This window comes from Aotus nancymaae, unplaced genomic scaffold, assembly GCF_030222135.1.
Source record: "Aotus nancymaae isolate 86718 unplaced genomic scaffold, 86718_ANA_hifiasm-v0.15.2.pri h1tg000004l, whole genome shotgun sequence".
Lineage (NCBI taxonomy): Eukaryota > Metazoa > Chordata > Mammalia > Primates > Aotidae > Aotus > Aotus nancymaae.
The window spans coordinates 21,829,863-21,901,951 of NW_026988415.1; positions in this window are offsets into that span (position 1 = coordinate 21,829,863).

The following is a 72,089-nucleotide window of genomic DNA, read 5'->3' on the forward strand; positions in this document are numbered from 1 at the left end:
TCTTTCTTCAAGCTAAAAGAAGGAGTCTCTTTTGGAGCTGTGAGCTTTGCAGATTAGGGTTAGGGGAGGGGTAATGCCAGCACTCCCTTAGATTTCTCGGCTGGTATCTTAGTGTGTTGTGTGCCCCACCCCCTGTCCGCTGTCTCTTGGCCTAATTCAGCATAGGACTCACCTACCAGTTTCAGTCCTTTTGATGTATACTGCTTTTCAAGTTTACTTAGCGACCCATAACACTCCAGCCCTTGACGGAGAGGGTTGTGGGAACTCAAGTTATGACTGCTGGTATCAGCAATTCCCCTCTGGGTCGGGCTGGATTAAATGCTCCCTCCAGGAGCTGGCATCAGCTGAGTTTGGTCTGGTTTTCCCTTCTGCTCTAACAGGACAGCACTGAGTTCAATGCCTGCCTCACATTTGCTGTGCTCTCTCTCCCTCAGAACCCAGAGACACTCTCTGCACCAGGCCACCCAGGCTGGGGTGTGAGAAAAGGGTAGCATCCAAGATTCAAGATTTTTTTTCCTATCTCTTCAGTTCTTCCTTAAGTGATAGAATGTTAAAACCAGGTACTATAGGTATCCATCTGATTTTTTTGTTCTTATGATGGTATTTTTTAAAGTAGATACATGTTAAATTGGTGTCATTGCAGACATGTGATAGGTGGAGGCTTCTATTCCATTATCTTGTTCCACCTCTGGAAATTTGTTCTAAATAGAGAACATCAGATGTCATCTCAGAGGTACCTAATGAATGCAAATCTCCATTTTAACAAGATCTCTAAGTGATTCCTATATACATTAAAATTTGAAAAGCACTGATCTAACTGACTGGTCTCATGAAATACACATATTTTTTATACAGTAATAACTATATTTCTATTACATGGCAAAATTTGTATAAATGTAGCAGTCCATGATATTGCTTGAAAAGGAATGTCTTTTTTGTTATCATTAAATAATCATTGAATAATTGCCTTGGAAGAGTATGCCATTTTGAGTGGTGAGTGGTTCTGAGTAATCCTGTTTCTATTGGAAAAAAAATTATTGAAAAAATTTCTCTGTGGCAATGGGTGCATTTAAGTCTTGGGCTGTTTGAAGGTCATATTGGTGCCTGGATTATAAATGGTAAATATAACCTTACTCCATAAAATATAAAAAATATCTGAGTTTCATAGTTCATAACACTCTTCATAAAGACTGTGTCTATAATTCTTTCTAAATAGAGAATTTCACTGAAATTTTGAAAAAAATTACTTACTACAGTAAGTAAGGAGTTAGTTTACCAAAAATACCATGTAAATTGTTTTTACTCAGATTCCAGTGAAAATAGAGTAAATAATTATAATTTTAGGACTGGAAGGAAAAACAGAGACAGTATAGCTCAGCACCCTCATTTCATAAATGAGCAAGTTAAACTGAAATTATAATTTTATCCAAGTTCAAGCTAGGACTTGAGCTTGAATCTTGGTACTCTTATTTTTATCTTTTCTCTTATACTGATATATTTCCTGATATGACTTTGAGCCTCAATTTTATTCATATGTAGTAAAAACAAACAGCAATAGAATCTATTTTATAGGATTATTTGGAAGCGTAAATGTGATTTTACAAAAGCAATGCACTAAGCACAGTCTGTAATATAAAAAGAGAAAAACATAGCATTAATGGACTTCAGCAAGGTTATAAAGTAAATTATCTGTATAATCACATTGCTGAAAATTGTTCTAATTAAGCTTTAGAATTCCAGAATTTGGTTTCCAGTTAAATGAAATGCTATCCTACAGGTATGTAAGATCTCCCAAGGCACAACTGGAAATCAATCCAAGGTATGAGACTTTTCTTTGTGTTTGTCCTTTCCTTTCCTTTCCAATCCCACTCTGAAAGACCAAACTGAAGGAGAAAATGACAGGGGCTGCAGTGAAGAAAGGCGTATTTACCTTTAGGTCTTAGAGATAGCAGTGACAGACTGAGAAACAGTGAGAGAGAGAGAGAGAGAGAGAGCAAGAGAGAGAAAGATTATTCCCACAAGATCTTAGCTTAACATCCTAATTAAGATTATATGTTTGACACATCAATTTGATATTCTGGGAGGCTCATTTCCAGATTTTTTTTTGTTTCAGACATATTGGGAGTAATCTGTAAGCATTTAACCTCAAGAACCTTGTTTTGCTGTTTTGTAATTACCAATACCTAATACAGGGTTTATACAGAGTAGGGCCTTAATGAATGGTGAGTTAATGAATGATAATAATAAGATTGGCAATGTTAACTCATGTCATATTCATAAACCAACTACTACCACCATAGAGGTTGGAATAGTAGGACACTTTTTATGTGAGTAGGTCATGTCCAACAAATTAGTCTATCATCATTTTTCAATGAGTTATTAATGCATGTCAAAATACTATGCTAGGTTCTTTACATACATTCTTCCTAATTATCATAAGGTATTATTCTGTCTGGTACATGAGAAAACAATATACTGATTAGGTAAGTAATCTCAAGGTCACAGAGTTAATAAGTGACTGCCGCATTTGAATCCAATTCTACCTCATATCTAAGCCCATGTTACTTAATATTTTATCAGACTTTTCACACTTTCTCCTTTACTCCCTTTTTTCCTTTCTCCCAGCACATATTAAACACCTAATATATGTCAGACATTGTGTTAGGCACAGTATCTATGTTCAGCATTATTAATTTTATTCATCACTGTATACTAATTTATAGTTCTACGTTTTGCATTCAGAATCACATTTGATTCAACATCCTGCTCCATTTTTAAAAGAAACAACTGAATATGAAAGAAGTTAAATAATAATCCTAAGTTTATGCATATCTTAAGTGGGATATTGGGACATAAATCATGATATTGGTCTTCTCATCCACTGCTTCATTTTTAGTATATCACATGATTGTAAAGTAGCACAAAATGCCCATCCTTAGGGTTCAGATCTGAGCTCTAATCTCGACTTTTCTACTCAGTAGCAGTTTGATGTTTAACAAATTTTAACCCCTCTGAAATTTGGTTCCCCTATAACAGTAATTATAGTGGGAATTGCAGTAACAGCCACTTCAAAATATTGATAAAAGCATTAAATAATATTCATGTAAAATACTGGTAGTTATTCAATGAATCCTTCCACAGTATTATCATCATCATTGTGAAAACTAAAAATAGCAGATACAGAGTGCCTAAATCAGTGTTTGGAAACTATGTGGATGGAAAAGAAGTGCTTATCAGTTATTAGTATAACTGAAACAAGTTTATTGATGCTTAAAAAATCTGCATTTGAAGCAACTCAAATGGAGTATTTCTTTCTTAACACATACTAGAAAATGTATAGTGTTCATTACCCTTAGTGATAGGTATGGTTAGAAAGATTAATTCATTCTATTTAGATTTAGATAAATTCTGGGATAGTAGTTATTCAGGAAAGCTAGAACTTATTATGGAAAAATCTGTAGCCCTTCACAATACGAAGGATAATTGTCACTTTCTTTAATATATATTTGTGTACTGAAAAGAAGAAGAGTACTTGACCAGGCAGTCTAATATTCTTAATAACAAAGAAGACAGGGGCAGTTTGAGGATTATTCAACTGGATCCTAAATGAGCTTCCTGGATTATTATTTAGGACAGTGAAAACCACATTCTAAATAAATCTGTGATCCACTGGGATGTACACAGGTAATGTTTTCATTTAAAAGCTAATTGGTAGTTTTCCTTCCATATTACAAACAGATTAGAAGTCATGAGTTTGCAAGATGGCTCACAAAATCCCAGGGACACAGATGTGTGTTGCTTGCCTTTCTATTTATTTTGTTCTGTTTTGTTTTGCTTTTCCTTTGTCGAGGAAAATTAAAAAAAAAAAAGCAATGGCTGGGTCTAAACACAGATTTGTTAAATGTAAGGAAAACTCTGTAACTACATTGTTAAATAAATTACATAATTCAATATGGAACAAAAAATAAAGTAGAGGAAAAAATTCAATGTGGCTTCAATAGCTACAAAGGCAACAATATTGTGTATTCTGTAAATTTGCCACTCATAGTGTATGGTTAACAAACATTTGCACTTATATAAACATTGAGGCTCAGTTTCAGGGTATGCTTAATTCTTCCAAGCTTGTAAAATCAGTTTGGGTGCATCTGAGGATCAATAGTTAACATAGCTTGCTGTTGTGTTCCCATGAAGGATCAATGAATAAAAGAGAAATATTGACTTTTAGATATTTATAATGAGCATACCCTTTGTGGATCAGCTATATCATCTCTTTTTATCACCACCTTCAATGAGATTTAATCATGGCAAAACATTTGCTTTCAGGCTTTGCATTTTCTGAAAGCATTTTAGATGCAGCAAAATAAGAGGGAAGGATGAAAGGTGAAACAATAAAAGTTGTTGACCACAGAGATGTTAATTTCTTAGACACCAGCACAAATTCATAAACCAAACGGTCTACTACATGAAAATGAAGAAGCTTGTACTACTTAGAATTGAAATCAGAAATGCAAGGATAATAAAATATGCCTTACAAAATGTTAAAATTATTCAATTTGATGTGTTTTGTTTTTTTCTGAGGTTATGTCTTTCATATTCTTTAAATGTTAAAATACCCTTTACTTTGTAGAGCAATGGTGATAGCTAATAGGTTTCTTTAAAATGTTTTCTCTGTGAAATCCAAAAGCCTCGACATTGGCATAGAGAACCAAAGCTGATAAGAAATTATCCTCCCACATTTCAATATTATATGATTTATTTATTTGAAACTTCAGTAATATAGAATAGTGTATATATCAATACTTGTATCAAATTAAGTGAGGAAAATATACACACAAATAAAGTGAGTTAAAAGCACAGATGATAGGTTTTTGCAAACTCTGAATTAAATACAATTCTTAATTAAATAGAGTTTTATTACTTTCCAGTACATTAAAAATCCTGAAACTTATGACTAGCAATCAGTTACCAAGTAGAGGAGCTGTGGATCTAACTTCTATGAATAAAAGTGGCATTTATAATTAGCATATTAATTACTCATATGGAAATGAATGCCCCTGAAACCCCCTACAGACTTATTTTCAACTATTAAATTTATATTCAAAATAATAATGCTTAGGTTATAGAATATGCTGGTTAATTAAAATTTCTAATGAATTGGGGAAAATCCTATTTTTTTGTTTATTCTGATGTTGAAAATGTTTCCGTTGAGTTCATTTTTCTTACTATATGTGTAAAGTTTTGTTTTGCTACTTGAATCTATAATCTGTGCATTATCAATACAGAATTCACTGAGATCCAAAAATGGAAGAGATATGCTGTAGAAAAATGGGCTAAAGGACTATTCAGTTTAAAACACATTATTTTGGAAGGCATTTATTCCACTTTAAGTAATTTCTTAATATCAGCTGGGTTTGGTTTGATATGCTTCTTTCCCCTAAAAGCATAGCGTAGCCACATATGCTAGTGAAGGTGCTGGTTAATTGACCTGTGTGGGAAGTAGGTGGCCTTATTACACATTCTGAGGTTCAGAAAAAAATACCTGAATTACTAGTGATATGGTTTGGCTGTGTCTCTATCCAAATTTCATCTTGAATTCCCATGTGTTGTGGGAGGGACCTGGTGTAAGGTAATTGAATCATGGGGGTAGGTCTTTCCTGTGCTGTTCTCATGACAGTGAAAAAGTCTTCTGAGATCTGATGGTTTTAAAACTGGGAGTTTCCCTGCACAGGCTCTCTCTTCGCCTGCTGCCATCCATATAAGATGTGACTTGCTCCTTTCTGCCTTCCACTATGATTGTGAAGTCTCCTCAGCCACATGGAAATGTAGGTTTATTAAACCCTTTTTCCTATATAAATTGCCTAATATCAAGTATCTTTATCAGCAGCATGCAAATGGACTAATCCAGTAAATTGGTACCAGTAGAGTGAGGCACTGCTGAAAAGATACCCAAAAATGTGGAAGTCACTTTGGAACTGGGTAATAGTCAAAGGTTGAAACAGTTTGGAGGGCTCAGGTGATGACAGGAAAATGTGGGTAAGTTTGAAACTCCCAAGAGACTTATTGAATGGTTTTGCCCAAAAATGGTGATAGCAATATGGACAATAAAGTCCAGGCTGAGGTGGTCTCAGATAGAAATGAGGAACTTGGGAACTGAAGCAAAGGTTACTCTTGTTATGTTTTAGCAAAGAGACTGGCAGCATTTTGGTTCTGCCCTAGAGAACTGTAAAACTTTGAACTTGAGAGAGATTATTTGGGTATCTGGCAGAAGAAATTTCTAAGCAGCAAAGCATTCAAGATGTGACTTGGGTGCTGTTAAAAGCATTCCATTGTAAAAGGGAAATAGAGCATAGAGTTTGAAAAATTTGCAGAGTGAAAATGTGATAGAATAGAAAATCACATTTTCTAAGGAAAAATTCAAGCCGGCTGCAGAAATTTGCATAAGTAATGAGGAGCCAAATGTTAATCACCAAGACAGTGGGGAGAATGTCTCCAGGGCATGTCAGAGGTCTTCATGGATGCCCCTCCCATCACAGGCCCAGAGGCCTAGGAGGAAAAAATGGTTACCTGGGCTGAGTCCAGGGAACCCTGCTGTGTACAACCTAGGGACTTAGTGCCCTGCATCACAGCCACCCCAGCCATGACTAAAAGGGGTCAAGTTACAGCTTGGGCTATTGCTTCAGAGAGTAGAAGCCACAAGCATTGGCAGCTTCCATGTGGTGTTGAACCTGCAGGTGCACAAAAGTTAAGAATAGAGGTTTAAGAACCTCCACCTAGATGTCAGAGGATGTATGGAAATTTCTGCATGTTCTGCATGCCAAGGCAGAAGTTTGCTGTAGGGGAGGGGCTCTCATGGAGAAACTATGCTTGGGCAGTGCAGAAGGGAAATGTGAGATCAGAACCCCTACACAGAGTCCCTACTGCACCACCTCCTACTGGAGATGGAAGAAGAGGGCCACTGTCCTCCAGACCACAGAAGGATAAATCCACTGGCTGCTTGCATTATGTGCCTGGAAAAGCTGCAGACATTCAATGCCAGCCTGTGAAAGCAGACTGAAAAGAGATTGTACCCTACAAAGCCACAGTGGTGGAGCTGCCCAAGACCATGGGAGCCTACCTTTTTCATTAGCATGACCTGGATGTGAGACATGGAGTCAAAGGAGATCATTTGGGATCTTTAATATTTGACTGTCCCAGTGGATTTTGGAGTTTCATGGGGCCTCTGGCCCCTTTGTTTTAGCCAATTTCTCCCATGTGGAATGGCTATATTTACTCAATGCCTGTACTCCCATTGTATATAGGAAGTAAATAACTTGCTTTTCATTCCCCAGGCTCATAAGTGAAAGGGATTTGACTTGTTTCAGATGAGATGTTGTACTGTGGACTTTTGAGTTAATGCTGAAATGAGTTAAGACTTTGGGGGACTGTTGGGAAAGCATGATTGATTTTGAAATGTGATGACATGAGATTTGGGAGAGGCCAGGGGTATGATGATATTGTTTGGCTATATCCCCACCCAAATCTCATCTTGAATTCCCACGTGTTGTGGGAGGGACCTGGTGAGACATAATGAAATCATGTAGTTGGGTCTTTTCTGTGATTCTCCTGATAGTGAACAAGCCTCATGAGATGTGATGATTTTTAAAATGGGAGTTTTCCTGCACAAGCTCTCTCTTTGCCTGCTGCTGTCCATATATGATATGACTTGCTCCTCCTTGCCTTCCACCATGATTGTGAGGCCTCCCCAGCCACATGAAACTGTACATCCATTAAACCCTTTTTCCTGTATAAACTATTGTCTCAGGTATGTCTTCATCAGCAGCATGAACATGGACTAATGCAATCAATTAATTTTAATTTTTAAAAGATGTAAAAAGTAGAAGAGTACCATCCCATTTACATATCATAGGTGATGAATACTAATATTTTCAATTTTAATTCAAACATTTTCTGTTATAAAAACAGAATATTACAGATAAAGTTGAGGATTCCTAACAGTTCTCTTTGTACTGTCTCTCCTTGACTACCAATATTATGAGTAGTTGTATATTATTCTAAAATATATACATAAGTATATACATATATATATATATATTTGGATATATCTGCACACTCATAGTATATACTTTTCTTCCTTGGGACACTTTTTGAAGTTAACATAAATTCTGTCACCAAATCATATTTTTAACTCAATATTGTTCTCAATATGTATCAATATATACAGAGAAATCTAGCTTTACTCAATATTATAATTAGCTTTTTAAGTTGAAATATAAATAGAAAAATATGCACAAAATATGTTTGCATGTTCACTTTTGCATAATATACAATTGTTTGAGTATAAAACAATTTATTTATTTTTTCCTCCAAGTATAAATATTTATATTGTTTCTAGGTTTTTGCTTTTACATTATTATAACAAACTTGTTCATCTATGTCTTATGTAGTACATGTACATATTTTCCGAGAGTTTATAACTAGTAGAATTGCTGAGTTATGAAACACACTCATCCTTAGGATGCTTTCTGTGAACATTTTATGTGCTCTGCCTTGTGGACATGTTCCCACAAAGGAGGTTCATATTTTGCCTCTTCTGTTTATCTTCAGATTTTTCTTAAGAATCAAACTTTTTAAAATAAATTTTATCGTTGAAATACAAAACACAATCAAAAACTATAAAATATTAAGCGTACAGTTCAGTGAGTTATAATATAATGACATACATGTATCCACTAATCAAGTCAAAATAAAGAAAATTACTAATACCTAACAACTTTCTTTCCCTCTCCTCCCTAAACAAAACAAAGTAAAACAAGACAAAACAAAGAAAACCCTGAGTTGTAATATTATAATTTTGTATAATTTTATGTAAATGAAATCCTTATGTATGCATTTTATGTCTAGCTTTTTTGTTCAGTATTACAGCTATAGTATTTATCCATGTGGTTGCATATAGCAGTTCAAGTATTTTCACTATTGTATTTTACTGTATGAATACGGAGTAATTTATTTTTCAGTTGAAGTATATTTGGATTTTTATACACATTAACACACAGACACACAACAAAAAAATTTTGGATATTCAGTTTGGAATGGAATTTTTCGTCCCTGGGTCTGTGTATGTTAAATTTTAGTTTATATCAATAAAAAAACTTTATAGTGGTTTTAAGAATTCACTTTTCTCTTCCTCCTCTCACAAGCTGTATATGACAGAGGTACCAACCTCAGCTTTAGAGTATTACTGTCTGCTTTCAATTTTAGCCATTTTGATGTACATGTAGTCTGGTGTATATGTAGTTGTGGTTTAAATTTGCATATTCCTGATGAGTAGTAATGTCCATCATATTTACATGTGCTGATTGATTGGTCATTTGAATATCTTCTTTTTTGAAATGCCTGTTCGAGTCTCTTGTCATTTTATTTTATTATCTGTCTTTTCCTATTGACTTGTAGAAGTTTTTTTCCCAATATATATGCTAGATTGACTCCTGCTTTTGAACACACATAAAAATTAATTCCAGGTGGATTATCATTCTAAATATAATAAATGAAACGTTAAATCTTCCATAAGGTAGAATATAAAAATATTTTCATGAACTAGGAGTAGGCAACATTCTCTTTCATGAACTGGATCTGGCATGATTCTCTTTATTATCACCATAATGGAAAAAATTAACAATTAGATCATATTAAATCAGAACTTTTCATGTAAAAATGCCAGCAAAGAAAATGCAAGCCACAGAGTGGAAGAAAATATTTGCAACACATAAAATCAAGAACTAAATTTTAAAATGTATTTTTTGGTTTGAGTCTCATGCCTTATGGGATCTGTGACATCAGACCCCACAACCAAGCATGGCACATGTGGGGTTTTGATTTCTGGAAGGGAGATACCTGTTTTGCCACCTGAAGCCTGGCTTCAGCTTTTTGTAGAAATGGGGTTGGTAGCCTAAGTACCCTCTGTCAAGAGAGTGACAGATCCTCAGGACCCCAAGCATTATGGTGTACACCTGATTCAGATCTGAAATTTAGCTTTGGATTTTGTTACTTTTCTCATTTATTTCCTTTTTCATTTCTGGCATCATAGTATTTCCTTTCAGTTATGTCAAATTCAGTTATATATCCCTAAATTATTTTGTTTTCTTTTATCAAGCATTTCTATGTGTTTTGAGTGGGAGGTGGGCAGGATGACAGTGTGTCCTGCTGTGTCAGCTCAGTCTACCCTATTGACTAGGAGCAAATCAATGAGATTTTACAAATTAAATTCTCCTTTCTAATGCAGTGGCACAGGTGGCACTCAGCTTTATTGACACACTGCTAAAGAGGACACAACTTCCTGAAAAAAAAGAGAGGCCAAAGAGGCGATTTTGTGAGTTGAATAAATCATGATGGCTTTTCTGTACCAATTGATGCAGTAGGTGACCAGGAGGCAAGCTGTCAAATACCAGTGTGTATAGTATACAGCAGCTTTAGGACGTTTTTCATAAGCGAATTTTTCCCAAAACTTGAATGAACTTCTTTAAATACTTCTAAATATTTCTTTTTGTAAATGTACTTGCATGACTTTTTTAACCATTTAACACACAATTTCCTAGGCATGATATAATCTTCATTGCAGACAGTAAAGATTGTGCTTGTAATATAAATCATGACCTCAGAAACTGTGCCCCCTAAACTCCTGATAGCTTAGTGTCTTGAATTAGTATATTATGGACAACTCAAATAGTGTTGATACCTCTTATTTTTCTGTAAGACAACTCTTTGTATTTTTTCCAATGCGTCTGCCTCTAGCGTCAGCTTTTTCCTTCTAAATATGGTGGGCTAAGAAGGAAGATACATAGGTATTTGAGATTTGGGTGTAGACCAAGATGGTAAATTCGTTGCAAGACACTTTACTTTGAATTCATTGTTTGAGGTCTATTATATAAATTTTGAAATCATTTTTTTTTCTATTTAAAAGTGAAATTTGCCTTTTAAACTCAAATCTCATATTTTTTCCAGTTAAACAAATTTGTCTCATAACCTCTAAATACTCTTTATAAATTTTTATATGCATGCACATATGAACCAGCTACTGAACCCTAAACTGCAAATGATGTTATAACTCCACTAAACTCTACTATGATTTTTATAATTATACAATATGGATGATTTGTTTTACTTACATGCATATTAGAGTTTTTCAAGTCCATACTCCTTTCCTTCTTTTTTTTCATGAGAACATAAAGGCTGTTCAAATTGTCTATTTACCTAAAATTTTTTTGGTTCAATCTTCTACCTGCTGTGTAAGGCCATGGCCTCATCATCCTGCTATTTCTTTTACCTTTAATTTTAAACTTTGCAAAAATTAATCACCTAAGGGGACATTGAAGTACAGCAAAATACACTTACCTATGCCTAGTGAAATTTCACTAAGACTTCTGTTGGAACTTCTATATGCTTCAAAGCAATTTTCATACTGCAAAACTCCACTTTAAAACTAATTTTTTTCCAAGCCCAAGGACTTTCTTCTAAGAGGGTGCCAATACCAAAATAAGAATAAATAAATTTAGTGCATATGAAATTTCATTAATATCTAAGTTTTTTTTTTTATTTCTGAGTTTGTAGAGAAATACTGCCTCTCAATCTGAATAAAATTTTAAGAAGACTTGGAACATACATACGTAAAGGAAGGCAAATTTGAAAATCTGGCTTGGGATTTATGGTGGATATTTTGCTCAACACTATATCATAAAACAGTAATAAAAAATGAAAAGATACTTTTTTTTTATTTTAAACTACATTTCTCTGACAATTATTATTGAATGAAGGTTATAAAAAATAGAAATTTGTAGGGGAAGCATTTGTTGATCTTTTTTTGGTTTTATTTTTTTAAACAGGGTTTCTCTCTGTCAACCAGGATAGGATTCAGTGACACAATCACAGCTTTCATAGCCTCGAATTCCTGAGCTGCAGACATTATCCCCACTCAGCCTTGTGAATAGCTGGAACTACAAGTGAGCACCACCAAGCCCAGTTAAATTTTAACTTTATTTTTTTAGAGACAGGGTCTCCCTTTGTTGCTCATACTGGTCTTGAACTCTTGGCCTCAAGCAATCTTCCTACCTTGGCTCTCAAAGTGCTAGGATTACAAACATGAAAAACCACGTCTGGCTGAGTTTACCTTTCACTATAGCAAAGAGTCTGTTACCCAGATACAGTAATGAAAGGCTGTCACCAACACTTGACTTATAATCACTTAGCTCAGAGTTATTTATCAGATGATACAACAGCTAATTAATTCAAAGTGTTTGCTTCTGCATCTTGTTCCTTTTTAAAATGTTAGGTCTGATGGAAATATCACCTGTGCTTTGGTTTCTTTTGACATTGAATTATGGGGGTGGGGCTAGGAAGGGAACCATTTGAATATTTTATTTCTCTTTTGTTCTTTTCTACTCTAATTTCAGTAACAGAACATGTAGAGGAATAACTTCTGATGTAAAGTGATAACAACATAGATTTGACAATTCAATGTAGAAATTGGTGATCCTTGAGTTTTGCAGAAAAAATATCTTCTTTTTAGTGGATTATTTTGGATTTAGATTTGAGATCAGATTTAGATAAGAGGCAACTGGTCATATTAGAATTGAGAGCAGGCTATTAAATTTTTCTTAAAAGTTTAATCTATAAATATATATAGATCTCCTTTGATGAAGACAAAGAAATAAGAAATGAGAAATGAGATAAAGATTAATATTTATGGTGACTATTATTCACTGAGCACTTGAACTGTGCCCAATGTGTCACATTCATTTTCACATCCCATTTTTCACATGAGAGAACTGTGACACAGAACACTAAGGTAGCTTGTCAAAGATCACATAAATAAAAAGTAGAAAAAACATAATTCAAACTAATTAAGTGTATTAGTTCATTCTCACATTGTTATGAAGAACTACCTGCAACTGGGTAATTTACAAATAAAAGAGGTTTAATTGATTCACAGTTCCACAGGCTGTACAGGAATGGTTTGGGAGGCCTCTGGAAACTTACAATCACTGCAGAAAGTGAAGAGGAAGGAGGTACATCCTACATGACAAAAGAAAGAGGAAGAGAGGGCACTGGGAGGTGCTCTGCACCTTTAAACAACCAAATTTCATGAGAACTCACTCACTATCATGGGAATAGCAAGGGGGAAATCCACCCCCATGATCCAATCACCTCCCAGCAGGACCCTCCTCCACCGCTGTGGATCACAATTCAACATGGAATTCGGGCAAGGACACAAATCCAAAGGATATCATTAAGTATGACTCCAAAGGCTTTTCTCTTAAATACTGCTCTTTAGTGCATTGCACTGAATGACCAATGTTTGAAATGTATATTGATAAATCACATTTTAAGGAATATTTTGAAATACATGTCACAATACTGTACTTGCAATAAAGAAAAATCTGTATTCTTTCTATAATACAAGTTGTACTTCAGGTAACAGCATATGTGGTGGCAATTTTTGAATTCCTGTGACTGAAAGACTGAAATTTTTGAATTCCTGGCACTGAAAGACTTCAAAGTAGTGTATCCATCTAGCTAGAAATCATGAAATTATCTGTTTTACCTCTGCTATAGCTAGTCATAGCATAGCCATCTGTATTAGTCAGAGTTCTCCAGATAAATTGAAACATTACACAGAGATTCAGTGTGAGGATTTCACTTATAGAGGCTAAGGAATCCCCAGTCTGCTGTCTGCAATCTGGAAGCAATAGGATACATAGAATCAATGGTATACATATACCTACACACACAAACACACACAGGAGGGAAAGTGCCTCACAGAATTATGGAGGCTGAGAATTCCCATGCTCTGATGCTGTGTATAAGCTTTTAAATGTTGTCTGACTGCACAGTGACTGGAACCCATACTTGCTCACACACCCTTCCCTGCATACTTTGCTTACACTTGGCAGGCATGAGATCCAAGCTGGTAGCATGAGCCAAGCACAGCCTGCCAGGCCAAGTGGGTGGAATGAGACCAGCAGACCTAAGCAAAACTCAGGCAAAGGCACCAGCAGGCACAGAGATTTCTGGCCAGAAAAGTGATACCCCAAAGATCATGTAACACTAAGTCTACCAATTCAAATATTAATCTTATTCAGAGACACTGTCAAAGACCCAGAATAATGTTTGACCAAATATCTGACTATCTCAAGTCCCATTCAGGTTGACACATAAAATTAACCATCCCAAGTCTACCCCTTGTCAACTAGGGGCCCCTAAGCATATCCTTAAGCTATACTTAATTTCCAAATAAAAACAATAACAAATTGATAGTTTCTCCACACATAATTCAACATAAAAATGCACAAACTCCTTAGAAGAGGAGGTAAAGTTCTTGAGTGATGTTTACTCATCTATTTGATGTCCCATAAGTTAAACACTTTGATGTAAAATGTACAATATTTTAATACTATGATATAAAGTCAATATATATATGGTTACATAAGGAAATAGGAGAGGGTAGAAAGCAAACAATATTTGGCACCCAACACATATGAACATGTTCATAACAAGGAGAAAATACTCAGGATAATTACAGTCTTTGTTTCTGTAACTGGCTATATAGTCACGGTTGGTGTTTATAATTACCTTTTTCTACTGTCCATTCTGTATTTTCTTTGCCTTTGTTAAGCACCTCAGCTGGTCACTGTTCTTAACCTGATGGTGTGATTCAAACTGTCATTTCTGAAAAGTCTGGGCTATTAGTAATACTGACTGGATTGGGTTGTTGCAGTTTTTCATTTACCTTAATCACAGGTCATGGTAAAACTAAGAGACAACCTAAGGATCTCCTGTATTACAGACACACTCTTTCTTACCTGCACTGTGGAATAGTGGTCCAGTTTCTCCTTTGGTTTTCAGGTCCAATAACCCTATCCAGTACAGTAACTCCTTCTTTGCCTTTTGATTCAGAGGCATGAGAAGCCCACATTGTCAAGGTAAAAGTTTATACTTCCAGTTCAATGAAATTACTGTTGTATCTCCTGGTAAAATCGTTTCTTCTTTTGGGGCTAACCTCTGGGCCAACAGAGCATAAGGTCATGAGAATAGGAAACAAAAATTTTCCTAGTGGGTCACTGAGTGTAATAATGTGTGGGGCTTCTTGATTTTTACTCCTTGGTTTTCTTTTTTGATTTATGGACCCATGAATTCTGCCTACAAGAGAAAAGGCACCATACCTTACATACTGATTCAGAACATATACAGCCTCCTGGACAGCCTGCTCCAGTTCTGCAAGATGTGGTAGCCTAGCTGGTGCTGTAACTGCATCTTCAAAAGGTTAGTCTACCATTCTATCAAACTAGCCCCTTCATGATGGTGAGGAATAAGGTAAGATCAGTGAATTCCATAAGCATGGACTCATTGCCACACTTCTTTTGCTCAGAAGCAATGTTGTGTGGCATACCATGATGAAAGATAAGACATCTTGTATAAGTCCATGTATGGTAATTTTGGTAGAAGCATTCCTTTCAGGAAAGGCAAATCCATAACCAAAGTAAGTGTCTCTTCCACCAAGAACAAAACACTGCCTCTTCCATGATGGACTTAATCTAATGTAATCAAAATGTCACCAGGTAGCTGGCTGATAACCCTGAAGCATGGTGTCATAATGAGAACAAATGTTGGTTTCTTTTGCTGGTAAATTAGACAAAAATAGTAGCAGTAGCCAGGTCAGACTTGATGAATGGGAGTCCATGTTGCTGAACTCATACAGCCTCCATCTCTGTTACCATGGCCACTTTGTTCATGAGCCCATTAGGTGATGGTAAGTAAAATTAAATAATATTACATGGAACAATTACATTCCTAGTTAACTAACCAAGAAAATGAAAACATATCTATACAAAGAAATGCACATTTCTTTGTATAGATGTCAATATCAACACCATTCACTAGAGTCCCAAAGTTGAGACAATTCAGGTGTCCATAAACTGGCAAACGAATAACCAAATGTGGTATATTTACACATTTCGTTAGTTTAAAAAAATGTAGTATTCATGCATGCCAACACATGGATAAACTTCAAAAATATGATAAGAAGCCAGATACAAAAGTTCACATACTGTATAATTTCTTTTGTTTAAAATGTCCACAAAATGCAAATCTATAGAGACAGAAAGTAAATTAGTGTTGCCTGGGGCTGGAGGTGGAAACAGAGATTAATTGCACTTGGGATGAGGGATTTTATCAGTGTGACAGAAATGTTCAAAAATTGAATTGAAATGATAAATGTAAAAGTCTGTAAATTTACCAACATACCTAATTTTACTCTTAAAAATTGCAAATTTTATGGTGTACAAATTATTTAAATTAATTTATTTAAAGCAATTTTTATTTGTTTCTGGGTCTTTGACACTGATTCTCATTGGACACATGTGATGACAGGGACAGTAAATGTCTTGTCCTTACTGTTATGCCTAGCATCTAGAACAGCATGTGGCACTAAGTACACATACAAAATGTATGTATACATGCATATTTGTGTGTAAATATCTCTACCTATATAATTTTCCTAATTAAACTATTATTTTCAATATTTTTTATTATGACAATGTTTAAACACAAAATAGTACAATGAACATGAACATTATTTAAATTAACCAATAGTCAATATTTTGCTACAGTTGCTTTCTTTCTTTCCATCTGTGTATATATACCTTACTGAAACATTTGAATATAAGCTACCTACATCTTAATAGTTCTCCCCAATTACTTTATTTTTTGTTGTTGTTGTTAATGTATTAAAATTTATTTATTTTATATTTAATTACTTTAAATGCATGCCGTTAAAGCTTGAGTTTTACTATTTCTTCTAAGAAAATTAACAATAATTCTCTAAATTTATCTACTATCCAATCTATATCTAAATACTCCCCAATTGTCCTTAACATTGTGCTTAAAATGTTTTTTTTTTTAATAAGACAACAAAAAGACCAGGTGTTGTGGTTTACCCCTGTAATCCCAATGTTTTGGGAGGGCAAGGATGGAGGATCACTTGGGACCATGAGTTTGAGACCAGCCTGGAATACATAGTGAGACTCTGACTCTACAAAGAAAATGAATAGCTCGGCATGGTGATGTGTGCCTATAGTTCAAAGTACTCTAGGGACTGAGGCAGGAGGATGGCTTGAGCTCAGCATTTGAGGCTGCAATGAGCTGTAAGCATGGCACTCCACTCCAGCCTAGGTAATCCAGAGAGACTCTGTCTCTAAAAACAAACAAACAAACTGGAATCCAACCACTATCCCCAGATTGTGTTTGGTTGTTATGCCTCATTAATATCATAATCTAAAATAGATTCCCGAGTTTTTTCATGATATTGGACATCTTTCATGATTGGTTTTATAATATAGAACCAGAAAACTTGTTCTATAGATTGTCTCACATTCTGGATTTAACATTTTCCATGTGGTACATTTTACTTATTCCTCTATTCTTTCAAGTGTCTGTTAACTAAAAGCTAGATCTAAAGGTCTGATTAAATTTAAATTAACCATTTTTATCATGAATACTTTATAAGTGATGCTAAAAAGCTCAATTAAGTATTTTTAATGAATAAATTTTATCCAAATTTTGAGTGAGAAAATGAAACAAACAAGGCAAAAGTCTCTCAAGGAAAGATGTTTCTTGAAATACAACATATTTTGTCTTTCACAATTTTGGACAGATAATACAATACCTGAAAACAGTTTTCAGAAGTTACTGTTTGAAAGGCCTTTTTTTCTGAATATGAGCTATGAACTGTTTTTCTTAAAAATTTTATAACAAAGAATTGAAATAATTTTATTGTTATTTTAAATTCTGGCCTTGATTTTTAAACAGAAATTCAAGCTTTTCTTTTGCATATTTATTTTTTGTGTGCAATAAAAGCCCATAGTCATTTTCATTGAGAAGAATCAAGAACTAGTATAAAATAGACAATTTATGAATGGTACTATTTAAAACATTTCATCATTGCAGATTTTCTTCCCCCTACCTCAAGCATTTTAGTATATATTTTTGTCTATTTTAATAAAAAATGCCCCTGAACAGCACTTTCTAATGTCATCAACTATGCTTAATAGTCATGTAGTTGGCCGGGCGTGGTGGCTCACACCTATAATCCCAGCACTTTTGGAGGCCGAGACAGGTGGATCACGAGGTCAAGAGATCGAGACCATCCTGGTCAACATGGTGAAACCCCATCTCTACTAAAAATACAAAAATTAGCTGGGCATGGTGGCGCACGCCTGTAGTCCCAGCTACTCAGGAGGCTGAGGCAAGAGAATTGCTTGGACCCAGGAGGTGGAGGTTGCGGTGAGCCGAGATCACGCCATTGCACTCCAGCCTGGGTAACAAGAGTGAAACTCCATCCCAAAAAACAAACAAACAAAAAAAAGTCATGTAGTGAATCAGCCCAGTTTCTATTACATTGGTGCTTTGAGGGCATACACAGCTAGGATTCTGTCTCCATGGCAAACTCCTTGGACAGTGGATTTTGTAGTGATAGATGGAAGCACAGACTGTTCCTGATTTTCTTGACTCCTCAGTAGATTGTAAAATTGATTCTGTTAAAACTTTATTTAAAGCTTCTTAATTTAGTATAATTTAATAATTTAACAAATACTTATTGTGCACCTTCTATACACAAAATATTGGGTGGGAGGTATCTCTCTTTGGATATTTAAATGCATTCTACTTTGTTTTTGTCAGTGTATCCCCTATGTACCTCTATGTCTTTTTCTTTGTTTCTGTTCCTTACCTGCTTCAAGAAAATTGTTAGAATACACATAAACAATGTTCTCTGAATTGTGTGGAGAGTACTATTTGTGTAATCTTCATTATCAAGTTTAATTGGAAGATTAGCTCTAATTGACGGAGCCATAGGTAAATGATACGAACTTGTTTGGAAGAACAAGTGAATGAGTGGCTGACAGATTTGGCCCTAAACTTACCCTTAAGCTTTACTTGTTAGTGTCTCATTATAGCAAAAGGGATTAGTAGTGGTTTGATTGTGCTATAACTCAAATAAATCAACCCAAGGGTCTGAAATAAATAATATGTCAAGATTTTTAGTGTGAAAAAGAGAAATAATCCTGTTAACAACAGAGTTGGCATTGTTTAATTTATATTTATAATCTGCCAAGGCTCTTCATCCTCTTTCTTAGATGATTGATGGTGCAGTAGGTTGCATTCATGTCGATAGGAGCTCAGTTGATGAAATAAGCTAAAAGGATCAGTCTGATATCATCTAACACTTAAAATGTAATTTGTACATCAATCAGCTTTGGAATTATTATTAATACAGTTTGCTTCAATTAGAACTTCTCTTTCTATTTCTATGATTCATATCAGCATGAGTCTATCTCTGTAAACATATATGAAGTTAAAATGGATTTAAGAGAGTTTGACTCACTAAATGTTGCCTGAACTATTATTAGCATTTTAATTTGTTGCATTATGGCAGAGGGTTGTGTCATTGCATTTTCCCTCACTTTCATCCTTATATAGCTTCCTAATGGCTTAATGGTCCATCTGGATCATTTCCTCTTTAAGAGTTTAATTCTAATTTCTAGTTTTGTCATCTGCAGATTTCCAATTTAAATATTTAGAAACATGACATGATGCCATATTGCTTAAGTGGTTTAATGTAATTGTTTTGAACACAAGAAAAAAACATACCTCATGTCGTATTTTTATAAATTTTAAATGAACATTAATTTATTTGGAATCATAATCAAACCCCTACAGATATGTGTATCATTCAGATATCCTGCTCTGCATGGGACATCAAATATGAACAACTGAAAAATACACTTTCCTTTCATCCTGCTGTTGTTAGGTTTTGGAATTGTACATAAGAATTATACAATTATTTCTTAATTATCTACTCTAGGATGAGAGCAAAGAAATGAATGAATACCAAATGTCACACATTTCTAGGATTCTTCTGAAAGGAGGGTGAACCACGGTAGTTAAAAGTAGTAATAAATATGCTCATGCAAATTTATTGCTGCATTGTGTCAGTAAATAAGTATTCATCACAGCAACACTCTTTTGTCTCCTGAGCCTAGAAAAATCCAGCAAAAAAAAAAAAAAAATCCAACTCTGATTAGTTTTAACAGATTGTAGTAGAGTGTATGTGATTAAGTATACTAGGTATATTAGTCAGGGTTCTCCAGAAGACAGAACCAGACACAGACAGGTAGATATAGATAGATAGATAGATAGATAGATAGATAGATAGATAGATAGATAGACAGACAGACAGAAGATAAATAGATAGATAGATGGAATTTATTGGGAGAATTGGCTCATGCAATTATAGAGGCTTTTTGCAAGCTGGAGAATGACGGAAGCCAGTAGTTTGTCTCAGGCCCAGTCCAAAGGCCTGAGAACCTGGGAAGCCAATGGTATAACTATTAGTGTGAAGTTGAAGGCTTGAGAAACTGGGAGGCTGCTTGTGTGAGTCCCAAAGTCTGAAGACCTGGAAATTTAGAATTGTGACGTACAAAGGCAGGTGAAAAGGGATGTCTGCACTTCAGAAGAAAAAGAGCGAACTACCCATTTGCTCTATCCAGACCCTCAGCAGATTAATGGTAACCACAAACATTGGGTGAGAGCACATCTTCTTTAATCAGTCCACTGATTCAAATGTCAATCTCTTCTGGAAATACTATAACAGCCATACCCCAAAATAATGCTATACGAGCTATCTGGCTATCTCTTAACCTAGTCAACGCTTAAAATTAAACATCACAGTTAGGTACTAATGAAGGAGATATATGATTGCTGCCTTCAAATATTTAAAGATTGTTATGTAGGACAGAATTAAACTCTTTTGTTTTTCTCTAAATGGTAGATTTAGAAGTAGTAGGTCACAGATAAGACAAAAAACATTGATTGAGTAAAATAAATATTTTCAGTGATGTGAAGGAACTAATATATTGAGAGAAGATTGATCCAGATGATTTCCGGTGCTCCTCCCACCTAGAGAATCTAGGCTTCTGTACTCATAAAAACAGCCAGAAAAAATAAACAAACAAAAACAGGAACCTTCAAAGGGTTGGCCCTATGCAATAAATAATGGGGCTAATAGCTGTGCAGTGTTCATATTAATACTGAAAGATCAAAAATCTTCCCTCAAGTACCTTCTAATCTGGCTTGCTTCAATGCATGAGGTTCTCATCATGTTTACATCTTTAGAATCTTCTGGACACATGTACGCTTGGCCTTGATGTAACCAAGAAGGGTTTCTATATGAGTTATGAGAGCATTCCTTAGGGGTCAGTTTATTTTGTGAAAACTCTACCTAATCTCCTTACCACAAGTTGAGCAAGTTACCTTACATACTGCCATGCAATGATCTCTCATTGTCTACAGATAAGTACAAACCCCTTTGGTGAAATTCCACAGACTTTTATAAGCTGATTTGAAACTACCTCTCAAGCCTCAACTTCTTTTGCTTAATCCACATGCTGTTGATTGAGCTACTTGTTATTCCTTCCAAATTGCTTGTTTTTTCATAATTCTGTTGCTATATACACACTATTCCCCTTCCAGGAATGCCAGTCTATCTCTTTTATTACTTATGAAAGCCTGAATGTCTGCTTATTCCTCAAGACTTCTCTCAAATAGGAAATTTCCTCAGAGACCTTTCCCAATCTTCTGAGTAAGTCACTCTCTCTTCCATTATCCCATGGGATTTTGTAAGAGATCAATTATAACACTTGTTATTGTATTATAACTTCCTGTTTTTCAGTCATCTCAAACTCCCTTTAAACTGAGCTTCTCCAGGTCAATCAACAGTACTATCTTCTATATCCCCAGTGTTAAGTTTATATCCTCACAGAGTCTTAATATTCAGTGACTTTTCTGTTGGATAATGTGTGTGTGATAGAAATATTCTAATTGATAAATATATTGATTTAATAGAACATGCACATATTTGTGAGTGGAAAATGTAGGGATATGTGCAATGCATTGTGCCTGATTGAAACTCTGCATGTATCTAAAAATACAGTGAGTATACTGGTAGAATAACTTGAGAATGAAAGAAAGCAGAGTGGACAGTAATAGAAAGCCTTAGGAAAGGATGGAAAAACACTGAAATTAAGGATTTATGACAAGAATGCCATAGAAAAGAAAAAATACTTTAGTTTTGCTCAGGTTCAAAGGATTCGTTTTGAGATGTTTTGAACTAGAAGGCTTTTGGATTTCTCCAATTACAGAGAAATGTTAATCCTGGCTTATGTCTCCTTGGGAAACTGACCCCCTTTATTTTCATGGGCCTAGAATTCTAAATTCAAGAGATGTGTAAGAACTATGATCAATTTCTGAATTTAAATTAGCATTTTGTTTTTGTCTGTCTCATAGTCATACTTTTGCATTTCTAGACTCATAGTGACTGAGCAAAATTATATTACAAACACTCATGTGCCAGAGGTTAACACTGTTACAGCACAGTGCTTTCAGAGTTGCTTTTCTACTTCACTCTGAGATAACACATTTTAGTGCCTGTTCCCCTAGACAAAGGATGTCCTTCACATTGACATAACAAAAATAAAAAAAGCATCACTTCTTTGGTTAAAAAATACAAATAAACAGTGAATGATTTGCAAAACATCAAGTGGAATATAAGGCCATTTCATTGTATGTTTAATTAATCAACAGATATTATTTTAAAATGCTGCCTCTGTTCCATAGAGACTAGAGTAATGTTAGAAGCACAGAATAACAACTCTTGTCATTATAGCAGTAGGGTTTCTTTTTCATCATTTCCAATTACTGGAGATAAAGGATACACCTGGCATCTTCATGTCTGATTTTTTTCATTTTTAAATATATTTGGTCTATTTCTTGAAAAAACGATTAATTTTTATTAATGCTACAAACTTTCATTATTTATTTGTCATTACATTTCAGATGAGAAGGAAGAATTGTAAAGGTCATGATAATTTTGCTTTCCTGGGGACTGTAACTCTCAAGAGAAGGGGTTGAAGGTGAGACATGCACTCAATTAAGAAAGAAAAGACCATAGAATGTAGCTGAAGCATCATCAATTGATTTCTTATAAAATTGATCATATTATTTCTCATGTTTAAGTATAATGAAACTTTTGCACACTTACTATGTGAAAGTAACCATGCTCAGTTTCGTATTTTAGGAGACAGAGGAATTAAAAAATTACAATTCCTGTCCTCAAGAGGAATACTGTCTAAAAGGTAAAAAATGCTGTGTTTACAAATACATATTTTTTATTTGATTTCTTTAAACAAAATGGTCATCTTATTTTAAATGTTTATACATGTGATCTAGCAAATATTACACTACTTTTACAAAGAATTCTTTCTCTCTTTCTCATATCATTACTAGGTAAGTAAGCTTTTAAAAAAAAATGTTAGGAAATTCCTACATCAAAATATTTTCCTAGCTTAAAACAGTGTAGCAAAGAACTAATAAGTTACAAATATAATAGATAATAATTTTGGATAAGGCCTCTTTATTAATTTTTGATACTTAGTCTAATTTTCTAACTTACCTTGCCTATGACTAGAACACAAGATTACAACTTTTCTTGAAAGAGCAGAGTAGTATGTTTTTAGTTACTAAACATCTAGTAAAGAAGCTATGGGTCAAGTCATTTTCTTAAGTGAGACTCTAGTTTTTATTTTATTTTTACAGCCATTACTCCATATTTCAGGCTCAGTATCTCCAAAGAAAATAAAATAGAATCAAGTTGGCTGTGTTTCAGAGAGTCTAAGGAATCAACCCAGAACAATATTGTTTGCAACAGAAATTCCAAATGGTAGCAGATATGTTTCCTATGTGATAATGTATGTGTCGTTAACAACGAGACATCCAGTTGAAATCTTTCATCACCTATAATTTAAGTGTCTCTGGGAAAGTCATTTATCTTCTTTATGTCTCAGTTGCCCTGTCTGTAAAACTGAAATAATAGTTTCTACATGATAGCATTACTTTAGTTTTGTTTGTTTTTTGAGACAGCATGTCACTCTGTCACCCAGGCTGGAGTGCAGTGACACAATCATGGCTCACTTCATCCTCAACTTCCTGGGCTCATGTGATTCTTCCACCTCAACCTCCTGAGCATCTGGGACCATTGGCAGTTGCCATCATCCCTGGCTAATTTTTGTATTTTTTGTAGAGACGTGGTTTCACCATGTTACCCAGGTTGGTCTCAAACTCCTAGGCTCAAGTGATCCTCCAGTTTCAGCTCCCAAAGCATTGGAATAATAGGAGTGAGCCACCATATCTGGCCTTATTTTAGTTTTTAAACACCAAAGCATCAATTACAGTGTCTGGCATATGTTTGATATTCAAAAAATAGTTTACTTTTACTTTTTAAATTTTATTTTAGGTTCAGGGAGTACATGGTGCAGGTTTGTTATATAGGTATATTGTGTAATGGTGGGGTTTGGGCCTCCAATGTACCCATCACCCAAATAGTGAATATTGCACTTAATAGGTAATTTTTCAATCCTCATTACCCCTCTCATCTTCCTCATTTATGTAGTCCCCAGTGTCCACCATTTCCATCTTCAAGTTCATGTGTAGGCATTGTTTAGCTCCCACTTATAAGTGAGAATATATGGCATTTGATTTTCTGTTTCTGTGTTAATTCACTTAGAATGATGGCCTACAGATCCATCCTTGTTGCTTCAAAGAACATGACTTCATTCTTTTTATGGATACATAATATTCCATAGTGTACATATATCACATTTTCTTTATTTGATCAAACATTGATGGACACTTAGGTTAATTCCATGACTTTGCTATTGTGAACAGTGCCACAGTGGACATAGGAGTGCAAATGTCTTTTTTTTAATATAATGTGCCCTTTTACTTTGGGTAGATACTCAGTAGTGAGATTGCTGGGTCAAATGGTAGTTATATTTTTAATTCTTTGAGAAATCATTACACTGTTTTCCATAGGGGTTAAACTAATTTACATTCCCATCAACAGTGTATTAGTGTTCACGTTTCTCTGCATCCATGACAACAGCTACTGTTTTTTGACTTTTTAATAATAGACATTCTGACTGGTATAAGATGATATATTATTGTGGCTTTAATTTGCATTTCTCTGATAATTAGTGTTGTTAAGCATGTTTTCATATGCTTGTTGGCTGTTTTTATGTCTTTTTTTTGAGAAAAGTCTGTTCATGTCCTTTGCCCCTTTCTTAATGGGGCTGTCTGTTTTTACTGTTGTTGTTGAGTTGTTTGAGTTTCTTGTACGTTGGCGCAAAAGTGCAGTTCTTGCCATTGAAAGCAATGGCAAAAACTGCATTTTTTTTCACCAACCAAATAGACATTAGATTTTAGTCTTTTGTCAGAGGCATAATTTGCAAATATTTTCTTCCAATTGATAGGTTATCTGCTTATTCTGTTGCTTTTAACTGTAGAAGTTTTTATTCTAAGTCTCTTTTGTCTATTTTTAGTTTTGATGCATTTACTTTTGGGGCCTTAGTTATTAATAAATTGCCAAGGTCGGCCGGGTGTGGTGGCTCACGCCTGTAATGCCAGCACTTTGGGAGGCCGAGGTGGGTGGATCACGAGGTCAAGAGATCGAGACCATCCTGGCCAACATGGTGAAACCCCGTCTCTACTAAAAATACAAAAAAATTAGCTGGGCGTGGTGGCGCGTGCCTGTAGTGCCAGCTACTCAGGAGGTGGAGGCAGAATTGCTTGAACCCAGGAGGCAGAGGTTGCAGTGAGCCGAGGTGGTGCTACTGCACTCCAGCCTGGTGCCTGGTGATGGAGCAAGACTCTGTCTCAAAAAATAAATAAATAAATAGCCAAGGTCAATGTCCCAAAAAGTTTTTCTTATGTTTTCTTCCAGAATTTTAATATTTTCTGGTCTTATGTTTAAGATTTTACTCCATTTTGAGTTTATTTTTTTATACAGTGAGAGATGGGGTTCTCTTTTATTTTTCTGCATATCAGTATCCAATTTTCACAGTACCAATTATTTCATAGGGTAATCTTTTCCATTGCTTATTTTTGTTGACATTGTCAAAGATCCATTTGATGTCAGAGTGTGGCTTTATTTCTGAGTTAACTATTCTGTCCAATGATTTATGTGTCTATCTTTGTACCAGTACCATGCTTGTTTGGTTACTATAGCCTTGTAGTATAATTTGAAGTCATGTAATATAATGACTCTGGATTTGTTCTTTTTGCTGCTTAGAATTGCTTTAGTTATTTGGGCTTTTTTGGTTCTATATTAAATTTAGGATAAATTGTACTAATTCTGTAAAAAATGATGTTGGTAATTTTACAGGAATTATGTTAAATCTGTAGATTTCTTTGGGTGGTTCAAAAAGTAGTTTACTTTTTTTGCTTCTGATATGTGCAAATAATGCTCTATTACTAAGATACATTTTTCTTTAGGTTTATAGTATCATTTTGTTCTCTTAACTTTATGGGACCATGTTGAAAATATATACCATTTTGTTCAAGGAACACTAGGCAAAAATATAAATGCTTCAGTGCAAATTCATTGCCACAACTGGAGGCAAGCATACTGCTTTTTTCCTATTGGTAGTAAAATATTAAGATAGTCTTAAAGTAATAAAGCTAAGCTGATATTGTGAAATGGTATGTAGTTCAATGATTAAATATCTGACTCATATTCTTACTAGACGACCTGTAGAGATTCACCAAATAAAAGTTAGAGAAAGTCACTTAAACATTAGATACCCAGTTTTTCTGTTTTAGAGGCAGTTGTAATCTCTGCCCAAGAGAAACATAACATCAGCATTTTATAGTATAATATTAATAAAAAATTCTAAAGTGTTAGTATGGCTGTCATTTTTCAAATTATTCAGAAGTAAGACTTTTCCAAAATAATGAAATTATATTACACATTTTTCAAGATGAATGGATAATGAATTTCTTGCAACAAAAGGGTTTATGTTTCCAGAAGAAGTTTGTCGATGAAGGTAGTAAAAGCATTATTTTGGTCAAACATAACACATTTGTTACAGCCTACAATAATCACTTTTTAATAAGAAAATTATACTGAACTTTGCAAAAATAGTTTTTAAAAGAACAATCACAAAAATTACCTTTTACACAGTAAGCAGTTTTCAGTTAAGTATTTAGTAAATAAGTTTTCTGTTTGTTAATATTTACTATGTTGTCTATATAATCTTCGAGATATGGGGAGAAGAGAGTCAGAGAATATATCATACAAGTTCCCTACTCTTAGGAAGTTTGAAATCTAATTAGGGAGACAATGGTTGAAATAACAGCTTGCAAAGTGAGATAGAATGTAACTCAGGACTAAGCTGCATAGTATGAATTCTAAGTGTTGCACATATTCTGAGAAGAAAGAGATATTTTGTCTCCAGAGTAACTGAAGATGCCTTCAAGCAGGGAATGGAATCTAATCTGGACTTTAATGGAAATGTGGAATTTGCATAGCTAGAAGAGGGCTGCACTTATATACCAGGTCACAAGCAATACAGAAGCACAGTCCTTGAGTGGTGTAGCATAGCACATCAATGTAAAAAGAATTAGAGAGCTCATTGTACTGAACATGAAGGCTGTGGTATTGTAACAGAGCATATTTTAAACTATGAAATACAGCCAGAAAAATGTGAACTTGACGTGATAGCTATAAAGATTTTTTTTTAAAAAAAAAGCTACCCACCTCCCCCACAATTTGCCTACAAGGAAATTCCTTGTGGACAAAGGACATACAGAGCTCAAAGTCATCCCTCTGCTCACTTGAGACAAATACATATCTGATTGCTGGGTGATTTATAAAGGAAAGAGGTTTAATTGACTCACAGTTCCATATGGCTGGGGAGGCCTCACAATCATGGTGGAAGGTAAATGAGTAGCAAATTTATGTCTTGCATGGCAGCAGGTAAGAGCTTATGTACAGGAACTCCCATTTATAAAATTATCAGATCGCATGAGACTTATTCACTATCATGAGAAGAATATGGGGGAAACTGTCCCCATAATTCAATTATTTTCGTCTGGCCCCACCCTTGACACCCAGAGATTACTACAATTCAGGGTAAGATTTGGGTGGAGACATAGCCAAATCATATCATTCTGCTGCTGCCCTCTACCCCCAAATCTCATGCTGTCACATTTCAAAACCAATCATTCCTTCCCAAGAGTCCCCCAGGGTGTTAACTCATTTCAGCATTAACTGAAAGTCTACAGTCCAAAGTCTCATCTGAGACAAGGCAAGTGCCTTCTGCCTATGAGCCTGTAAAATCAAAAGCAAGCTAGTTACTTCCTAGATGCAAGGGGGGTAGAAGCATTGGATAAATACACCCATTCCAAATGGGAAAATATGGTCAAAACAAAGCAGCTAAAGGCCCCATTCAAGTCTAAAATTCAGCAGGGCAGTTATGAAATCTTCAGGCTCCAAAATGATCTTCCTTGACTCCATGTCTCACATCCAGGTCACACTGATGCAAGAGGTAGGCTCCCAGTGCCTTGGGCCGCTCTGCCCTTGTGGCTTTGCAGGGTACCCTCCTCCCCTCAGCTGCTTTCATAGGCTGGCATTGAGTGTCTGTAGCTTTTCCAGGTGCATGGTACAAGCTATCAATGATTCTATCATTTTGGGGTCTGGAGGATGGTGACCGTCTTCTCACTGCTCCACTAGGCGGTGTCCCAGTGTGGCCTCCGTGTGGGATCTCCAACTCCACATTTTCATTCTGTACTGCCATAGAAGAGGTTTTCTATGACGGCCCCACCCATGCAGCAAACTTCCTTCTGGACATCCAGGCATTTTCATACATTCTCTGAAATCTAGCAGAAGGCTCCCAAACCTCAATTCTTGACTTTTGTGTACCCGCAGACTCAACACCATGTGGAAGCTGCCAAGGCTTGGGGCTTGCACCCTCTAAAGCTGCAGCCTGAGCTGTACCTTGGCCACCTTTAGCCATGGCTGGAGCAGCTGCAAGGCAGGGCAGGAAGTCCCTAGTCTGGACACAACAGGGGTACCCAGGACCCAGCCCAGGAAACCAATTTTTCCTCCCAGGCCTGTGATGGGAGAGGCCACCAGGAAGGTCTCTGACATGCCTTGGAGATACCTTTCCCATTGTCTTGGTGATTAACATTCAGCTCCTCGTTACTTGTGCAAATTTATGCAGCAGGCTTGAACCTCTCTCCCGAAAGTGGGTTTTTCTTTTCTACTGCTTTGTCAGGCTGCACATTTTCCAAACCTTTATGCTCTGTAACCTCTTGAAGGCTTTGCCACTTAGAAATTTCTTCTACCACATACCCGATGTCATCTCTCTCAAGTTCAAAGTTCCAAAGATCTCTAGGGCAGGAAAAAAATGCCACCAGTCCCTTTGCATAGCAAGAGTGACCTTTATTCCAGTTCCCAATAATTTCCTCATCTCTATCTGAGACCACCTCAGCCTGGATTTTATTGTCCATATCACTGTCAGCATTTTGGTCAAAGCCATTCAACAAGTCTCCAGGGTGTTCCAAACTTTTCCACATTTTCCTGTCTCTGAGCACTCCAAACTCTTCCACCCTCAGCCTGTTACCCAGCTTCAAAGTTGCTTCCGCATTTTCGGGTATCTTTACAGCAGCACCACACTCCCAGTACAAATTTAATGTGTTAGTCTGTTCTCACACTGCTAATAATGACTTACTTGAGACTGGGTTATATATTAAAAATAAAAATAATTTTACTTTACTCACAGTTCCATATGGCTGGGGAGGCCTCACCATCATGGCAGAAAGTGAATGAGGTGCAAAATCGTGTCTTACATGGCATCAGGCAAGAGCTTCTGCATAGGAACTCTCATTTATAAAATTATCAGATCTTGTGAGACTTATTCACTACTATGAGAACAGTATGGAGGAAACTGCCCCTGTGATTCAATTATCTCCACTGGGCCCCACCCTTGACACGTGGATATTATTACAATTAAAGGTGAGATTTGGGTGGGAACACAAGCCAAACTATATCACGTAGAAAATACCATTCTAGGCCGGGCGTGGTGGCTCATGCCTGTAAATCCCAGCACTTTGGGAGGCTGAGGCGGGTGGATCACGAGGTCAAGAGATCGAGACCATCCTTGTCAACATCGTGAAACCCCATCTCTACTAAAGATACAGAAAATTAGCTGGGCATGGTGGTGCGTGCCTGTAATCCCAGCTACTCAGGAGGCTGAGGCAGGAGAATTGCCTGAACCCAGGAGGTGGAGGTTGCGGTGAGCTGAGATCGTGCCATTGCACTCCAGCCTGGGTAACAAGAGCGAAACTCTGTCTTAAAAAAAAAAAAAAAGAAAAGAAACTATCAACAGACTAAATATAAACAGACAACCCAAAGAATGGGAGAAAAGTTTTGCAAACTATGCATATGACAAAGACCTAATACCCAGAATCTATAAAGAACTTAAATCAATACACACAAAACAACCTAATTGATAATAAAATGAAAACTCCTTAGTTCTAGAAATGAGACTTTGGGAAGGATTTATGCCCTGACTAGAACTGTCAGAAGAACCAAAAGCAAGTATAATTTGAATATCATCAGAACATTTGACCTATTAGGTGTGATTCATTTGTTTAAAAGTCATTATTTCTTGTGAATGAGATTATTTTTGGAAAAGAGGGATGGTAATAAAAACTACTATTCTTTCTAGTTTATTAGAAGCTTCATTTCATATCATTTTTTATTTTTCTGGCAAAACTTATAGTCTGCATAATTCATCTGTCTTCTCTACTTTTGCTTCCATAACTCATAACAGGAATTTGGCTCACTGGAATGTTTTCCATTCATTATGTGTAATACATTTAAAATATTTTAGAATGCTGATCTTCCTGTTAAGTTATTGAATTAGAAGGAGAGCTAAATGGAATTGTAGGGTGTTTGCCTATTTTTTGAAGTTTGAATTTACTTCCAATTTTGAGTCAGATATCTGTACATTTGAAACTGGAGTTTTAATATACTAGATAAGCACAACATTGAATTTAAAATGTACTAATGCTCCAAAATGCAATAATATTTTTTAAAGTATAAAAAATACTCTTGAAATTAAAGGACTTCATTTTACTGATTTCACCTATTTCCAAAGAGCACACATTTTTGATTTGTAAGTGCATACCTATACCTTAATAAATAACTTTACAATAATCCATAATTCTCTTGAAAGCAAGGTATAGCAAGATAAATTCATGTGTAGACCGAATTATAGGTCCTATTGAATCAGAACCTTTGCAGTCGTAGAATTTAAAAAACTCATATTTCCATAAAAAGAGTATCTAACAAACTATATCAATGGGAAAATAAGAAGGATCTTCTCTATTTTCAGTTATGTCCTTTTATTGTAATCAGAAATCATAATATAGTATACACCATTTTTATATATTTCACATATAGAAATTATTTAATTTTATTAAGCATTACTAAAAGAATGAGTAGAATGTTAAATCTGTTATGTAATTCTAAACCATGTTAATATAGTATTTTGTGTGTGTGTGAATGTTTTTGAGAAGAAACTCTAGTGATATTACGATGAATATTCAGGTTTAGATGTGAGATACTGTTTCTTTAACACTTTATCATTTTATGACATTTTAATTTCTCAGCGAGTATGATTAATACTACTTGGAAATAATTTATCACTAACACTAATTCAAATGGTGGGTCATCTCTAAAAATCAGCTGGCAATAAAAATGATATCTTGCTGATATCCTACTAATGTATTAATATACGCTCTCATTAATACTATGTTTATCCTTGTTGACAGGTATCACATTTGCTGGTTTTAAAAAGTGTGTTCCCTTCAGTTCAAAGACATCTTGGTCTTTAGAAAACTAAATTATTCTAAAGCCAGAGACTGATGCATATAAGCTTATTCTTGGCTGCATGTTGAAAGCAATCAAATAGTTGAAGTTGCATCTCTGCATTGTTTATTCTGCTATAAAAGGACCAGTGTAATGAAGCCTGTGGTACTGCAAAGAAGCAAGTTTTCTTTTTGTCTTAATTTCCTATTAAATTTGGCTAGCAATTGCAGGGACAGTAAAAGTAGGTTATGCATATGAGCTAACATCAGGAATCAATTGCCAAGAAATCTATACTGTATACATTATTTAAATATATCAAGTTGCTTATCTTTAGAAAATAAACTTTTCTACTGGTTTCCAACCCATAAGACTTGGCTTTTTAAAATATCAATATAAAGTGACTTCTTTCAAAAGAAAAAAATTCTCTGAAAATGTCATGATGTTTTCAAAATTCATTTCCTACTGAAGCATCCTGTACAGTATGAACAGAAATAGATAGGCCATAATGCTATGCTACAACCAAATAAAAGTCAAGACAAACCAAATGATGAGATTGACTCAATTTTTCTCATAGTGACATTTATTTGCAATATTTTTTTTCTGCCCAAATGCAGGCTTAGTCATTCATAGAGTTATGCCAGCTGTAATGAATTCATCAAAGACATTGTGGAATAGTTGCAACCCTGTTTTCATGCCCAGTATTTCTAGATATTAGTATTAATTGGTATGGTCAATCTGAAAAGTAAAACAATGGGGGATCAGCCTTCCACTCTCTCAATAATTCCAACAATGTTCTTGTAATTGTAATCTTTTAAATTTTCAACCAACATGTATTAAGTAATTTCTATGTTCCTGGCTTTGTGTTAATTGTCAACAACACAAAGGAAATTAAAATGTGGTCTCTGACCTCAAGGGACTGTTCCTAAAGGCACTTAATGATTGAGTGGAAGTAATAATGATCAAGTGTTATTGACAAATATCTTACTACAGGATTTAAAACCATTTAATGGTGTCAATGAAGAGAGTTAAAGTTTGTAAAACACTTTAAGAGACTTATTCTGAGCCAAATATGAGTGATCATAGCCCATGACACAGCCCTCAGAAGGTCTTGAGATCATGTACCCAATGTGGTAAAGGTACAGCTTTGTTTTATACATTTTAGGGAGATGTGAGACATCAATCAAATACATTTAAGAAATACATTGGTCCAGAAAGGCGGGACAACTCAAAGCCGGGTGGTCGGGGGGTCTTCCAGGCTACAAGTAAATTTAAACATTTTCAGGCTGACAATTGGTTGAGTTCGTCTGAAGACCTGAGACTGATAGAAAGTTTGTGTTCAAGTTAATTTAGAAGATTGTGGAGACCAAAGTTCCTTTGAAGTCTTATAGTGGCTGCCCTTAGAGACAATAGATGACAAAGGTTTGCTATTCAGACCTTTAAAAGATGCTAGACTCTCATTTAATCTCTTAGGATTGGGAGGGCCTGGAAGAAGAAAGATCTAGCTATGTTAATAGAGATTCTTTACAGATGCAAATTTTAGCCTACAAAGGACAGTTTTGCAGGGCCATTTCAAGATATGGCAAATAAACATGTTTTGGGGTAAAATATTTTTATTTTCTTCCTTGTCTAGTAATGTTATGCCAGTCAGGTTGGAAAATAAGTCACGATATATAGGGTTAAGCAAACCCATCTGATGAGAATTTATGGTTTGTAGGCCACGACTCACCAGAATTCTTAGTCAGGAATTTTGGCAAGAAAAGAATAAATCAGAACTTAGTCATCATGGCCTTTTTCTGGTCAAGCTCCAGAGGCCCCATGGATACTGACATTTACCAAATGTAATTTATTTTGCTATAATACATCACAATATGAAGATGCCTAGAAAGGGGAATTCAGTTATTGTCAGGTCTCATGCTATTGTCGTCTAAACCTCAGGCAGCTTAAGATTGTTTCATACCACATGAGAAGGACAGAAATCCCAGAAAGTTAGCTTGAATTTTAAATATAATACTTGAACTGATTAATATGAAAAGATGACATGACTCAAAGTTAAATATCACTGAGTCAGAAAAATCTAAGTATCAACACAACTGAATCTAGCCTGCAGGGATCAGAAGAGAACATTTCATGGTTGAAGTCCAATAAGAATTAGTCACAGAGGGGTTCCATTTTATAAAATACTATGCTATAACAGTTTTTGAAGACTTACAAAGGTGTGTTATAAGGAAAGAATGTTTATTTTTCATTTATTTAGGACTTATTCTCTGTTAAATACTTAACATATATTAAATATAATCTTCATATATACCCCCATTTTACAAATGAGAAAACTGAGGCCAGAGAGGCAAGGCCCATGCTCTAGTATTAAATAGTAATGGGTGGGCCTGGAATTCCAGCCAAAGTAGGTCTAACTACCGTGGGACTGTTTTAGAGGGACCTACGGGGGTCTCTGGTTTTCCCTGCCTCAGGTTAGCTAGGGCTCTTTGTTCAGTTTCCTGCCCGTGGACCAGGTAGGGCTCTTTATTCCACCTTCCTGCGCTGACAAGCCAGGTAGGGCTCTTTGTCTCAGAATTTCCCCTGCTGGCTCTTGGAGGAGGGGGCTCTGTGACTCAGGGTTATAAAACAAGCAGCCAATCTGGTATCGGAGTCAAAGATCAATCAATCCGAGGAAGTTTGAAGGAACTTTCTCATTGGATGAGAAAATGAATGGGGAGGGAATAACGCAAAGGTAAAAACTCCAGCCACTCCTGCCTGGACAGTATTCTCTTTCTGGACCCCCTCCCATGAAAGCGTGGGAGCTGTCCTTTCACTCTGCCTAATAAACTGCACTTTACGTACTCTTTGGGTCCACAAGTTTTACTTCAACAGTAAAACTCACCGTGTCTCTGGGGCGCCTTTCCCCATTCTTCCGGGTTAGGAAGGCCAAAAACCGAAGCTCTAACTGCAGTGCTGGTTCCTGCTTCTGTGGTGGCCTAGCAGTTAGGACTCCTGGTTTTCACCCAGGTGGCCCAGTTTTCATCCTGGTGTGGGAACCAAGGAATCTGCCTACAGTTTTACCCCTTCAGTAACACTGCAAATTACCATACTGCTTTTAGTTTGCCGTGATACATTGAAATAAATGTTGGGATAGTAGAGAATGGTCCAGACCTGCAATTACGGCACAAATGTGAAAGATTGATCTTTGCTGAACATTACAATGCCTTTATCTCCCCTTTCTTGGCAGAAGAGTATTTATAATAATGGGAATTGTCTAGTTTTAGGCATAATCTATTGACATCTGAAAAGAGAAAATGAGAATTTAGCTTGTGGTAAGCAGAATAATGACCCTTCCAAGATGGCCACACCACAACTCCTGGGTCCTGAATGTTGCCTTACGTGACAAAAGGGACTTCGCATATGTGATTAAAGCTAAGGACCTTGAGATGGGGAGACATTCCTCGATTATCCTGGTGGTCCCAATATAGTCATAGAATTATATGAGTCCTTAAAAGTGGAAGATACAGGGAGAAGAGCCTGTCAGAGAGATATATGACTTGAGAGAAAGTAAACATGCCATTGCTGTCTTTGAAGATGAAGGAAGGAGATCATGAGCCAAGAAATGAGAACAGTCTTCAAGTGAAACCCAGCAAGGAAAAGGGGATTTCACTCATAACAACCTATCACAAGGAACTTGAATAATCATGGAGATAGATTCTCCCTTAGAACCTGTAGAAAGAAATGTAGCTCTGTTAGCATCTAGTTTTTAGCCCCATGAGATCCATGTCATACTTCTTACATACAAAACTGTGAGACAATAATGTATTATAAGTTTCTAAATTTGTCATAATTTGTTAGGTCAGCAATAGAATACTAACACATTGCTACTTTTTACACACACATGCCACACACAGACACACACAGACACACACACTCTTCCCTTCCCCTCCTCCTAATATAGTTATATTGCCATTTTGGGTGGTTCAATTTTTAATGTTTACATTATCATGACTTTATAAATGTTATCAGTGGCTGAGTCATGGACTATAATGTATTATTTCTTTCCCATGTGTGATGGTTAACATTGAGTGTCAACTTGATTGGATTGAAGGATGCAAAGTATTATAAGGGTATTACCAAAAGAGATTACCATTTGAGTCAGTGTACTGGGAAAGGCACACCCATCCGCAATCTGGGTGGGCACCATCTAATCAGCTGCCAGCACGGCTAGGATAAAAGCAGACAGATGAACATGGAAGGACTAGACTAGCTGAATCTTCCTGCTTTCAGGCTTCTCCAATGCTAGATGCTTGCCCCAGTACTTCAGACTTCAAGTTCTTCAGCTTTTGGACTCTTAGACTTACACCACTGGTTTGCCAGGGCCTCTTGGGCCTTTGACCACAGACTGAAGGCTGCACTGTTGGCTTTTCTACTTTTGAGATTTGGGGAGTTGGACTGGCTTCCTTGCTCCTCAGCTTGCAGATGGCCTATTGAAGGACTTCACCTTGTGATCCTGTAAATTAATACTTCTTAATAAACTTGCCTCCATATATACAGCTTTCTTACTAGTTCTTTCCCTTCAAGGAACTCTGACTAACACAGATTTTGGTCCAGGAGTGGTTCTAGAGGAACAGAATTTTAAGGATGGATTTCCTCAGTTGGTTTTGGGGTTTCTGGGTTGGCTGCTTAATATGATTAGATTCCAAAATGCTAAGGACTCTATTTCTTAGTCATTGGCATGAGCTGTTTAGATAAATATGCAAAATAAATGCATTTAATACTCCTGATTCACTGCTTTTGAGAGGCAAGAAGTTTAGTGACTCTATACATAATAGCTTTGACCATATGTGGAGAACCAAGGAATATAATGAAGTTGGTTGGTTGCTTCTAAGTTCAATGGACAAAGTGATGAGAAAAACCAATGATCTCAGTGATTCTAACTCCTGGCTCCAGAAGCACATACTAGCATCAAATCTCCTAAAATTGCCCTGAGTAAGAGTCTTATCTTCTGTAGACAAAGGGCTAAAATTGTGGAAAATCAGACACAAGCTTTTATATGAATGGCTGACCTGCAATGAAAGGCATGCACACAGCCTCAAAAGGTGTCTACTTTTAAAGTGAGGGCATTGATTGGAAAAGAATGGGATCCTGCAACTTAAATGGGGACATATGGGAGAACCCTGATGAGGCTGAGGTCACTGACCTCCTAAATTCTGATGAGTCTTATCTGTCAGAGAAAACAACCTCCCATCCACAATGGTGGTAACATCCCCTCCCCGACAAATGCTGCCATCAGCCTTTCCATTTTGCCTGAGAAGATTAACCCTGCACTGACAGTGATGGCCTCCCCTGAGGAAGTTGACAGGCAATACAATGCTGATTCTCCTCAGGACCTATCCCCCCAAATCTCGGTTGGCTTCTAGACCTATAACTAGACTCAAGTTCTGGCAGGCCCCTAAAGGTGAGGTTCAGAGTGTGACCAACAAGGAGGTGTGCTACACTCCTAAACAACTACTTGAGTTTTCTAATTTATATAAGCAGAAATCTGGATAACAGGCATGGTAGTGCATATTGCGGGTGTGGGATAATGGTAGAAGAAACAAAAAGTTGGATCAGGCTGGATTTATTGATATGGGCCCACTAAGCAGGGATTACGCATTTAATGTTGCAGCTCAAGGAGTTAAAAAAAAAGTTCTAATAGTTTACAATAAATTCTTTTCACAATCCTATCTCTACCTGAAGCAATCTCTGATCTAATATTTGTGACCATAACTCAGATTATTTTTATATAAATGTAAATACACTGTGTGTCGTGTTTTGTATTGGTGACTTTCCCTCAAAATAATATCTGTGAGATTAATTCATGTTATTGTGCATTGCAGCAGCTCATTTCTATTGCAGAGTCATTTTTCATTGCATAAATATGCCATAATTTATTTATCTACTTACCAATGGATAGATGGTGGGAGTATTTTCCTTTTGGAGCTATTAAAAATGAAGCTGGTATAGACACATGTGTATAAGCCTTGTTGTGGGTATATATTTTTATTTCTCTTTGAATAAATAATCAAGACTGGAATTATTGTGTCACAGAACAGGTACGCATTTAATTTTATAAGAAACTGCCAAACTATTTGTCAAGTTTGAGGTATAATTTTATACTCCCACTAGAAAAACATAAGCGTTTCAATAGCTCTACATTCACACCAACATTCGTACTTGTCCAATCTTTTCTTAAGCCATTCTAGTAGATAGGAAGTCATATTGTTTTCATTTGAATTTTCTTGAAGACTGAAATTGCTGATTATTGTTTCATGTATTGTCATTTCTACATCTTCTTTATGAATGTTAAAGTATTCTGCATACTTCCTTTTGTTTCTTTTCTTATTTGTTAGTATTATTGTGTTAAAAGTTTTTTTATATATATTTTCCAGGCAAGATTTTTGTCAGATATATGTAGTGCACACATATGTTTTAGTTCATAGCTTGATTTTTCATTTTGTTAAACTGGCAACTTCTAAAAAGGACAGGTCTCTACTACCAATGAAGTCAAATTTATTCATGTTTTCCTTTATGAAAAGATGGCCAATATTTCTTTTTTTTTCTTTTTTTTTCTTTTTTTTTGAGACGGAGTTTCGCTCTTGTTACCCAGACTGGAGTGCAATGGCGCGATCTGGGCTCACTGCAACCTCCGCCTCCTGGGTTCAGGCAATGCTCCTGCCTCAGACTCCCGAGTGGCTGGGATTACAGGCACGCGCCACTGTGCCCAGCTAATTTTTTGTATTTTTAGTAGAGACGGGGTTTCACCATGTTGACCGGGATGGTCTCGATCTCTTGACCTCGTGATCCACCCGCCTCGGCCTCCCAAAGTGCTGGGATTACAGGCGTGAGCCACCGCGTCCGGCCCTCTTTTTATTTTATTTATTTTATTTTTTTTGAGACATAGTCTCGCTCTGTCACCCAGGCTGGAGTGCAGTGGTGCAATCTCAGCTCACTGCAACCTCTGCTTCCCAGGTTCAAGTGATTCTCCTCCCTCAGCCTCCCGAGTAGCTGGGACTACAGGTGCATCACACTCGGCTAACCAAGGCAATATTTCTTATAGAAATTGTCTAAATTTAATTTTATTTTTAGGTCTATAATCCATTTTGAATTTGTATGTGCATGTATTATGATCAGTAATAGTTTATCTATCTTTTCTCCACAGATATATTATAGTTGTCCTAGTATCATCGTTCAGGCTTTCCTTTTTACCTTGGTAGTTTTGCCAAAATAATTTGAATATAGATAGGTAGGTTTACTGCTAGACTCTTATTTTTGTTCCACTGATCTATGTGTCTGTTCTTATGCCAATACTATACTGTCTTGATTACTATGGCTTTATAGTAAGCCTTGAATAAGGTAGCATGTGTCCTCTTATTGCTTCTATTTCACAATTAATTTGGCTATTCCAGATAATTTGAATTCCAATTCCAAAATATATTTTAGAATAATATTGTCAATTAGTGTGTTACATGTACTGGAATTTTGATTGGAATTGCATTGAATCTATAGAAATATTTTGGGAAGAGTTCAAATTGTAGCAATATTGTGTATTCCAACACACGAATAAAGTATACTTCTCTATTATGTTGGTCTTCTTTCACTTCTCTAAGCAATATGCTGTGGATTTAAGTGACTAGTTGAGATAATGCCTTTTGCAAAATATATTTTAAAATATTTAATGCATTTTGTACCTTTAGATAACAATTTTAAGCTTTTCTTGATAATTATTTGCTACCAGTAAAGAGATACAACTATTTTTGTATTATCAACATATCACTTTGTTTAATTCATTTTTCCTATTAGTGGTTTTTTTTTTTAAGATTCTTTAGTTTTCTTTAACGTACATAGGTCATCTATGAATGACTTTACTGTGCCAAATTTACTTTCACCTTTACAATCTGTATGTGTCCCAATTATTTTTATGCCATCTTGCACTTTTTCAGAGCTTGACTACAATATTAAATAGAAGTGGTGAGAACGAACATTCTTGCCTTCTTTCCAATATTAAGGATAAAGTGTGTAATATATCACCATTTAGTGTAATGTCAGATACAGGTGGGTTTGTTGTTGTTGTTGTTGCTTTTTGTCTATTTCCAGGAAATCCCTTGCTATTCATAGTTTATTGTTGAGAGTTGTTATCTTGCATGGATATTGAATTTGTCAATTATTTCTTGTGTATCTACTGCTACAAAAATATAACTTTTTTCTTTAATATTATTAATTGCATTGGTTGCTTTTTTAACATTGAAAAAATTTGCATTCCTGAAATATTATCTACTTGATCATGTTATCCTTTAAATATATCTGATTTACTTTACTAGTATTTTGGCACTCATTTTTTTGCCATCCAGGCTCATAAAACATACAGAATTATAAAACGTTTTACTTGTGATTTCCTTGTCTGGTTATGGCATCATGGTTACATTGGTCTCATAAAATGTGTAGCAAAGTGTATCTCCTACATTTTCTGAGTTTGTATAAAATTATTATTTCTTTCACAAGTGATTGATAACATTTATCAGAATAACCATTTAGGTCTGTAGTTTTCCTTGTGTCTATATGCTTTACTATACATTTTACTTCCTTAGAAAAAATAATACATTACTTTATTTTTGTCATATCAGCTTTTTTTGTTTGTTCATTTACAGATGATGTCTTGCTGTGTTGCCCAGGCAGAACTCAGAACTCCTGGGCTCAAGTGATCCTCTTTCTTGGCCTCAGGTAGCTGAGACTACAGACACATGCAACTGTGCTGGCCTTATTATGTCAGTTTTTTAAGTAGTGTTTTTCAAATAATTTGTTCATGTCATTTAATTTTTCAAATTTATTGATGAAAAGTTGTTCTTAATCAGCTTTATTATTCTTTTGATTTAGCCTTTTTCTTTTGTATTTTTCCTTCTATTTATTTTAAATGTATTTTGTTCTGCTTTTTCTAGCTCGCTGAGGTAGAAATTGATTTTAAACATTTCCTCTGCACTATTAAAAGTACTTAAAGCTACAAATTCCCTAAAAGCAATGCTTTCACATATACAAATGCTGAAACATTGTGTTCTAATTATGATTCATTTAAAAATTTTTCTAATTTCCCTTTTGTAGATACATGTGTGTTTTGACCAATAAGTTATTGAGATGCTGTTACTTGCCCTCCAAATACTCAAATATTTTCTAGTTATTTTATTGTTACTTAGTTCTAATTAGCTCTTTACTAAGATAACACTTTTTTCAGTTCTATTTTGACTAGAAATATTGAATAACTTTATTATATTTTAACCTTTATTTTAGCTTCAGGGATACATATGCAGGTACACCAACAATATCCAAACTGAGAGCCAAATCCAGAATTCAGTCTCATTCACAATAGCCACAACAATAAAATATCTAGGAATACAGCTAACCAGGGAGGTGAAAGATCTCTACCTCAAGAATTACAAAACACTGCTGAAAGAAATCAGAGATGACACAAACAAAGGGAAAAACATTCTATGTTCAAGAATTGGAAGAATCAATAGTGTTAAAATGGCCATACTGCCCAAAGCAAATTACAGATTCAATGCTATTCCTATCAAACTATAAATGACATTCTTCACATAGCTAGAAAAAAACTTTTAAAATTCATGTGGAACCCAAAAAAGGCCTGAATAGCCAAGGAAAACCTATGCAAAAAGAACAAAGGTGGGGGCATCATGTTACCTGACTTGAAACTATATTACAAGTCTATAATATCTAAAGCAGCATAGTGTTGGTAAAAACAAACAAAAAAATACAGATACATAAACCAATGCGAAAGAATAGAGATCCCAGAAATAAAGCTGCACACCTACAACCATCTGATCTTTGACAAAGTTGACACAAACGAGCAATGGGGAAAGGACTCCCTATTCAATAAATGGTGCTGAGACAACTAGCTAGCCATACGCAGAACACTGAAACTAGATCCCTTCCTTACAGCATAACATATGTACATAGCAATAGGGTACATTTGATAATTGAATATTCACGTAATTTTTAAAGATAAAAACAGTGTACTTGGGATATCCGTCATCTTAAATATTTGCCTTTTCTTCATGCTGGAACCATCTGAGTTCTTCTCTTTTAGCTATTTTGAAATATATATTAGACTTTTGTAAACTATATTCACCCTACTGTTATTTTAACACTAAGTCTTTCTTCAAACTGCATATTTGTACCCATTAATCAACTTCTCTTCATCCCCTCACTCCCTACCCTTCCTGGCCTCTGGTAACTGCCAATCTATATTTTCATGACCACTTTTATACACACGTATGTTTAAAATTTTGTGTGATATGTGTGTTTCTGTGCTTGAATTATTTCATTTAACATAATAACCTTCAGTTCTATCCATTTTGCTTCAAATACAAGGATTTCATTCTTTTAGTGGCTGAATACAATTCAATTGTGTATATATACCATGCTTTCTTTATCCATTCTTCCACTGATGGGTATTTTGGTCATTTCTGTATTTTGGCTACTGCAAATAGTGCTTCAATAAAGATTAGAGTGCAGACGTCTTTTCAATATATTGATTTTCTTTTCATGAATATATGCCCAGTAGTGAAATTGCTGTATTGTATGGTATTTCTATTTTTAGAATTTTGAGAAATCTCCATAGTGTTCTGCATAGTGACAATACTATTTACTTTCCTACTAATAGTGTATTAGCTTTCCCTTATCTCCACATCCTCACCAGCATTCATTATTACCTGTCTTTTGGATAAAAGTCATTTTAATTGTGGCGAGATGACATCTCATTGTAGTTTTGATTTGCATTTCTCTGATGATTAGCCATATTGAGCATTTTTTTATAGACGTGTTGGCCATTTGTATGCCCTTTTTTGAGAAATGTCGTGATCATTTCTTTTGCTCATTTTGATTGGATTATTTTTCTCTTTTGCTATTGAGTTTTTTAAGTTTTTTATACATTCTGATTATTAATCCCTCATTAGATACACAGTTTGGAAATATTTTGTTCCATTCTGTAGGTTGTCTGTTCACTTTGCTGATTGTTTCCTTTTATGTGCAGAATCTTTTTAGCTTGATGTAATCCCATGTGTCCATGTCTGCTTTGGTTGTCTGTGCTTTTGAGGTCTTACAAAAAGTTTCGCCTTGACCAATGACACGAAGCATTTCCCCAATGTTTTCTTCTAGTAGTTTCATAGGTTCAAAGCTTGGATTTAAGCCTTTAGTATATTTTGACTTGATTTTTGTGTATGATGAGAGATAATGGTCTAGTTTTATTCTTCCTGCCTATAGTTATGCAGTTTTCCTAGCACTATTTATTGAAGACAATATCCCTTTCCTACTGTATTTTCTGGGTGCATTTGTTGAAAATTAGTTCACCGTGGATTTATATCTAGGTTCTCCATTTTGTTCCACTGGTCTATGTCCCTGTTTTTATGCCAGTAGTACTTGGTTACTAGAGCTTTGTAGTAAATCTTGAATTCTGGTAGTGTGATGCTTCCAGCTTTGCCCTTTCTGCTCAGGATTGCTTTGGCTATTTTGGGTCTCTGATGTTTTTATGTAAATTTTAGGATTCATTTTCTTTTTCTATAAGGAATGTCATTGGTATTTTAATAGGGATTGCATTGAATCTGCAAATCATTAAATTGCCATTTTAACAATTTTTTCCATTCATAAGCATGAAATATCTTTTGATTATTTTGTATCCTCTTTGATTTCTTTTATCAGCTTTTTCTAGTTTTCCTTATATATTTCTTTCAATTATTTGGTTAAATTTATTACTAGGTATTTGATAAACTATGTAGCTATTGTAACTGGGATTGCTTTCTTCGTTTTTTAAAAGATTGTTTGTGTTGATAAATACATGCTACTGATTTTTGTATGTTGATTTTGTATCCTGAACTTTCACTGAATTTGTTTATCATGTCAAATAGTTTTTCTGATGGAATCTTTAGGTTTTTTTCTAAGTATAAGATCATGTAATCTGTAAACACTGCTCATTTGATTGCTCCCTTTACAATTTGGACAGACACCCTTTATTTATTTCTCTTGCATAATTGCTCTAGCCAGGACTTCTAGTACCATACCGAATAAAAGTAGTGAAAGTGGGTATACTTGTCTTGTTCCAGATCTTCAATGAAAGGACTTTAATTTTTGTCTGTCCCATATAATGTTAGCTGTGGGTTTGTCATATATAGCTCTTATTATTTTGAGGTATGCATTTTTCTTAGCCAGTCTGATAAGCGTTTTTTATCAAAAAAGGATGTTGAATGTTGTTGGATACTTTCTCAGCACTACTGAAATAATTATATAGTTTATGTTCTTGGTTCGGTTAATTTGATGTTTCATATTTGTTGATTTGTGTATGTTGAATTATTCTTGTGTTCCTGAGATGAATCCCACTTGATTATGGGGAATGATATTTTTAGTGTGTTGTTGAGTTAGATTGGCTAGCAATTTTTTGAGAATTTTTGCATCTATTTTTATTGATGATATTAGCCTGTCGTTTTCTTTCTTGTTAGGTCCTTATCTGGTTTTGGTATCAGGGCAATGCTTGCCTCGCATATTGAATTTGCAAGTATTCATTCCTCTTGAGTTTTTTGAAAAGTTTGAGTAGAATTGGTATTAGTTCTTCTTTAAATGATTGGTAGAATTTAGCAGTAAATAAATTGCTTTTCTGTGTTATCTTGAAGATCACTAAATTTCTATAAAATTACTATCTTTGAATTCTTTGTCAGGGAGTTCATATATCACTGTCTTAGAATTAGTTACTGGTCATTGCTTTGTCAATTTGGGAAAATATTTCCATTTTCTTTTATTTCCTGTGGATGTACTTCTATGTCTTATCATTGAAAGATGTTATTTATTCCAATCTTGTCTGTCTGGTTTATTTTCTATTTTATTGTATATATTTTCTTAGAGGTTCTTTGTTATTAGATCACTGCCTATTCTGCAGCTCTAGGTGGTGCCTTAAGCCCAGGTTCACCTAACCTATAGTAAATGACTGGATATTCCCAAATGATAGAGGGCCCAAAGGGAATTCCAGCAGTGTGATAAGGCTGCATAGGAGTTCATGCCCAGGAGCCCTGAGAGATAAACTTTCTATAGCATGGTGCTGTTGAACAGCCACTCTGATTTGGCATTTCCTTTGGCTGAGTTACAGAGAATGCTTTCCAGGACTGAGGATGGTAGTTCTTCGTCTCTGCTTTGTCTCTGCCAGTCCTCAGGGATAATTATCTTTTTGTGTACTTGCAAAGCTTCCTTTGAGTTAAGGCAGAGACAGGTCTCCTGAAAAAGAACCCAAGATTCGGGGGAAGTTAATTTTACACATCAATCTCACTTTTTCTACTGCAGAAATAGTAAGTTGGGGAAAAATATTTTCACTTGTTTGGTGTTGAGCAGAATGTGGGGACAAGTATTGCAGAGGTGGAAGTCCAATTTACTTTCCCTCTGTTTGAAGCTTTTTCACTTTTCTCTGGCACCAGGAACTATTTCATCTTCATATTTGACTTCTGGGTTGTATTTGGTCATAATCCCCATAAGGCATATTTGTTTTTTGTTTTCTGGGAAAGGTGAGCAATAAATTCAGCTTGCTTCTATTTCACCATTTTGTTTTTATTTTAATTTTGATAGTTTTAGAGTTACAGGTAACCACCCGTACTGTTCATTACATGGATATGTTCTTTAGTGTTAATTTCTGAGATTTTGGCGCACCCATCACCTGAGCAGTAAGCAGTTGTACCCAGTGTTTAGTCTTTTATCCCACCATCCTCCAAAGTCCATTATATTATACTTATGCTTTTGCATGCTCACAGCTTAGCTCCCTCTTGTAAGTGAGAATATACAATATTTGGTTTTCTATTCCTGAGTTTCTTCACTTATCATGATGGCCTCCAACTCCATCCACTCTGTTGCAAAGGCAATTACTTTGTTCCACTTTATGGATGAGTAGTATTCCAAGGTGTATATATACCACATTTGCTTTGTCCACTCATTTGTTTATGAGCATTTAGGTTGGTTTCATAATTTTCCAATGGTGAATTATGCTTCTATAAACATGAGTGTATATATGTATTTTTCATATAATGACTTCTTTCCCTCTGGGTAGATACCCAGTAGTGGAATTGCTGCACCAAATAGTAGTTCTACTTTTAGTTCTTCAAGGAATCTCCAAACTGCTTTCCATAGCGGTTTCACTAGTTTACATGCCCACTTATAAGCTCCCACTTATAACCTTCTTGGTTAAGTAGGTTTCTAAGTATTTGATTTTTATTTTTTTTTGCAGCTGTTGCAAAAGGGATTGAATTCTTGACTTGATTCTCAGCTTGGTTGCTGTTGGTGTATAGCAGTGCTACTTATTTGTGTACATTGGTTTTGTATCCTGAAATGTTACTGAATTTATTTGTCAGATGTAGAAGTTTTTTGATGAATTTTTAGGGTTTTCTTTTTGTTGTTGTTGTTCTTATAATAGAGTATTTTGAGTCTTCTAAGAATTCAATTATATCAATTGTGAACAGTGACAATTTGACTTCTTATTTTCCAATGTGGATGCCTTTTATTCCTTTCTATTGTCTACTTGCTCTTGCTGGGACTTCCAGTACTATGTTGAATGAAAGTGGTAAAAGTAGGTATCCTTGTTTTTTTCCATTTCTCAGGGGGAATGGTATTAACTTTTCCCCACTCAGTATGATCTTAGTTGTGGGTTTGCCATAGATGACATTTATTAATTTGAGGTATGTGCTTTCTATGCCAGTTTTGTTGAAGGCTTTTATCACAAAGGAATGATGAATTTTATCAAATATTGTTTCTTTGTCGATTGAGATGATTCTGTTTTTTGTTTTTAATTCTGTTTATGGGATATATCACATTTATTGACATGCATATGTTAAACCATCCCTGCATCTCTGGTATGAAACTCACCTAATCATAACATATTATCTGTTTGATATGCTGTTGACTTCCATTAGCTAGTATTTTGTTGAAAAATTTTACTTCTATGTTCATTAGGAATATTGGTCTGTAGTTTTCCTTTTTTTTTGTTATGTCATTTCCTGTATTTTGGTATTAGGGTGATACTGGTTTAATAGAATGATTTAGGAAGGATTCCCTCTTTTTCTATGTTTTGAACAACATTTTGGCTATTTGACAGATTTTATCCTTACCTAGGTGGAAGGCTTGGTGGAGGGTTTAAGAACTTTCATTGGTTGGAAGCTGGGAGATGAAGCTTACCATCTTCTGATTGCAGCCATCCTGAGGAATGAAGAGTGTATCCCAGAGAGGTAGCCCACTTTATAGAGAAATACTGAGAGCTTTCATTCTTTCTTTCTTTCCTTCTTTCTTTCTTTTCTTTTCTTCTTTTCTTTTCTTTTATTTCCTTTTCTTTTCTTCCTTTGAGATTTTATTTTTTTAATGGAGTCCTCCTAGATCAGCGCAGCATTTAGTAGATCAGAAATCTGGGGCCCTCTTGCTGCTGAGTTTGCTGTTTGGTCTGACAACTTATTTCCCTTGGCTATTTAATCTGTCCCTTCTTGGTGGCTTTTACAATATAAACTGCCACTTGTCATGGAAGGAAAACTGAGGATAATAGTCTGTTGATTTCCTGATTATATTTAATAGGAGACCCTTTGGCTGTGAGGAAGCCCTTCTCTTTCCAGATAGTAGCATGGGCATGGAGAACTAGAAAATAATACTTAGAATCAGTATAAATATGAACTGTTTTCCCCTTGCTTAATTCAAGAGTTCTAGTGAAGGCAATTAGGTCAGCTAGTTGAGCACTTATGTCAGATGAAAGAGGCACACTCTCAATAACATAATTCAGGATGTCTATTGCATACCCTGCCTTATGAATCCCTTGCTCTACAAAGAAACTTTCATCCATGAAAAGAATCCAGTCTAGGTTCTCTAAGGGGGTTTCTTTGAGGTCCTCTCTGGCCATATAAGTTTTCACTACTATCTATTCACAGTCATGTTTGAGATCCCCAGCTTCCTCTGGGAGGAAGGTGGTGGGATTTGGGGAGGGACAGGTTTTTAACTGGACTGCAGATTCTTCTAATAACAGAGCTTAATATTTAAGGAGGCAGTTTTCCATTAGCCAGACTTCTTTTAGAGGACAGAAGTTCTGCAACATTACATGTGTATAAAAAAATCAAGTAATTATTCATGGTTAACTTAGTAGCCTCTGGTACCAGCAAAGCTACTGCAGCAACTGCCAGGATGCAAGCCAGACATCTTTTAGCTGCTAAATCAAGCTCCATGCTCACATGGCCTACAGGTTGCTGACCTGGAACTCATGCCTGGGTTAGAACTCCTAGAGCCATTTGCTTCCTTTCTGAAACATAAAGATTGAACATCTCCCTAATGGGAAAACTAATGACAGGTGCCTAAAGCAAGTCTTGTTTTAAAATTGGCCAAAGGCCCTTTTAGCCACTTGTTCCAAGTTAGGGATTGGGTCTTAGCTGCCTGAGTCTCTTTTATTAGGTAATATAAGGGATGAGTTATCTCACCATATCCGGGTATTCATAGGCTGCAGAATACTGTAATGCCTAAGAATCCCCTCAGTGGCTTGAGGGTTTTGGGGAGGGTAATGGAGGAGATGGGTTGGATCTTTTCCTTGCCTAATGCCCTAGTCCCCTCTGACAAGACTAGACCTAGGTACATCACTGAAGTATGACAGAGCTGAGCCTTAGATTTTGAGACCTTATGTCCTCTCTTAGAAAGTTAAGGAGGCCTTACAGCTCTCCTGAGAGATTTCCTCAGTTGGGAAACAAAGTAGAATATCATTTCCATATTGTAAAACTTTAAACTGAGAATAGAAAAACTCAGAGAGATTTTTTGAGAACACCTTTCCAAACAGGAGGGTGCTGTCTCAGAATCCTTGAGGTAACACCATCCAGGTTAACTGGGTGGCCTGGTTGGAAGGATTCTCAAATGCAAACAAATACTGGGAGCCAGGATGTAATGGTATGCAGAAAAAGACATCCTTTAGGGCCAGGAGTATAAAACATTTATTTCCTTCAGGTATATGAGTTATCAGGTTATAGACATTGGGAACCACCAGATGAATTGGAATCATGACCTCATTAATGTGGCAGAGTTTGTAGATCACTCTCCATTCCCTGTTGGGTTTTTTTATCCCCAATATTGGGGTATTACAAGGACTGTTGCAGGGTGTGAGAAGACCCTGCATCTTTAATTTATAAATGATAGCTTCTAGTTCATTCCTAACTTCTAGTTTTAGGGAATATTGTCTCTGGTTAGGGAAGGAGGTAGAATCCTTAAGGTAGATGCAGACTGGTGTAGTGGTTACAGCTCCACTAATTTTCTCTCGAGTTGCCCAAACTGGGTTAGTATCAGTCTCCACTAGAGGAAGACAAAAAGTCTGTTTTAGAGCCATAAGTATGGTGGTTCCCATATAAGCCAAGCTATCTCTGCCTAACAGAGGAGTTGGGTATACAGGCATGATTAATAAGGCATGACTAAACAAGTAGTATCCCCAACTACAACTAAAAGATTGTGAAAATATGAGGTTGAAGGTTTTCCTGAGATGCCCCTCATAGTCATGCTGGGAGAGAAGGGGTGGTTGGTATTGGATAGGAGAACTAAAAGGTCTGCTCCAGTGTCCATGAAGAGGTCCACTTTCCTCCCTTCAACTTCCTGTATCACCCAGGGCTTCTTTATAGTAATGGTGGTCTGGACCACCAGAGCTTGGGAGTGGAGATATGGGACCCATCAGCTCTGCTGGACCATTTGGGAGACTAGTTCTGGACACAGTGACATGTTTCTTTAGGGACAGTCTGCCCTCCAGTTCTCCTAATTGCAAATTGGACAGAAGGTGGCTTCCTTCTGTTTCTGTACAGTCCTTCCTAAAGCACTCTGGCTTGCCGTATTTGTAGCAGTTATCGGGTGTATCTCAGGAACTCTGAAATTTGTGAGCCTGCAAGAAGGCTATCAGAGCCTCTGCCTTTTTCTTGAATTTCCTTTCTGTTTTTTGGACTTCCTTCTGAACCCTGTTGTAAAAGACCAAGGTGATCACTTTCAGGAGGTTCTCTAAGGTAGTGTCTGGTCATACAGGCTTTTTCTGTAGCTTCCACCTGCTACCAGAGGCTGCCTGTTTAATAAACTTATCTTTTATGGTTAGCTGTCCTTCTACTGAATCAGGAGATACGTATGCTTTACCAAGGCCCCTATTAGCCTTTCCAGGAAGGCAGTGGAATTTATATCTAATCCCTGATCTATTATTGATAGCTAGAGTAATTGAGAGGCTCAGTCCTAGTGAGTCTTTCATAAGCCTTCCAGTATGCACAACTGAAAGTGTTTTCTCCTCCATTATCTCATTTCATCATTGGGGTCCCATTTAGATTTCTCCAGTGGTACTGCTATCATCTAATAAGATAAATCTTATTCCCTTGCCTGACCCTATATGAGATACAACACTCATCCTTGAAAATTGTCTGCCACTTTTTTTAATGGGTTCACACATCAGGAGGATGTGTGGACCCATTAAATTAGTCCCAGGTGTATGTTACCAAATTGCAGCCAGAAACCAGTGGGGCAGTCCCTTTGTTGCTTCCTTATCATAAGCTGTGGGACCAGGTCTTTCTCAACCAAGGGAGATAAAGGGAGTCCCAGGAATTGGGGACCTGGCCTAACAAAGTACCTCCCAAAAGGACAACTTAAGCTCAGGGAAGGGGAAAGTGCTTGGAGGAAAAAGCCTCTTGTCATATGCATGTGGGTTCCTTCAACTGGGAAAAGAAAACTCCCAATTGTTATATCCTCTTTACTTCTAAGAATAGACAGACAAGACATTCTTCTCATTTACATTCCTGATGACTAAGCCAAATGCTCATTCTACTCAGTAATATTTATTTGGTTTACAACAACATCCTTAACATTTAACATTGTATACAAAGAAGAGATAGGAACCATATCGATAGCCGCAAAATAAAGAATGAATGATAGGAAAGACTAAAGGTCCCAGTGCTGACAGCTTAACTGACAGTCAAGAACTGGAATTAATCCAGGGGCCTTTGTATTATCACCAAGGTGTAACCTTGGCCAGATACCCTCAGTTGCCCTGGGACCGCCTTCTGGTCCCATGTGATGGCTAGACCAATGCGAAAAGAAACTGGGTTGAAAAAAAGCCAACATTCCCAACACTTGAAGGTAATGGGAAACTGCTAGTGTCCTCCCCAGCAGGCCTGACCTCCATGTCTTAAGTCTTGCAGATGCACTAGTCACTTTTCACTGGCTGTCAGGGGCTCAGTTTTTTCTTTTATTTTTACTATTGTGGAGTTTAGAAACTCTGAAAAAAAGGACATAAAGCAGATCTGCTTTTACTGATCCTTCTGCAGATCACAGACAAGACCCTGAAAATATTATGAAATCTTTGGGGTGTTAGTTTGCTGGTCAGAAACCTCTGTGGCTGGTGGTGCTTTTGTCTGAATTATTGTCCTACCTCCAGGAAGAAAATGAGGTATGCAGACAAGTGGTGGGTGAAAGAGGAAAAAAGGAGCTTTGTTGAGTGTTAGAACAGCTCAGAGGAGACCTGCATTGGGTAGTTTCTCTCTGTAGGGCAGGTCATTTCACCAGTTGTTCAGCTCTCAGCAGAGAGGAGGGACTGGGGAGGGTAGCTTCTCTCTGCAGCTGGTCATTTTGACAGCTGCCCAGCTCTAGGAGAGAGGAGACCATAGAGTGGGTTGCTCCTCTCTATAGCTGGTAGTCCCATCATCTCTGCAGGTCTCTGAATCTCTCAGCAGATAGCATAGTTCCTCTCTGCAGCTGATCATCCCATTGTCTGCTCATCCCTAGCTGAGCCCTGGGTTTTTATAGGCCTCAGGGAGGAGGAAGTGCACACAAATTGGTCCATGAGCAGCCATGGGCAGGCCCAGAAAAGGTACCACAAGTTCCCAGTTTGGTTCACGGACCTTGCTCCCTGGCTCCAAGCCTTCAGGCCCTCCCTAGCATGAAGGCAGGGGCTCACCGGGGACCTGCCCCCTTCTGCCCAGGAATCTGTCTCCCTCCTTCTACCATTCAAGGTGCCTGGGCTCAGTCCTGATTTTGCTCTGAGATCAGAGTAGGCTCTGATAGCATGGAGAAGCCAGGCAGTGGGAACAAGCACTTCTGAGCCTGCAAGGGTAGGGGGGGCCTTCCTGGGCTCACAAGAGTGAAGTGATGCCTGGGTCTAAAGCTTCACCCAGGGAAGTGGAGCTCCTTCCTTCTCTGTGGAGCTGGAGGCCTGGGTCTGCAGACATAGTTTGGATGGCTAAAGCTGAGTCTGGTAGAACAGGGCTCCTGCCAGCTCCCAGCCCCCCAAGAGCACAGGAAAGCTCCAATCTGCAGCCACAACTTGGGAGGCTGCAGCCCCATCCAGGAGGGCAGGACTCCTGCCTACTCTATGAAGCATGCAGCCTCAGTCACCCACCTCCCTGTTGCAGCCAGTGTAATGTCACCAGTAGGCCATCTGGAATAGTATCCGCCATCACTATCAGTGCCAAGTATATATCCAGTAAGCCAGTGGACAGAACTTAGATCTGCCCCAGGCCATAGGCTTCTCCTCTGAGAAAGCAAGCAAGGCTTTCAGGCCAGTCCCATCCCTGTCTGCTTGCAAACTGGGTGCATCACAGCTGCACTCCTATCTGCTGCACTTACTATTCACCATCCACCAGATTCTGTTCAAGGAGGCCTGTGTGTACTTAAAATTATTTACAAAATTAAGCTGAGAGTTTCTTTCATCTTGCAACTCCCACCAAAGTTCACTGACTGTCTTCCCCAAGGGTCCCTGTCAGGTGCAGTCAGGGGTGGCTTCCCTTGGCCTGAGCTGGAGACTGGGAATACCTTCAAGGCTCTTCCCACTGCTGCTTCTACTTTTATATTTCAAGCTATTCCCTAAATTTGTTACAGCTCTAAATAAGGTTAATGCCTTCTACTGTCATCTGGATCTTCAGATTCCCTAGTAAGGCTGTGGTTTTGGAGGCAGGCTTTCCCCATCTCACACTCTGGGAACTGATAGTTTTTTGCCTGTCTCACAGAGTTTGCAGTGGCATGCTGCCTCTTTCAAAGGATCTGTTAATTCTTTTGGTATTTCTGGTATGTTCTTATGGTGGTTCTTGGAACGAAAGTTTACAGTGTGAATCTCCACACACTGTTCTGTCTGTCCAAGTGGGAAAGACACACTAACCCTGCCTGCTATCTGCCATCTTGGAAAGAAAAATTTATTTTACCATTTTTGGAACCTGAAGTATTCTCTCTGCGTTATTGAAAGAAATATATATTTTCTTGTTTTGAATATTGTCTTCTACAAATGACAACTAAATCGAATGGCTTATCAGTGTTATTCAGATCTTTTATACACTTGCTATGTTCATATCTACCTGTTCCATCAATTACTGAGAGAAAGATGATAAAATGTGCAACCATGACTATAACATTTTCCATTTTTTCCTTCAGTTCTATTAGTGTATATTCAATGTATGCTGAAGCTGTTTGATAGCAGAAAACACATTTATGTTGTCCATGTCCTTCTACTGAACTAACCCTTTTATTACTAAGAGTTCATGTGTTTATTTCTAGTAACACTCCTTGTTTTGAAGTCTGCTTTATCTGGTATTAATATAGCTATGGAAGCGTTCTGGTATGTACCATTTGCATGATATACATTTTCATACTATTTCACTTTCAATCTACCTGCACTTTTTTATTTAAAGGGATTGTCTTTTAAACTGCATGTGTTGAGTCTTGCTTTAGATTGCTTTTATCCAACCTAAGGACATATACCTTAATTAGTGTGTTTGATTCTTTTATATTTGACATACTCCAGTAGCCCTCCTGTATCTGTGGGGGAGAATTCAAAGAGCCCCAGTAGATGCCTAAAACCATGGATAGTACTGAACCCTATATATATGATTATTTTTCTCTACATATATACATATGATAAGGTGTAATGAATAAATTAGGCATGATAAGAGATTGACAGCCATAATTAAAAATAGAGGAATTACAACAATATATTAACAATTTCATAAATAGGAAATTCTTTTTTACAGATCTTAGCAACCTCATTATACAAGTTTTTTTTTTCTTTCCTTAAGAACATTCACCTTTTTACTTAAAGGAAACACTTTACCACTTCCCTTAGGTATATCCAAATTGCCAGTATCACTAGTCTAGCACTTGGGGGGCATTATTAAATAAAATCAAAGTTATTTAAACACAAGCACCACAATACCTCAAGAGTAAATCTGATAACCAAGAGAACTATTAAGTGATTAATAGGCAGGTAGGGTAGACAGCATGGAACCATGGACAAAGGGAAGATTCATGTCACAGATAAAACAGCAGGAAGGCATGAGATTTCATCATGCTAGGTGCATAAATTAAAACTTATAAATTCTTTATTTCTGGAATTTTATTATTAATATTTTTAAATATTTACCTTTAATATATTTGACATAACTAAAAATTCAGCTACCTTAGGTAGCTGAAACCATAGAAAGTAAAATAACTTTTAAGAAGCAACTACTCTGATTGAGTTGGATAGTTTTAGATCTGCCGTTATGCTATTTTTATTATTTGTCTCATTTGTTGTTTTTCTTTGTTACTCTATAAGTGCTTTTTTTGGGGGTCAGTCTATTATTTTTTTCTCTTACTCAATGTATTTCCTATATTATCTTTGTAGTATATAATTTCTTATTTTCAGTTGATGCTTTTGGCATTGCAATATGCATTCTTAGTTATCACAGTCTATTTAAAAGAAACTTGTACCGTTTTGTGCTTCACTTTTCACTCTTCACAAGTATAAGAGCTTTAAAGCAGTATAATTCCATTATCACTCCTTATCATTTGTGCTATTGTTATAAATTTTAATTGAACATTTGATATAAACCTCACTTTTTAGTAATATTATTTTTAATAGACATTTGTTTTATAAGGAAATCAATATATCATACAAGGGAACAGGAATACAAATGATGCTGAGTTTCTCATTACAAACAATGGAGGTTAGAATACAATTTAATAGCATCCTTAAAGCACACAAATAGAAAAACAGAAACAAAAATCTGTCAACTCAAAATTAAATATTTGTGAAAAAATCCTTAAAAACATGAAGGTAAAATAAAAATATTTTCTCAATTAATAAAACCTAAAATAAGTTGCTGCCTGCAGACCTGTGCCACAATAAATTCTGAAAGCATTCCTCAAGCTAACAAGAAACATTAGTTGTACAATTCAGATATATAAAAAGGAAAAAAGAGCCCTCATTACAATAAATTGTAAATGGTTAATATATACAAATTACCTTTTTCTTTTCTTAATATTTTTAAGAGTCAAGTGACTATAAAATAAAGGCATTTTAGATTAAATTATTTATTATGTTTTAGTGACAACCTTCAAAATAGTCTCTTATTGCACAATTTGATTTATGTATACATACACTGAAACATCACATTGTATCCCACAACTATGTAGTATTATTATATCAATTATAAATTAAAAATTAAGAATAAAAATATATCTATATAGACAAAATAATTATAACCCACACTGTACACAGAAATATATTTAAGGTGGCTGGTAGATCTAAAAATGAGAAAAAAAAATAAAATTTCTACAAGATAATATAGAAGTATATTTTTATGATTTTTCTGTATTATTTCTTAAATAAGTCACACAAAGCAACAACCATAAGAGAATAAATTGATAACTTTAACAATATTATGGTAATAATTTTTTTCATGAAAAAGCATCATTGGGAAAGTCATAGAATGGAGGAAAATATAAGCAACAAAGGTGGATATATAAAACATATAAAGATCTACAAATCAATAAGAAAATCTCAGCTTATTTAAGGAGAAATAAGGGCAAGAGTCTTAAATAGACAATTTAAAAAATGATGACATTCATGTTGCCAATATATATATGGAAAAGTACTCAAAATATTAAAAATGAGAAAACACAAATTAAAACCTTAATGAATCTCATTACAAAATCATTAAAATGGCAAAACAAATTAAAAAGACTAAAGATACCACAGTAAACCAAGATATGCAGCAATTGGAACTCTCATACACTGCAATTGGGAATGTGAATTTGTAAAACCACTTTTATTATTATTTTTTCTCTTATTTATTTAAAAAAACACTTTTGTAAACAGTTTGATGTTTTCTTTCTTTTCTTTTCTTTCTTATTTTACTTTAAGTTCTGGGATACATGTGCAGAACTTGCAGGTTTGCTACACAGGTATATGTGCCATGGTGATTTGCTGTACCTATCAATCTGTCATCTAGGTTTTTACGCTCTGCATACACTAAATATTTGTCCTAATGCTTTCCCTCCCCTGTCCTCCGCCCCCACTGACAGGCCCCACTGTGTGATGTCTCCCCCCCCGTTTCCATGTGTTATCATTGTGCAACTCCTACTTGAGAGTGAGAACATGTAAACACTTGAACATTTTCTCTAATATTAAAATACAAATATTTTATGGCCCAGAAATCACACTCTTAAGAATTGCACACACATTTCCACCAGAATGCGTGCACAAGAATGTATATGGCATCATTACTTGTAATAGATAAAAGCTGAAAACAACCCAAATGTTCACCAACAATAGACTGGATAAATAAATTATGCTGTACACATAAAATGGAATGTGATACAAGAATAAGTAATTAGTATTACCTGTTTTCTTGAACATTTTGGGCAAGGGTTTCCTTGACTGATTAACAATGAGTATCTACTGTAGGCATACTTTGTGCCAGGCAAATTTTTTAATGCTATACATGCATGTTTCATTTGATGTAACTAAACAGAATTGAGGGAAGCACTCTTATTATTCGCCGTTTTACAAATGAAGAAACTTAGACTACATGATTAATGTAGGCAGCCAAGTAGCAAAGCTGTGATTTCAACATGCCCTATCTGATTCCAAATATGGTGCTTTTTCTATTCCATCTCACTCCATTTCATTGTAAATATTTAATGCATATTTTTATCTTACTAATACGAATACAATTTTATATAGAGCCTCACCACCTAATATTATACCGTGGGCACTTCCCATGCTAATAAATATTTTCAGAAAACTTGTTTTAATTATTTAACAAATTTACTTACAGTAAAATTAGCTTATTGTGCTATACAAACTTTATAGTTTTGGGCTGGGTGGGGTATCTAATGCCTGTAATCTCAGAACTTTGGGAGGCTGAGGCAGGTGGATCACTTGAGGTCAGGAGTTTAAGACCAGCCTGGACAACATGGTGAAACTCTGTCTCTACTAAAAAATACAAAAATTACCTGGACGTGGTGGTGGGCACCTATAATCCCAGCTACTTGGGAGACTGAGGCAGGAGAATTGCTTGAACCTGGGAGGCGGAAGTTGCAGTGAGCTAGCATCGCACCACTGCACTCCAGCCTGGGTGACAAAGTAAGACTTCATCTCAAAATTTAAAAAAAAATGTTTTATAGTTTTAATGCATACATATATCTTTGTAATCACAACCACAAACAGGATACCAGAAATTCTATACTAAAAAATATTCCCTTATACTGCTTCTTTGTAGCAAAGCCTCCCCCAAACTCTACACCCTGGAAATCACTGATACATTATCCATATTTATGGTTTGCCTTTTCATATAAATGGAATGACATCTGAGTGGAATGTCATACAAATAAAACCACACATTATTTGTGACTGCCTTTTTAAACTCAGCATAATTATCCTGACATCCACCTATGTTGTTTTGTGAATCAATAATTTGTTATTTTTAATTGCTGTGTAGCATTCTATTATCTGGGTATACAACTGGGTTTTGTTTTCATCCATTCACACTCTAAAGCAAACATAGTAAGGACTGAGTTACAACAATTTAATTTTTCACTTTGTAAAACATTTGATGCATGTTGTCAGTTTGTTTTTGCACAAAGACTAAATCAATTAAATTCCCAAAATCTGTAGATGAGAATGTATTTCTCAATTGCTTGCCAATATTGTATAGTTTTTAAATGATTTTAATTGCATTTATTTGATTAATAACAGTTAATAGAGAGTTTTTAATTGTTTACATGTGCACCACACAATTTAATAAACACTTTGCATAGGTTCACTCATTCATTCTTGACATCAACATCATGAAATATTACTGTTAAAACTTACAGGTGAACATTCATTCATTCATTCCTGACATCAACATCATGAAATGCTATTGTTAACACTTACAGGTGAAGAAATTGAAACACAGAAAGTTTAGGTAAGTTATGATAGATTGCACATATTCTGATTCTAGATCTCAAGGTCTAAATCAATGTTATACATTCTACTTTATTTCATGTTTATTCTCTTCTTTTTTTAATTGTCAATTCATGTTCCTTGTCTATGTTTCTCTTGAGAGTAGAGTTTGTTTTAATGTAAGATAAACCTTTACATATAAAATATATTTCCCTCATTTCTCACATTTGTTTCAAGCAGTTTTTCTAGCTTGCCAGTTTCTTTTTGACTTAGTTCAAAGAAATTTTATTACAAAAATATTTATTTTAATATGGTGAAAACTGATTTAATACTTACAAATGTCTTACCTATTTCAGATCAGTCACTAATCTCATATTTTCTCTATTTTCTCTATTTTAATATTTAGCATTAAAACATATTTACTTCAATTTTATAGTATTAAAAACTTTAATTGATTTTCAGTTTACTGGTTACATATATAAAGGGGGGACTTAAATTTCCTTTATTCCCCCAATACATGGTATATTAGTTTCTCCTGCTGTAAAAAATTACCACAAACTTAGTGGCTTAAAACAATATAAATGTATTCTATTACAGCCCTGGGAGTCAGAGGATGAAAATGAGTTTTACTGAGATAAAATTGAGATTTACTCTGGCTGTCTGTTTTGGAGGCTGTAGAGGAGAATCTGTTTCCTTGCCTTGTTCAGTTTCTAGAGGATGCCCGAATTTCTCAGCTACTCATCTCCTTCCATCTTCAGAGATATTAATGAACAGATGGAGTCTTTCTCCCATTGCATCACTATTGAAACAGGTCAGTGTTCACTGGTCTTGTTGTCTAAGGTATTATCTAAGCTCCTTGTCTCATGACCAACAGAATTAAGCACATGGACACAAAGGGTCATATTTGAACAAAAGTTTAAAAAAGGGAAATAAGAAAGCTCTCCACAGTGGAAAAGGGAGCCCGAGTGGGTTTCCGTTTATACAGTTGAATTCAAAAACTTTATGAGAAACTCCTCTCATCTCTGTAGCTGTTTGAGCAACTTATCCTATCAGTGAAGCTGTTTGCACAACTCCCCTTATCTTATGAAGCTATGGATATATCTCTAGGAAAACCCAAAGTGCCACTTCTCTTGTTTGTATAGCTGTGGGTTTGTTTTAGGTAAGAACTCCTCCTTCCTACACAAGTTTCCACAGAACCCACCGTGAACATGTCTGAAAATGAGAGAAAGCTTTTTCTTGGGAGTCGTTAATCACACAAAGACCAGAAGGCTTCTGTTCTGGACCCTGCCTGCTTATCTGTGCAGGTACAGTCTGAGATTCCCCAGGCTGCTCAATTTTTGCCGGTAGCTGAGATTTTTCAGACAGGTTGCTTTTCTGAGGACTAGCCTTAGCTCTCTACGTGATTTTTCCTTTTCTTCTGCCTCAGTATGACATTGACTTCTCTTCTGCCTCCCACCTCCACATTTCAAGACCATTTTGTTTACATTGAGTCTAACAAGGTAATACAGGATTATCTCCTATTTTAAGGTCCATTGATTCACAACCTGAATTTCCCTTTGCCATATAATCTAACATATATTCATGTTTTAGGAATTGAAATGCACATTTTTTTAGAAACGCCTGTGAATCATTCTGATAATTTTTTTTTATTCTTCTGTATTGATTTTCATAGATCCATCTGTGATAAGGAATGTTTTTTGCTAGTGTTGTTTTTGGTTTTTGGTTGATAGCTCCTTTGTTTTTCTATCAGCTCATCAATATTCTGATAGAAAAAGTTCTACAAGGGTATTTTCATCCACCTTTCTACAGAAGGTGCAAGAATTTCCCTTGGGTCAATTCACTTTTTACTGAGAGTCTTATTGAGTCCCCTTATCAGATCTTTGGCTCAAGATCCAATTGAAATGCTCAATTCTTAGGTCAATTTTTGTTATTTAGCCAGAATTTATCCAGTGAAACTCTACAATGCCCTAGTGAAATATTATTTTACATTTAGTGTCTTCTTTAATGATAGTTTCTTTTTTTAGACTGTCATCCAGGCTGTAGTGTGTAGTGGCGTGATCTCGGCTTACTGCAATCTCTACCTCCTGGGTTTAAGCAATTCTCCTGCCTCAGCCTCCTGAGTAGCTGAGACTACAGGTGTGCACCACCATGCCCAGCTATCTTTTTTTTTAATGTATTTTTAGTAGAGACGGGGTTTCATCACGGTGGCCAGGACAGTCTTGATCTCCTGATCTCATGATCCACCTGCCTCCGTCTCCCAAAGTGCTGGGATTACAGGCGTGAGCCACCACGCCCGGCCGATAGTTTCTATTTATGAATGTACAAAAAATATGATAACTAGAATAAAGAGACACCAACATTTTTCTTTGTTTCATTCTATCTGAATTGTTTCATTCATAATGACTACATCTTCTAAAATACCATGTGCCATGATTATCACCATGCCTGTTTTCCTTCATCTTTATCCCCATACTTCTGTTTTCTGTTTTTTTGTCATGTTTTCCTTGGTGTTCAATTTCTTAAATGAATATAAAGAGGTATAGGGAAAGAGAAAAATAATTGCTTTCTTCAAAATAGTGTATTTATAATTAAAAAATCACTATTCAAGTTTCTGATTGATACAGACACAGGTTAGTTAGTACACCTCTCCCTTTTTATGGATCACATCATGTCCCTTCCAACAAATTGCTAGCACTTCTCTGTTTCATGTGGTAATACATGAAGAGTTTATTAATATTGCTGTTTTCACTCCTGCTTTTTCAGCCATACAGTTAGTGGAAACTCTTTCTAGGGTATAAAAATTGAGTTTATATGTTTTGTTTTTATTATTTTAGTTTGTTTGACTGTATGTTTTTTAGCTGGGAATTTCTTTGGGTGGCAAAGGTAATTTAATTTTAGGTTTAGGTGGTATTATGGGTTCTCTTTTTTATTTTTTATTTTTGGTTTTATTTTTATTAGTGTAAGCATAGAGAAAAGACTTTTTTTTATAATTGTGAACCATAAGGGACCTAAATTTATACTATAATCAAGCATATCATAGACAATTTGTTTATGTATATTATAATATGTATATTTGCTCTGTTTTTGCAAATGTTTTAAATATCTATGCTTGGTTATTGACTTGTAACTTCAGAGGGATGACAGTTATATAGATCTTCAAATAAAAATGAAGAAAGAAACTAGTCAAATGGAAAGTTACAGTCACAATTTTGAACAGAATGCCTTAAAAAATTAAATAGGTGTTAAGTTCAGGTAGTTGGTTACCAGTAATTCTTGAGCCTTGTAAAAATTACAACAGTTTAAAAAAGCTGTTACTGTCCAAAACAGAATACTGAGTTCTATAGATCATTGGAGTAATCTAGGTAGGCTATTATAAATCTCTTATGGAGTATGTGTGGCCTACATAATATAGGTTAAATTATTAAATATCAAAATTACAGAAAATCAGGCAACAGACTTTTAACCCTAGCTGTTTTGCTTGAAAAAATGTCTGAAAGTTGTACATAAGAAGTGGTAATAGAATATTGACCTTTTGAGTGCATTGAAGACTGATAAACATTTAAAAGGAAATTAAAATATTTTTCCTACCTTAGATAGATATATCTTTAATACTCCACACTACAGCTTGAGGGCTTTTTTAGCAATATTGTATAAAAATCACCTTGGCATTAATAAAAGGTATGTGCCTTGATCCAAAGTGGAGTTGGCTGTAGTTCATAGATACGTAAATTTTAAAAAAAGGAATAGATGTGATGGAAACAATACTTAAGTGTATATATATATTTATGCATAAATATGGGCGGTATATACATATACACACATAAATATGCAAGCACATATAGATCTATACTCCATTCCAAGGTATCAATTTTTTTTTTTTTAAAAGCATTTGAACTCACATATTACTGACTTAATTGGCCTTTTAGGCATTTCATGGAAAACTGTCAACATCTGCAATGAGTCCCTTCCTTGGCATACTCCTGGGTAACTCTTCCCAAAGGATTTCAGAAGAAATCTTATTCTTGAACAGTAAGATTTATGGTTAGATCTCCTACCAATTACACTGCCATTTACCTATGTTCAAGCTTACATAAATATAGATCAAGGTAAAATAACTGTGTTTAATATTTCGAGCTGTACAGACTTTTGCCTTTCCATCCTCAGAGTTGTAGATTCTAAGATGTCTGACTGGTCATTTACCAAGACCACTGTATTAAGCATTCTCCTGAGGAAGGAGCTGAAAATGTTAATTTTTGTAGGGATGTAGAAGCTGTGGAAACAGTTTCTGGTCTGTATTGGATAATCCTTAGCACATTTGCCCTTTTAGAATCCCATATCTGCTGCCCCTATACCCCTAAGTAAGCTTCAGAAGTCCTGTAAGTCCCAGCGTTACTTAAAGTCACATGGTATGTTTAGAAGGGTGGATTTTCATTTATTTGTGTTTTTTTTAATTGTAGTTGCCATAAAACATTCTTCCCAAAACAAAGCTTGGCATAACACACTGTCTTATGGCTTGTCTATAGAGTCCCACTCTGCTGTGTAAACCGTACAAAAATTTAAAAAATCGAATATAGAGAGATTATAATCAATAATAAGCTATACCTTTAGGGAGCCTCAAGATGTGAATCTAAATGTTACATTATGTGACATAGAGTTTACTATTTTCAAATAACTAAAAATATTTTATCTATTATTTTAAGTGGTGAAATTAGTTTGTATTCATTTATGTTTCTTTCTTATAAACAAAAACTATCATTTTTCATGCACAGCCACAATGTTTTATTTAAGATGTGTAAACCTACATTTTATTTAAAGGTATCTTGGTGTTTATTTTCATCATATGATGAAACAAGATGAGAAATTAGTGATATTATTTTTATCATCTCTGAGAGAGAGTTTACCATTTGCTCAGTGTTAAATTTGTTATTATCAGTTTGAGTTTATCAGAATGAGAAAGCAATGTTTTGGCTTCAAAATTGTATTTAAAAGATTTAGTATTTAGCACAAAGCAACCACTACTATAAGACTATTTGATCACATTCTTGCTATATTTTGTTTCACAACATAGAAAATATCCTCATTCTAAAAAACCAAGCAGAAAAGTTTGACTTAAAAGAAGTCACACCATTTAGTGACTGGCATGTTTTATTCACATATTTACATCTCTTCAATTTTATCATATGTTTTGAAAAGTGTTTAAAAATTGAAAGTCATAAAATAGCAATCATTCACAAATCTGCTCATTTATGGACTGCATAAGAAATTAAAATAAAATCTGAAAGTCTTGCATAGAGGGAGTGTAGACTGTGAATGAGATAATTCAAGCTAATGAATGTTCATTATGAAGCCAAAGCTCATACCGTATTTATGGCTAAAATGTTTACACCGTTGATAGCACTTCTGAGTTCACCCTCTAAGTATTTTGCTGCTGATGGAAGTAGACTATTATTACTTAAGATATAATAATATTTTCATTTTACAGGAGATACAAAGGCTTACAATGGATTCACAAGATTATACAAATGCATCTGGGATATGCAGCTCATCCATGGTGAAGTCCTATTTCTAACAATGACACTGTTGCCCACAGTGAGGCTGAAAATGGAATATGAATACCTTAATAGATTTTTTTAAGTTGCATAGCTATTATGTAGTAGAACCAAGACTTGTACTCAGGTTATCTGACTATAAATTTATATACCAATCACAAAAACAAGTAAGCGGCCAGACAGATAACATAAATAAGAAAAGTAAACAATATTAACTTGATTGAAAAACTGAAAACGCATTTTGCATATACAAAACACATGAGAACATATTGCATTTCCAAAAAGCAATATGTCTCTCCGACTTTTCTTAAAATACATGACTTCACTTTTTCCCCCTATTTTGATAGAATAGTGAAAGAATTATTGCACTTTTCCCTTTTCTATAATACAACCTAGAAAACAACATGGTACTGTGTGTAGAAAATCCTAAGAAATGAGCAAGAAAAACTACTGGGAGTAACAAACAAGTTTAACAAACTCAGTGGATGTAAGACCAGTATACAAAATTCAACTGTGTTTTGCTATTCTAATCATGAACAATCTAACATAAAATTAATAAAACAATTCTAATCAAAATAACATTGGAAAACATAAAGCAGTGCAGGAGTTGCATAACGATAATTATAAAACATTGCTTACAGAAATTAAAGATATATAAGTGGAGAGATATTCTATGTTCATTATAATCAAGATGACATTGTGAGTTGTAGATTCAATACAATTTCTAACAAAATATCAAGATAATTTTTAACATAAATTGACAAGCTAATTTTTCAACTTACATTGAAATGCAAAAAGCCAAGAACAGCCAAAACCATCTTGAGAAAGAAGAATAAAGTCAGAGGATTCACCTTTCCCTATTTACTGTATTATAAAGCTACAGAAATCAACGGAGTGTGGCTCTGGCATAAAGATAGAGTTACAGATCAATAGAACAGAATCGAGAGTATATTTAAAAAAAAAAAAAAAAACTTTGCATTTATAACTAATTTTGACCAAGATGAGAAAATGAAGAAATAATAGTGTTTTCAACAAATAATAGCAGTGTTTGAACAGCTGGACAGCCATACATAAAATAATGAAGTTAAATCTTTTTTCCCCCACATACAAAAAAAAAATAGCTCAAAATGGATCAAAGACTTAAATATAATAGATAAAACTATAATACTCTTAGAAGAAAATGTGAGAAGAAATTTGTATGACTTTGGATTAGGCAATGGTTTCTTAAACATAAAATCTGTTAAAATAAAAACTTTTGACAAATTAAATTGAGCAGAGTTTATTTGAGCAAAGAATGATTCATGATTAGGGCTGCACTCAAAACCCAAAGAGGTTCAGAGAGCTCTGCTCTGTAATGTGGACAGTGAATATTTATAGTCAGAACACAAAAATGAAGTACAGACATACCTTGATTGGTTACGGCTAGGCTGTTTGCTTATTTGGATATGGTCTCACCAGTTGGCTGCCTTCGATTGACTGACCTTGAATGCTGGTTGACTTGCTCAGGAACTGTTATCTGTTACAAAAATTGGACTCATAAGTGAAGTTTCTCTTTGGTTACATGTAAAGTTAGGTTGCACTTTTTTTGCATAAAAATTCAAAGTGTGAATACAGCCTTAGTCTAATGTCATACTCCTTACGTAACACACCTAAAGCACAAAGAGCAACATCAAAATAATTTGGGCATTTTCAATAATTTAAAAAGAAATTGTTCTTAAATGGGCACTATCATGGAAGCAAAAAGGCCATCACAAAATGAAAAAACTATATTTTCAAATTATAAAATTAAAAGGTCTGTTATCCAGGATATATAAAGAGCTTTTACAATTCAATAGTAAAAGAATGTGTAACTATTAAAAATGGGCAAATGATTTAGATAGACATTTCTATAAAGAGAATATTCAAGGAATTAATAAGAACATAAAAAGATGTTCAATATTATCAGACATCACAGTAATGTAAATCAAAACTACAATGAGATATCACTTCACACCTATTAGAATAGCTATGGAAAAACTAAAACAAAAAGGAAAAAAGTTTGAAATAGAATTTGGAAATATTGGAACCCTCATGGATAGATGTTGAAAAAGTAAAGTAATGCAACTACTGTGGAACACAGTTCCTCAGTTCCTCAACATTTAATCTTGGAGTTACCATATGATCCAGCAGTTCTACTCCTAGATATATAGATGAGAAAAGTTATAATATAATAATAATATAATGACCACATTCAAAGGTATATATGAATGCTCATAGTGACATTATTCACAATAAACAAAAAGTAGAAACAACCCAAAAGCCATTCAAGAGATGGATAAGATTAATGAAGTATAAACATACAATGAACTATCATTTATCAATATAGGTAAATGAAATGCTGATACATTCTACAACATGGATGAACTTTGAAAATATTATGCAAAGTGAAAGAAGCCAGACATAAAAGGTACAGATTATATTAATCCATTAATATGAATTGTCTAGAATAGCAAATGTATAATGACAGAAAGTATATTAGTGGTTGCCAGGGGCTGCCAAGAGGAAGAAATAGGGGAATGGTTGCTAAAGCATGTGAGGTTTATTTTGGGGTGACAAATATTCTGAAGTTAGACTGTGATTATTAATGCACAACTACGTGAATATACTAAAGTTACTGAATTGTATAATTTAAAAAGGTGAATTCTATGGTATGTGCAATTTACTTCAATAATGCTGTTAAAAAGAAACTATAAGCATGTATAATGATAATGGCAATTGGCACTTGGCCTTTGTAACAAGGAGAGCAATACTTGCTCCCTTTTATTATTAACTCAGTGGTTCTTGAAGCACATTGGTGTTTTGATTACAGTTCATAAAAGAGAATCAATCCACTAGAGTTTTTGTTTATTTGTGTCTCCTGAAATGCAATCTTATTAAAATAGCAAAAGATGACAGTTGGCAGTGAAATTCTTTTACTTCAATTGATATTCCAGTGCTTTATAATTACAAGCATGTTTAGACTCTAAGAATGAAACAGCTGACACTATTATTATGTAACATATGCAGATGTTTAGAAGATAAACTTTTTTTTCTCTTTATGGTATACTCCTACAAAGTCTTGATGGGGAGCTCCAGGACTCAGAGTCATCCATAAAAGCATGACTTGGTTTAAATCACTGTTTCTCAACCTTGCCTCTCTGTAACATTGAAGGGAAAAAGGAGAGTCATCTTGTTGATAATAGAAGGAAGTAGGCTATCAGCTGATAGTGTGTCCATGGGAATAAAGTATGGGACCTGAAGAGCTTTTACTTTGGGAATTGAGCAGACACCTATGTCAGCTCCATCAACTCAGTTATTGAGACTCACAGGACTTCAAGTAATTTGCTTCATAGGGGGAATAGGGAAAGGGAAGGAAGAGTCACGAAAGCTATTACAGTAGCATGGAAATGGGCACAGAAATAAAGACAATTATAGACACTAATCACATGTTTAAGAATGGGAAAATGTCAGACTGTATCAAACGAGAAAGAGAAACCTACATTCTCCCACTATTATTTATATTGACGTTAATGTTTTTCAACAGGCTTTGAGGATTGTACTAATGACTACAACTCTCTCTATGGCCAGTGTATCACTATTTCTACTGATTCATCCCTTCTAAAAAACTAACATGGTTCTGTTTTGTCCATCAAGACAAAATTTTAGTAGAGTTTGTCAATAATTTATTTACTTTTCTGAACTTATGATTTTGTGCATAGGACACGCACATGTAGTGTGATTATTATAATTAGCAATAATTTGGATAGCACTTTGTATTTTTCCAAGTGCTTTGCAGTAACTTCTCACAGTAATTCCAAGTACCAATTCCCTATTAACATCCTCCTTTCAGAGATGGGAAAATGGCAGAACAGACAGACTAATTGTTTTGGCTGGGGTCATAGGTTGATTCAAAGCAGGGTATGGACTGTAATATTTTTTTTCTTTAAATCTTAGCAAGTAATTTGAGCCTTTCAGGAATATCAACTAATATAAAGGCTCGATCAGTCCTTGTTTCAAGGAGATCTTCAAAAACAAAAGAGAAGTTTTAGTGTTGTAGAGTGAAAGTGTTTTGGGTTAAAGTCTTTCTGGTTTTTAAAATTTTATACCTTTTTTTTCTTTTTTTAAAATTACACTTTAAGTTCTGGGGTACACGTGCAGATTGTGCAGGATTGTTACATAGGTATACACATGCCATGATGGTTTGCTGCATCCATCCCCCTGTCATCTACATTAAGTATTTCTCCTAATGTTATCCCTCCCCAATCTCCCAATCCCCAGCTATCCCTCCCCTCACTCTCCCACCCCACAACAGGTAACAAAAGCCAAAATAGACAAATAAGATCTAATTAAATTTAAGAGCTTCTGCACAGCTAAAGAAACTATCATCAGAGTGAACTGGCAACCAACAGAATGGGAAAAAAATTTTTTCAATCTACCTATCTGACAAAGGGCTAATATCCAGAATCTACAAAGAACTTAAACAAATTTACAAGAAAAAACAACCCCATCAAAAAGTGGGCAAAGATATGAACAGACACTTTTCAAAAGAAGACATTTATGCAGCTAACAAACATATGAAAAAAAGCACATCATCACTAGTCATTAGAGAAATGCAAATCAAAACCACATTGAGATACCACCTCGTGCCAGTAGAATGGAGATCATTAAAATATCTGGAGACAACAGATGCTGGAGAGGATGTGGAGAAATAGGAACACTTTTACACTGTTGGTGAGAGTGTAAATTAGTTATTTTTTTTCTATTTTTAAATGTGTTCCTTCAGTTTTACTTTTCTTAAAGTGGATAAGTAATTAAATCAGAAATACATTGTTCAGAATCACTGTTCTAATATCAAACTTGATTTGAAGGTAGTGAAAATTAAGAATATAAAAAAATCTGTACTTTATGAATAAGATAAAGTGTTTAAATATATGTATTAAATACAAGAAAAACAGCAGGGCTTAAATGGCCTTATATATGCATACTCCTTCAAAGAGGAACAGAAAATTGCTTTTAGTTGTGTCATGTTAACTCAGTTTTTCCACCTGATACTATTGAGACCACTGTTAACCCATCAGTTCCCAGATGGATCAATTGGATCTGCTCTTTCCATGACAGAATCTGCACACAGAACCCTTAAATATTGCCTAGTCAAATAGCTGTTATTGGTCACATGGAGTTGTGAGAAGGAAAGATAATGTGTCCTACTTAGAGCTACCTAGTTCCCTTTAATGAAGACAGTTTGTTCTTTTGTTCTCACTGATGATTATTTCAGAAATATCAACTGGTTATAGCAAAGATAGCAAATACTTACGCATAAGCCCATCTTAACAATTTTACTTTAAAATGTGAGAAATAAATGCTGGTATTAAAGTCCTAAAAAGTGATGTGTAAGATCTTGTTTGCTACACAGTTTGATCTGTATTTATCTTAGGAATCGAAATGAATTCTGAAAAGCAATTAAAGAATAAAGCCATTTTATTTTTGATAGACATGCTCAGGCCACTCACTTACTTGTTAATAATTGATTTCAATTAACCAGTCCATCAATAAGTTTTGATTATTATTGGCATATAAAATTTTATGATAGTATTTTCAAATGCATTAACACTAGGAAGGAATTTAATAAGAACAGCACAATAAAAGAAATTGTGGAGTAAAAAAATAGTAATTACTAGTGAAGAAGCAGAAACTCTGGAGACAAAACCATATTAGTGAAATGCCACTGAACATCAAGAGTTCATTGTGTTTGCCACAATGTTAGTAGAAAATTAACTTTTAGTATTTCCCATGAGTCAAAGAAATGCTTTATTCAAAATATGTTTTCATTTTAACTGATTTTGAAATTGCTAATAGGAAATTGTAGAATGAATCTGTGGGGAAAATCATAGCTCTAGTAAAAGCAGTAAAAGAGAAGTAAAACTTTTCATAAAATTTGATGGAGAAGTTGTTTTTAGCATAATACAAGATGATAAGTTATAATTTCAGATGGCTTAGTATGGCAGTAATTCTGTGTCAAAAGACCCAAGCAAAACTAATATTTGGTTGGGGAATCATGGTCTCTGAAAATGGACAGACACTCTTGAGACATTCACCTTCTAACTGTCATACATCACACAAGTTAATTATAAAGACTTTCGTTTTTCTTATTTATAAAATAAATAATATATTCTTTATAACGTTATTGCGAAGATTTAATCAAAGTTCATGTAAAACTTAGTGTCAAGCATGAAGATTGCTTGCTTAATATTAATATTAATTAGAATTGATAATGGATTTAATGTGAATATTTGTATTGGGGTTATTGGTGTTAGTATTGATCTTTTATTGGTATTAGTATTAGTTTCAGTGTCACTATCAGTATTAGTATTAGTCTTATGGTTATCATTTCTTTTCTTGCTTATAATTATAATCACAGTGTTTCTAACTTAGATGACACCTTAGGGTCATTTAGTCCAATTACCTCATAGTGTAGGAATAGTCTACAACATTCACAGCTGGTATTTTCAAACAAAATATTGCATTTTGTAACTATCGCTAACATTTTTTGTTGATTTTTTAAAAAGTTTTGGGATCTTTTTCCCACAAATCTAGAAATGAGTAAATGTTTAGTTTAACTTAAGTAAAAGAAAATGAAAACGTAATTGACATGTAGAAATTAAAATCAGTTCTGAAGGAAATCTATTACATAGAGTAACAAATATTCCATTTTAAAATTTATTCAGTTTTTTGTCTGTAAACTAATGATTAAATTTAAGCTTCTCACTTCACATTATCTTAAAAATCATGATTTATCTCTCCTTTCTATTTTTTTTTCTCTAGTACATTTTCGTGTCTGTCCTGTGTCACTTTCATGTGGCAAGGACTTTGTTATTTTCACAGCATGCCCATTTGTCTCCTCTCATCTGCACTTTAATATTTAACAAATATTATATGTAAGAAATGCAATTGGATGCTCATAAACTGTTGCTGAAACTATCTTATTGAGATGACCTGTTATTTAACGGTTTACTTGGTGACAAGTCCTGTGTTACTAAGGTGTTGACTTATTTACAATGTTTCTGTTTTAGTATTTCAGAAAATGAGCTCCAAGGAAATATAGGCTAACCAAAGGAAATCTGGAAAATAAAAAGCTCACAAACTTTTTAAAAAAATCATGTATAATGTCTCTTAAAATATTGCTTTATAATTTTCAATTTTTCCCTAAATATATTCATGTATATAATTCTGTCTGTGTATTCACCTAATTACTATACATATTTAGAATCCCTCTGTACATGAAGTATTATTTTGAATTGTTCTCTTATGTGCCTTAAAATATAAGAGTAAATAATTTGAAACTAGACTGCCAGGATCTTCCAGTCAATAGTTTTATAAACTTGGTCATGTGATATAAGAACCTCTCAGTGCCTCAGTTTCTTCACCTGTAAAATAGGAAGAATAATAGTCATACCTATCCCATAAAGCTTTCACAAAGATAAATTCATTATCATATAGAAAGTACTTCTGCCAGTGCCTGGTATGTGAAAAAGGTCTGGGAAAGTATGAGTTGTCAGTACTAACATGGCAGTATTACTATGTCAAAATTGTATTCTATGGCATACAGTTTTCAAAGTTATATAATGCTTATATCAGTGTAACCCAATGTAACCAATCTCTTATCATTTGAGCATTTCTGATAGTTCTAATTTTTCACTACATTATTATTATAATTAGCATCCTTGTACCTAAATGGCTCCTCACATATCATATATCAGGCACAAATATCTATGGATCTCTCAAAAATGGCTGAGTTTCTACCTAATTATTCTACAGCAAGTCATATTGATTCTAAACATCACCTATGAATAAGAGATTACTATGATCTTTTTAAGGTTTAATTGTAAATATGGACTGCCAAACTGGTTAGATAAATTTTATTATTAATTTAGGGATAGATGGTTTGAAACTATTGACTTTTCCCCAACTATATGTTTAATTTCTCTATATAAACAAATCTTTACACATATTTTGAAGTTGTATCTTATATAGGTTGTCTCATTTTTTATTAAGTACATCCTTATTGTTTTCAGAAGATGTTTGTTGTACTGAATTATTCCTTTTTTGCCTTGTGTGGGAAATACATTCAAGCTTAGTACTAATTGTTTTGTTATTGTTTTTCATCTTTCACTGAACTTAAGGAGTTCACGTAGAATTATAATGTTGCAGATAATTTGAATATCCATATTAGATGATGACTATGAAAAATTGTGAAATGCTTTAAATATACTGATGCATCCACATGTATGCAAAAGTATATATATTGCTCTATGCATGTACTATCATATAGTCAAATCAACAATGCAAAAATTGAAGCTATTATAAATTATTAGATGCAATACATCATAATTTATCATGTAATAAACTGCATACACTTCTGTTTTCTACAGTGTCTGCCTTAATTTTGTAGTACCAAATAAAAATGAAATTGTCTTAGCCTTTCTATTTAGGATCT